Below are 72,089 nucleotides of genomic sequence, written 5' to 3' on the forward strand. Positions count from 1 at the left end.
TTTTTTGGTTGGAGGAGGAGGGTGGGTGGGAGACATTACACGTGTAGTGTCTCGGGTACTGCCACTGCCCAAATAAATACTTTTCCCTTACCCAGCAGTCCCCTGGTCCTCCGAAACAAAAGGGGATTAACTTGTAACTTACTGAAATTGACCGCTCAGCTGTAAGTCCGCTCCGCACCTCGTTCTGTCAAAGCTGCTCTTCGCAAAAAGATAAAGATTTTAAAACTGCCCAAGTAAATAGTTTTCACTTACCCAGCAGTCCCCTGGTCCTCCGAAACAAAAGGGGATTAACTTGTAACTTACTGAAATTGACCGCTCAGCTGTAAGTCCACTCCGCACCTCGTTCTGTCAAAGCTGCTCCTCGCAAAAAGATAAAGATTTTAAAACTGCCCAAATAAATAGTTTTCCCTTACCCAGCACTCCCCTGGTCCTCCGAAACAAATGGGGATTAACTTGTAACTTACTGAAATTGACCGCTCAGCTGTAAGTCCGCTCCACACCTCGTTCTGTCAAAGTGAAATTGACCGCTCAGCTGTAAGTCCGCTCCGCACCTCGTTGTTAATGATAGCCAATCATAATATGTAGAATATAATGACGATCCGAGGAGAAACTCCTGTAAATTGTTGTAACATTTCAATCAATTGTGCTCAGATTGTGATTCTGATCTATCCACTCCCTCGCTCTGCAGCCGTTGGTCACTGTTCATGCTGGGGGTGATGTTCCCGCTGCCAACATGCGTAACACATTGAAAATAATGCTGAATTAATAGAAGATAGAAAGCCTCCAGAGATACAATTATGCCCATGAAGACTGGCATTAATTACAATCACTGAACAAATAAGTTCCGTTAACCCCGTTCAAACCAACACTTTTTGTACCACAATAAATTGGAATATGACCCGGTCTGAATGGAATGTATGAGGGATACTGAGGGAAGCAATGGTATACATAGCAGAGGAACTGGCCAGAATCTTCCAATCCTCATTGGATATGGGAGAGGTGGCAAAGGACTATAGGGTTGCAAATGTTACAGCTTATACAAAAAGGTCAGATGCGGCAAACCCTGTAATTACAGACCAATGAGACTAATGTCATAACTGGGGACATTTCTAGAGGTGCCAACTAAGGGGAAAAATATTTGTTGCTTGGAAAGACAGTGGCTAGCAACACAGATATGCTAATGACAAATTATGGCGAGCAAACTTCAACAACAACAACTTACACTTATCTAGCGCCTTTAACGTTATAAAACATCCCAAGGTGATTCACAGAACACAGAGACACAACAGGAGATATAAGCTCAGATGACCAACAGCTTGGTCAAAGAAGTAGGTTTTAAGGGGTGTCTTAAAGGAGGAATGTGCGATGGAGAGGCAGAGTGATGTCGGGAGGATATTACAAAGCTTGGGGCCCGGCAGCTGAAGGCACGGCCGCCAGTGGTGCAGTGATTAAAATCCAGGATGCAAAATAGAGCAGAACTAGACAAGCACAAATATCTCAGTGGGTTGTGGAGCTGGAGGCGATTACAGAGATAGGGAGAGGCGAGGCTGTGGATGGATCTGAAAACAAGGATGAAAGTTTGAAAATTCAGGCATTACTTGACAGGGAGCCGAAGTCGGTCAGTGATAGATGAACAGGACTTGGTATGAGCTAAGACATGGGCAGCAGAGTTCTGGATGACCTCATGTTTACAGAAAGCAGAATGTGGGCGATCAGCCAGGAGTGAATTGGAATAGTCATATCTAGAGGTGACGAAGGCAGGAATGAGGTTTCAGCAGCAGATGGGCTGCAACAGGTGTCAAGTCGGGCGCTGTTGCTGAGGTGGAGATTGGCTGTTGTAATGATATGCTGAAAATGCGGTTGGAAGCTCATTCTGTGGTCAAAGGTGACATCAAGGTTGTAAGCAGACTGTCTGAATCTCAGACTGTTACCGGGGAGGGGGATGGAATGAATAGCAAGGGAACAGAGCTGGAGTGGGGAGTGAAATCAATGGCTTCAGGCTTCCCAATATTTAATTGGAGGAAATTTCGGCTCATCCTGTACTGAATGTCGGATAAGCAGTCTGATAATTTAACAACAGTGGAGGAGTGGAGAGAGGTGGTGGTGAGGTAAACTTGATGGAGTTCTTTGATAAAACAATGGCGAGGGTTGATGAGGGTGGTGTGATTGAAGTTATATACATGGACTTTCAAAAGGTGTTTGATCAAGTGACTTTCAATTGACAGGGGTAGGAAAACTGAACCCTATGGATTAAAGAGACAGTAACGGTGTGGATATAACATTGGCTAAGGAACAGAAAACAGAGGGAGATGGGGAGAGTTTGTTGTTCAGACTCGATGGGAGTATACAGTGGTGTTCCCCAGGGTTCGGTATGAGGACTACTCTCTTTTTGCTCTTGGAAAACCAGGGGTGGGTAGGGAAGAGCCCCCTCCTCCTGCCTCTTTACAGAACTTCCCCTCTCTGCAGCCTCTGGTCCATTTGTTGGTCATGTTACAGACCCAGAGACACTGAAAATACTGTCCCCCATACCTCGCCCAGACTTGGGTCGCCAAATCTTCTGTACTCCCTGAAGCAGCTCACTAGAAAACCTCCAGAAAATTTTCCACAGCACAAACACAAAATTTACAATAGCAGAAGAAAGTCAAAAGCTTTCACCTGTAAGTTGGATGCCTGGTTCTTTTAAATAACACTAAAGGGGGTTCCTCGTGCTGCTGAATGTATGTTTCGCCGACAGTAACTAACGCAAGTGGTCAGTGGACATGCACAGACCAAGTTTCAAGACTTGTGTTAAAGCTGTCGGCATGGCTGAATGATTCCATAGTCGAACCCTTGCCATACGAACAGAACCTACCTGATATGACTGGTCTCGATACATGTCCAGCATGGGGCACTGCGATGACCACACTCAGGACCTGCCCGGCATGGGACACTGTATGACCACACTACAGCGCTGCTCAGCGTGGGGCACTGTGCTGATCACACTAGAGCCCTGCCCTGCACGGGGCGCTGTGCTGACCACACTGGAGCCCTGCCCAGCATTTGACACTGTGCTGAACACTCTAGAGCCCTGCCCAGCGTGGGGCACTGTGCTGACCACACAGGAGCCCTGCCCAGCATGGGGCACTGTGCTGACCACACTAGAGCCCTGCCCAGCGTGGGACACTATGCTGACCACACTAGAGCCCTGCCCAGCGTGGGACACTGTGTTGACCACACTAGAGTCCTGCCCAGTGTGGGACACTGTGCTGACCACACTAGAGCCCTGCCCAGCGTGGGACAGTATGCTGACCACACTAGAGCCCTGCCCAGCCTGGGCCCTGTGTTGACTTCACTGGAGCCCTGCCCAGCGTGGGGCATTGAACTAGCCACACTAGAAGTGACTAGCTGTGTGTTTCACATCATTCCATGGATACCAGCTTCTGCACCATCAGCACCAGTGATGCTGCAGAGTCGAGTATCATGGCTAAGGACAGATACAGAGGGAAAGCGATTCACTTTAAAATGAGAATTTTTAAAAATGAAGGCATAAGATTTGCAGGAATATGGGAATGGACAGGGGATGGGACTAATTGGCGGGTGAAGCCATGGAGGGATTCAAACTCAAGAATGAGAACATTAAAATTAAAGTGCGGCCAGACCGGGAGCCAATATAGATCAGTGAGCACAGGGGTGATGGGTGATCGGGATTTGGTGTGAGTTGGTTAAAGGCAGCCGAGGTCTGAATGGGCTGTGGTTTGTGGAGGTTTATAACTGGGAGAGTGACCTTGATAGAATTGGAATGGTCAAGTGTGGATTTCACAAAGACACGGATGAGGGTTTATGCAGCAGATAGGCTGAGGCAGAGGTGGAGATGGGTGATATTACAGAGGTAGCTGTGGACAGGGCTGGTGATGGAAAGAATATGAAGTGGAAAGTCAGCTCAGGTTTAAATAGAACACAGAGGCTGTAAACAGTCTCAGATACTGGCCACGAAGGGGTAAATGTTTCAGAGATACCGGTTGGAGTTTGTGATGGAGACCAACCACACTGAATTCAGTCTTCCCAAAATGTAAATTAAAGAACAATATTTCAGTGAAACAGGGTTTACAAATCTCCTATATTCAAAGAAAGATACTGCAGATTCTGGAAATCTGAAATAAAACCAAAAACGTGCTGGAAATGCTCATCAGATCTGGCGGCATCTGTGTAGAGAGAAGCAAAGTTAACCTTTCAGGCCAGTAACCTTCCATCAGAACTGACAAAGGTTAGAAATATAATAGGTTTTAAGCAAATAATGTGGGAGTAGAGCAACAGATGAAAAAATAATCAAAACAGTGGTCAAGCACACGGTAAAAAAGTGCAATGATGAAACAAACCAAACTAAAATGAAATACAAATAAAAAATACAAATTTAAACTAAAAAAAAGTGCGGGGTGGGGGGTGGCGCAGTCATGCTCACAACTTACTGACCTCAGTGTTCAGTCCAGTAGGCTGTAGTTGCCTAATCGGTAAATGAGATGCTGTTCCTCGAGCTTGTGTTGATGTTCACTGGAAAACTGCAGCAATCCCAGGACAGAAATGTGCGCATGGGAGCGGGGCTGTGGGGGGGAAGGGGGGAGGGGAATGGAGTTTCGGTGAGGTGTGTTGATATGGCAAGGGTAGAGCTGTCGTTATCTGGCATACCGACCTCTACCTTGCAGAGCCTCAGCGCCCACTCTCATACACTTCGTTCCACCTCCCCCTGGACCATGACCCCACCACAGGTCTCTCACTGACCTCATCTCATCCAGAGATCTTCCTTCTACAGCTTCCAACCTCATAGATCTGTAATCCTGTACAGCCCGCTTCTACCTCCTTCCTAAAATCCACAAACAGGACTGTCCTGGTAGACCCAACATTTCAGCCTGTTCCTGCCCCACTGAACTTATTTCTTTCCGTCTTGACTATCTCTTTTCTCCACTGCTCTCGTCGCTTCCAACCTACATCCGTGACTTTTCTGACACCCTACGTCATTTTGACAATTTCCAGTTTCCTGGCCCTAACTGCCTCCTCTTCACTATGGATGTCCAATCTCTCTAAACCTCCATCCCCCACCAGGGCAGTTTGACGGCTCTCCACTTCTTCCTTGCACAGAGGCCCAAGCAGTCCCCATTCACCACCACCCTCCTTTAGTTTAGTTATACAGCACTGAAACAGGTCCTTCGGCCCACTGAGTTTGTGCCGACCATCAACCACCCATTCTCCTGGATGAACTTGTTCTCACATTGAACAACTGCTTCAACACCATTCACATCCTTCAAATAAAAGATGCAGCTATGGGTTCTCTGTACGGGTGTTAGTTATGCCTGTCTTTTTGTGAGACATGTCGAACATTCTTTGTTCCAGTCCTACTCAGGCCCCATACCTCAACTCTTTTTCCAATGCATTGATGACTGTATTGCTGCCGTTTCTTGCTTCCGCCCCAAAGTGGAAAACTTTATCAACATTGCTTCCAATTTCACCATTCTCTCATCTTTGCCTGGTCCATCTCCAACACTTCCCTTCCCTTCCTCGACCTCTCTGTCTCCATCTCTATGGATAGACTGTCTACTAATATTAATTAAAAGCCCACTGACTCCCACAGCAACCTTGACTACACTTCTTCACACCCTGCCTCCTGAGTTTCTCCAACTCCGATTCATCTACTATGATGATGCAACCTTTCACAACTGCACTTCTGATAATTCTTGTTTTTCCCATAACCCAGGATTAACCCCGCCCCCCCACCCCACTATTGTTTACAGGGCCCTCAACCATGTCCAGTCCATTTCCCGTACCTCTACCCTCACACTTTCCCCTCCTTCCCAGAACTGCGACAGGATTCACCTTATCCTCACTTTCCTCCCACCAGCCTCCACATCCAAAGTATCATCCTCCGCTATTTCCGCCTCGTCCAGCGTGATGCCACTACCAGATGCATCTTCCCCTCGCCTCCATTGTTTGCATTCCGAAGGGATTGTTCCCTCCGTGACGCCCTTGTCCACTCCTCCATTATCCTGACCTCTTTGGCCCTTCCCAGGTCACCTTCCCATGCAATCACAGGAGGTGTAATACCTGCCTTTTACCTCCTCTCTCCTCACTATCCAAGGCCCCAAACAGTCCTTTCACGTGAAGTAGCGATTTATTGTATTTCTTTCAATGTAGCATACTGTATTCGCTGCTCACAAGGTGGTCTCCTCCACATTGGGCAGACCAAACGCAGATTGGGTGACCGCTTTGCAGAATGCCTCTGCTCAGTCTGAAAACATGACCCCGAGCTTTGTGTCGCTTGCCAGTTAAACACTCCCCCTGCTCCCATTCCCACTTACCCATCCTGGGATTGCTGCAGTTTTCCAGTGAATATCAACGTAAGGTCGAGGAAGAGCACCTCATTTGACAATTAGGCACACTACAGCCTGGCCAACTGAGCAGCGAGTTCAATAATTTTAGAGCATGACGGCCCTCCTGACCCCCCTCCCCCTTTTTTATAATTTGAACACTTTTTTTTGTTTTGCTTTGTATTTGTCATTTTTTTATTTCAATTTATTTCAGTGTGTTTCTTCATTACACTCTGTCTTACCATGTGCCTGCCCATTTTTTCGTGCGAAGTCTTTCATTATTCTATCACTTAACACCCTCTCTGCACTAACGCTTTGTATTTCACCATACCATTTAACATACTCTTTGTTTTTGCCTTTGCCCCATGACTTCCTTGACAGTTATTCTCTGTGACCCTCTGTCCTATCAACACCTTCCAATTTGTTCTCTTTTGTCCCACTCCCATTTTATTTGCTTAAAACCTGTTACATTTCTAACATTTACCAGTTCTCATGAAAGATCGCAGATCTGAAATGTTAACTTTGCTTCTGTCTCCACGGATGCTGCTTCACCTGCTGAGTATTTCCAGCACTTTTTGGTTTTATTTCAGATTTCCATTATCTGCAGTATTTTGCGTTTATTTTATATTAGCACTCCCTTTCTGTCGTATCACTGTTATTTAATAAAACTGGAATTAAAAGCAAGTCTAATGATGACCATGAAATCATTATTGATTGTTGTCCTTTCGTGAAGAAAACTTGCAATACCTACCGGTCTGGTCGACATGAGACTCCAAACTACAGTAATCAGGTTGGCTCATAAAATATCCTCTGAAATGGCCTAGCAAGCCACTCAGTTTTATCAATCCTCTATTAAGTCTAAGGAAAGGAACGAATCCAGACGAACCACCCAACGTTGACCTATGCACTGGAAACCCAGCCCTATCGAACGTGAAAAATCCTCCTTACTAACATCTGGGAGCTTGTACCAAATTGGAAGAGCTGTCCCACAGACTAGTCAAGCAACAGCCTGACATAATTATACTTCCGGAGTCATACATTACAGGCGATGTCCCAGAGACACCACCATCAGCATCCCTGGGTATGTCCTATCCCACTGGAAGGACCGACTCAGCAGAGGAGTTGACATACTGGTATACAGTCAGGGTGCGGTTAGCTTGGGAGTCCTCAGCATTGACTGTGGACCCCATGATGTCTCATGGCATTAGATAAAACATGCACAAGGAAACCCCCTGCTGATTACCACCTACCACCGCCCCCAACCCGCCTCCCCCGTCCCCCACCATTGGCTGATTTATCATTGCTTCCCGATGTTGAACACGAATTGGAGGAAGCACTGAAGGTGGTATGGGCACAGAATGCTCTCTGGGTGGGGGACTTAAATGTCCATCACCAAGAGTGGCTCGGTAGCACCACTATTGACCGAGCTGGCTGAGTCCTAAAGGACATAGCTGCTCGACTGGGTCTGTGGCAGGTGGTGAAGGAACCAACAACAGGTAAAAGCCTACTTGACCTAGTAATCACCAATCTACCTGTTGCAGATGAATCTGTTTGACAACATTGGTCGGAGTGACCACCGCACAGTCCTTGTGGAGAAGATGTTCTGTCTTTGCATTGAGGTATACCCACTATTGCGTTGTGTGACCACCGTGCCAAATGGGGCAGATTTCGAACAAAGCTATCAACTCAAAACTGGACATCCATGAGGAAATATGGGCCATCAACAGCAGCAGAATTATATTCAACCACAATGTGTAAATTCATGGCCTGGCATATCCCCCACTATACAATTACCATCAATCTGGTGGATCAACCCTGGTTCAATGAGGGTGCAGTAGGGCATCCCAACAGCAGTACCAAGCATACCTACAAATGAGGTGTCAGCCTGGTGAAACTACAGCACAGGACTACTTACATTACCAAAAGTGGTAGCAGCATGTGATAGACAGAGCTAAACAATTCCACAGCCAACAGATCAGCTCCCAACTCTATGCCTCTCCACCTATCCTGCCAGCCCTCCTGACTTCTAGGCTATCTCCAAATGACTTGAAACATTCAGCCTGTTGAATCAGGAAAGGCTTCCAGCCACATGTCATACCAGATAAACTAAATTGTAGAGAGAACAGGAAGTTTTCTGGCCCATTAACTCCATGTTCTACCACAGTTCATATAAAACTCCTCCACGCCCACCCACTAGCTTTTTGTACTTTCTTAAACCGACAAGCTAACAGTGAAAAGTCGTTCTTCATACTCTCACCACTCAATTGCCTGGATGAGTGCAGAAGAAACTGTACAGTCCTTTTGCATCCAATCATGAATGGTGGTTGACAAATTGACAACTATCAGGCGGAGGAGGCAGCACAAATGGTAACATCTCAAAAATGGGGGAGGCCAGCATCTCAGTGCAAAAGACAATTCTGAAACATTCACATCCATCTTCAGCCAGAAGTAGCGAGTGGATGATCCATCTCGGCCTGCTCCTGAGGTGCTCAGCATCACAGATGTCAGTCTTCAGTCGTGATAGCAAGAAATCGCAGAAGGCAGTAGATACTGAAAAGATTATGGGCTATGACAATATTCTAGCAATAGTACTGAAGGCCTGTGTACCAGAAGTGACCAGTCCCCGAGACAAGCTATTCCAGTACAGCTACAATACTGACATCAGCCTGACAACGAGGAAAATGGACCAGATATGTCCCGTACACGAAAGGCAGGACAAATCCAGCCCGGCCAATTACCACTCTATCAGTCTATTTTCGATCATCAGAAAAGTGATGACAGGCGTCAATGTCAGTGCTATCAAGTGGCGCTTGCTCAGTAATAATCTGCCCACTGAAGTTCAATTTGGGTTCCGCCAGAGCCACTCAGCTCCTGAACTCATTGTAACCTCTGTTCAAACATTACCAAAAGCGCTTAACTGACGAGCCGAGGTGAGAGTGACTGTCCTTGACAACAAGGCAGCATTTGACCGAATATGGCATCAACGAGCCCTAGCAAAACTGGAGTCAATAGGAATCAGAGGGAAAATGCTCCACTGGTTGGAGTCATACCTAGCACAGATGAAGATGGTTGTGGTTGTTGGAGGTCAATAATCTCAGTCCCAGGACATCACTGTAGGAGTTTGTGAGGGAAGTGCTCGATCCAACCATCTTCAGCTGCTTCATCAATGACCTTCCCTCATTATAATTCAGAAGTGGGGATATTCGCTGAAGATTTCAGAATGTTCAGCACCATTTGTGAGACCTCATATACTGAAGCAACATGTGTTCATATGCAACAAGGCCTGGGCAACATGCAGCCTTGGGGTAGAAAGTGGCAAGTAACATTCACGCCACAAAAATGCCAGCCAACAACAATCTCAAACAAGAGAGAATCTATCCATCTCCACTTGATGTTCAATGGCATTAGAATTGATGAATCCAGCGCTATCAACATCCTGGGGTTACCATTGACCAGAAACTGAACTGGATCAGTCACATAAGTACTGTAGCTGCAAGAGCATGTCAGACGCTCGGGATTCTGTCCACCATCTACAAGATACAATTCAAGAGAGTGACGGAATACTCTTCATTTGCCTGAATGAGTGTAGCTCCAACAACACTCAGGAAGTTCAACACCATCGAGGACAAACCAACCCGATGAACGGAACCCCATCCATAATTTCAACATTCACTCCCTTCACCATGGATGGCAACACAATGGCAGCAGTGTGTACCATCTACAATATGCACTGTTGCAGCTTACCATGACTCCCTCGACTGCAGCTGCAAAAACCGTGAGCACTACCACCTATTAGGACAAGGGCAGCAGATGCACGTGAACACCACCACCTGCAAGTTCCCCTCCAAGCCACACACCACCCTGACTTGGAACTATGTTGTCGTTGCTTCTCTGTTGCTGGGTTAAAATCCTGACACTCCCTTCTTTACAGCATTATGCACTACACCCCAAAGACTACAGCAGTTAAAGAAGTCAGCTCACTGCCAAGTTCTCAAGGGCCATTAATGATAGCCAATAAAAGCTGGCCTAGCCAGTGACGACCACATCCCATGAATGAATAGTAAAATACATCTCTCCTGCCCTCCATCCTATCACACAACTTACCTTTCTTTCTTCTTTATCCCTCCTTTTCACTTGCTGAAAACCTTTTTCTGTTCTGATGAAAGGTCACAGACTTGCTATGCTGACGCTGTCTCCACAGATACTGTCAGGACTCCTGAGTATTTCCAGCACTTTCTGTTTAACGTCAGTATTTATTGGGTCACCTTAACGTCACATTATTAACGGGAATTCCAGGAAATGACAGTGTTGGCAGAGAGAATCTCAGATCTCTACTTTTATACTGCATTCTCTTAGTTATCTGAGAAATTATATATTATATATAGCTTCTTTGCTGAGTATCAGTGATTGCTGGAAGTTTCTTGCTTAGTGTTACCATTTTCAGTATGTTCATGTGTAAATGTCATTGTTTACAGGATTGATTAGCTCCTCACAGAAACAAGAGATTGACTCAAAGACCTGAATGCTCCACCATTCTGGGTGTGCATTTCCAGTTTCTCTTACAACCGGTTGCTGTCAACGCCCATGGCTCATACTGAAATTGTCACACTGTGATATCTGCAAAGCACAGTTCAGGGGGACAGGTCAATCAGATTGGGAAAGGACCGGATACACCTGCAGAAACCAAAGAGTGTGTGACAGAGTTATGGGGGGCTTTGCCTTGTTTCAAATGATTTTCGTCTAGATTGACAATACAGTTCGTGGAATTGTTTATTAAATGTCCATTTCTGGAGGGTTTTTATTTCATTCTACGTGACATCTGGGGAGTGAATTATTTGAAGGTGTTCTTCCTGTGCTAACTTTATAGTGGCACCTCAGCTGTGTTCATTTATTGACCTGTTTTAGATCTTCAGACTTTTTCCATTGTCCAGATCTACATTCAATCCCAGAGAAATTAGGCTGACATTCAATGTTACATTTATTGAGTTACAGTGGACAGTTTATTGAAGCAACCGTTTACCTTCAGATCCCCTCTTTGAATTGAATCATAACTGACATTGACACAGCCTGCATTTCCGATGATCGGATCACAGCGAGTTAATGACTTACATTTACACAGCTTCAATCCTCCTGATTGTATTTGATTCTTAACAGTATTTCTGCAGCATTAACCTATACAGGACATAGCCTTAATATCCCATGCGTTCTTCTATTTTACTGTAAAATCACAGGGAGAATTGATGCTCCTGGTGGATCTGACTTTGCTGATTTATCTGGACTAAGCCGACTTTATCTCGATCTGCTGATATTTTGTGTTATACATCAGGGAAAGTGTACACAGATTACCGTAATTTTCGACTGTTATTCAGTCTTTGTGGTAAGTGATACGTTTATGTCAAATCTTTCCAATAATTATTGATATTGCACAGAAATGCTTCCCCCGATACTGGATTTTATGCAGCAAAGTTCAAATTCTGAGGTGAAATATACTGTTGCAGTATCTTGATATTGCAGAGCAGCAGGCAAGAAAAACAGAAGCACAGAACTAACAACAACATGCCAGGTGCTTCCTGTCAGTTCAACAGAACGGCAAAACACGCAGTGACTGTTCTGAGGCTCTGCAGACTGTGAGCTGCTTTCCCCATATTTCGGTAATGGAAAGCCGTTCTTGACTCCAAATGGTCTGCCTTCAAGAAAACAGACTGCGTTTTCTTTTAGAGGGAACACTTCACATCCCTCCCCATGTAGCTCAATTGTACAAAGTCGCAACTTGTGATTGCCAGTCAGTCTGTCTGTGTCCTGCGTCTCTCGACAGACTCGATCAGTGATCACATTCCCTCAGATATTTGGCAGGTTTCCCAATAAAGCTACACAGTCCATATATGGACTGCAAATGTGCAGCATTTCTGAGAGTTACGGCTCGGACACTCTGCCGCTCTACAGAGGGAAAATAGAGCAAAACCGGGCAAGAAAAACAGCGATTGCTGTATTACTGGTAGTGGTGGGAATGGTAATCGACGTGACTGCCCTTAACATCATGGCAGCATTTGACCAAGTGTGATCTTAAGGAGACCACTTGCCTAACACCATCATATTCCCTTTTGCCAGCCTCTTCCAAAGTTATTTATCTATGTTGTGTATGTCTTTGTCTTTTCATTCAATTACAACCTCACCTCATTGATCAAAGACATCATCTTCTTTAAAAGGCAAATACCGTGAATGCTGGAAAGCTGAAATCTGAACAGAAAATGCTGGAACTACTTGGTAGGCGAGACAGAATTTTTAGAGAAAAAGTCTTAAACATCCCGGCTGAAGAATATACTTCCGAAATGGAAAATGATGTGCTGTGACTGTGCTTAAATAAGCACAGAGGCTGGGAAAAGGGGACAGGAGGAAGGATTGAAAGAGAGAAACTGTGGTAGTGTGGAAGGGAGAGTGGTTAAATGAAAAGCAGGATAATTCCCAATGCCTGCTATCAAAAACAAATGGGAGCAATAGTTAGCAGCTTTCTTTTTGTTTTGAAGTTGACGCTGAGTCAGGAAGATTGAAACAGTGAAGGAGAACGAGAACCAAGTGATCAGTTGAGAGTGGGATAGGGAATTATAATGGCAAGTGACCAGAAGCTCAGAGACTTAAAGAGAATGCTCATTAAAGCAACTGAAGAATCTGTGTTTGGTCTCCGCAGTGCAGAGGACAATGCATTATTTAGAATTAATACAAGGGATTAAATAAAAGGTACACTATTTTCGAGCCTGACAGTTAAAAGAGAGGAGGTGAAAGGCCAGTTAACGCATCTCCAACACTTGCATTGGAAGGTGACTTTGGAAGAGTAGTGGGTGTTTTGAGTGAAGGAAGAGTGGGTCAAGCTGTACCTTCAGAATTCTGAAAATAGAGAGGAGGATGCCTGTTGGTAGAATTGTGGTGAAGTTGGCAGAAGTGGCGGAGGATAGTTCATTGCATGTTGAGGCCAGTGGCGTGAATGTTGAGGGTAAGTGAAACTTTATTATGGTGAAGGGAAGAATGGAAAGAGTGAGAGTGGTACTGTGAGCAATGGAATGGAGAGGTTCAAAGGCCCTTTCAGCCATGGTGGAACATAACTCACAGTTCAGAAAAAGGAACGCACATCAGAAGCACTGTAGTGAATGTCCAGCGTTGTAAGGATAGAGGTGACAGAGATGGAGAAGCTGGGAGAATGGAATAGAGTCCTGACAAGAAGCAGGATGTGAGCAATTGTAATCAATGTAACTGTGACAATCAGTGGCTTATAGCACATTCCGGTAGGCAGATTGCTCCAGCAATTAAGACATACTTCCCTCCCTTCCTTCACTTCTGTATCCCCATGCCCCCAATGTTCTCTGTCCCTGTCGCAACTGTTCTGGTGAAGCCACCACCAAACACATATTCCCCTCCCCTTTACTTTCCTTCTGAAAGGCCAGTTCTTTCCGTGATAGCTTGGCAATTTTCCAACAACCCTAATTCTCACAAGCCTTTCCATGGCATCATCCCATGCAATTGCAGGTGATGCATAACTGCACTTTTGAAGCATGGGCTGTATCACTGTCCTCATCTTTCCCACACAATCTAGCAGGAAGAACTATCTAGAGCAAATGGCATGAGCTGAAATCTTTCCTGAAATCTCCCTCACAATCCAACAAGAGCTAAATACACTTCATTCTAAAGCGCACTTCCAACTGGAGAAGAATAATCCCTTTTGCTTTACAAAGTCCATTACATTTCGAGTAAGATGTCCTTCTGATACAGGCTTGGGCTGATAAGTGGCAAATAACATTCGCAACACACACATGCCAGTTAATTGCCATCTCCAACAGGAAAGAGTCTAACCAACGCTTCTTTACATAAAACGACGTTAACATCGCCGAATACGACATCATGAACATCCTGGGGTTGACCATTGACCAGACTGTTTACTGGACCAGGCATTAAAATACTGTGACTACAGGTGTAGGTCAAATACTAGGTATACTACGGACAGCAACTCATCTATTGGCTCTGCATTCATCTCACCATTAACATAGCACAAGTCAATTGCTGGGAGAATACTTCCCACTTGTCTGCAGATTGCAGCTTAAGCAATTTACAATAGCAAGATGGATGGCACCCATCCCGCGGCTCTATGTAACTCCATCCATCTTGATGAAGGTTTTTGTCCCATTTTATGGCTAAAGGGAAACCACTTGTGTTTTGAGACGACAGGCGCTAGCAGTGCTCTGTTCTGGGAACCGAGCTCGGTCTGCTGGTTAAACTGCAGTGGGACACTGAAGAAACACAGAGGTCCCTAAACCTTGGTTCTGTCAAACTGCACCTAGCCTGTCTGCAGTCAGGTCAATACAGTCTGTCTGCTAGAGAGAATTTTGGAAAGCACATCTCGACTTGTACTTCTTTTCATCTGATTTACTGGAAACATTGATCACTCATTTGTCACTTCCCCATTCTGAATTTTACCACTGTCTCTCAGACACTGTAGTGCCCAGCTATAAGTGAGATTGTTGGTTTCTTTAACGGTCGGAGTTCCTGCAAAAAGCTGAGACATACGAGTTTATGCATTATTTTCCCTCGATATGTTGCATTCCTTTGTATGGAGTATTCCTGAGAATCACACTAATTGGAAAGGGTCACTGGGTTTGAAGGCTCTTGTTCCACTGTTGTGTATGTTTGGGAGATTGAGTAGTTGTGTGAAACTGGATTTCACTCACCTGTGATTTTAAATGTTATTGTTCTGTTGCAGGTAGTTTACAGGGAGGCAACTGGGATGGGCAAAAATCTTGGCCTAGGCAGAGATGCCTTTCATCCGTGAAAGAATTTTTTTTAAAATTAAAAACTGGTATTTCGTGTTGAATACCCGTAAGAACGATGACAGCACGAGAGAATGCAGACAGAGACAATTCCAAGGCAGTATGCGGGGCTCGGCTGTACAGGAGGGCACAAGAATGGGTAGCAATCCATTTACTATTGGGGATTCGATAGTCGGGGTGTAGAAAGGTGTTTCTACAACTGCAGACATGAGACTGGAATGGTCGATTGTCTCCCTGGTGCCAGGGTAAAAATATCACTGAATGGGTGAAGGACATTATGTGGAGGATTGGGGAACAATTAGAAGTCCTGGTCCATATGGGAACCAATGACACTGGTAGGGAAAGGATTGAGGTCTTACAGGCAGAAAAAGAAGAAAGAGCAGGACCTCAAAGGTAATAATCTGGATTACTGCCAGTGCCACGTTCCCGTGAATACAGAACCAGACGATAGTGCAAGTGAATGCGTGTCTGCAGAAATGGTTGAAGGAGGAGTCCCGGGGAACTACGACCAGATTTGGACCAGGAAGGACCTGGACAAGGCACAACAGTTGCAACAGCACAGGACTAGGACCAATGTACTGGAGGGAAGCTTAAATAGTGCTGTGAGGCAGAGTTTAAACTAATATGACAGGTTTGGGACACCAGACTCAACAACAGAGAAGGAACAGGGTACATGGATAATTAAAAGGGAGAAAAAAGCAACAACACGAAGAATAGTGCAGTAAAAGCGGGATGTAAAAGGCCAAAACTCAAAGCCAACTAGCATGGTATGAAATGCATGAGTGTTAATGAAAGAAGTGGAAGAAATAAGATTGCCGAGGTTACATCTGCAAGTTGCCACATTGGGTTATGATAAAGTGGGTTTGACGGGGATCTTTCTTAAACATCAGCAGCATCAGGAACTAAACATTGTGTTCAGCAGGGATAGAGAAGGGGAAAATAAATAAGTGGGAGACAGCATTGATCTGGGATAATATTACAATTCTGGAGAAGAGCAAATACTAGGGGTTTCAACGAGTGAATCTACTCCCTAATCCATTCAGAAAATGATGCGTTAAATAGCTCAGTGTTTATTTTACACACCCCCTAACAGTGAGCACTAGATTATGGAGTTATTCTGTCGCCGAAGTTCAGAGAAATATAGAAACGCTTTAACCTTCAATTGCACTAATGCAGTCTGCGACAAACCATAGTAAAAGGGGAAAGAGGGAAAACAAGAGCAACAACTTGTTATTTATGTCGTGTCCTTAACGTAGTTAAAATATTCAAGTTGCATTATCAAACAAAAATTGATAGCGAGCAGCGTAACAAGATATTACGGCAGTTGATCAAATGCTTTGTCAAGGTGGTAAGTTTTAAGCAGCATCTTAAAGAAGGCAAAAGATGTAGCGAGGCAGAGGTTTATGGAGGGAATTCCAGAATTTAGGATCTTGGCAAATGAAAACAAGACCATCAGCGATGGAGCGATTAAATTTGGGAATGCTGAAGATTTCAGAATTGAAGGAGCACAAATATCTGATAGGGCTGAAGGAGATTACAGAGGTAGGGAGGGAAGCGGTCATTCAGAGATTAGAAAATACGCGTGGGGATTTCAATATTGTTAAGGTGCATAACCAGAAACTAATGCGAGTGCAGCAGTGATGGATGAACGGGACCTGGTGTGACTTTTAAATAGGCAGCAGAGCTTTGAATGTCCTCGAGTGAAAAGAGGATGCAAAGCGGGAGACTGGCTGAGACTGCATTGGAATAGTCAGTCTAAAGGTAAATATGGGGCATTAGATGATAAACTCTCTAGATGAAAAAAAACGTGTTGTCAGTTAAAGTAAAACAGAAAGAAGAGATTCATTACAAATGCCATATAAAGAATATAATCTAAAACCAAACAGAAAGCAGAGTGTGGAGGGAGGAATAGTAAAAGAATTCAAGAAGGGCAAAGAAAGGGTATAAAAATGAGCAACTAACAGAAAAGGGGATCACAAATCTTGTTAAATATGTAACAGTAAAAGTGATAGTTAAAGGAATGATGGGGCAGATTATGGACAAACAAATCAATATTCCTGTTGAGGCAGAGGGCATGACTGAGGTACTGAATGAGTAATTTGCATCTGTCTTCACAAAAGAAGAGGTTGAAGTTAATGTCGCAGTCGAGGAGAGGGAAGGAGAGATCTTGCAGAGAATAAAATAGATGGGAAGGCGGTGATAAAAAGTTTAACATCACTAAATGTCGACCACTCCCCTGGTGCAGATTGGATGCATCCCAGGTTGCTGAAGGAAGCTATGTTGGAGATAACAAAAGCTCTGACCACAATGTTACAATCCTCCTTGCATATTGCACTGGTGTCAGAGAACAGGAATTCGGGAAATGCTAGACTCCTGTTCAAAAAACGAAAGAGGAGAGGGGAAGCCTTGTAACTACAGGTTAATCTGGCTCACGACAATGAAGCTTGAGAGAACAGCAAGAGACACTCATCAAGAGCAACATTAATTTTCACATGCAGTAACATGGATTAAGATGGGAAAGGCATCTCGGATTAGCTAAAGACCAATCTTGTGCAAATAACAGGATTGCGTTATGTAATGAAGTAAGTGACTACAGTAGACCTTGTGTATGTGGGCATCCAATTTTGACCAAGTATCTCACAACAGACATATTCAGAAAGTAGGAATACATATTATTAAAGGGACTATGTCAGCTCGAGTAGTCGATTGGCTATGAGATAGGAGGCTGAGAGCAGTAGTGAATGGATGTTCTCCTGACAAGAGAGAGTGGGGATCGCCTGGGGGTTGGCTTTAAGACTACAGTTTTTTCTTGTTTCCTACAAATTACATAGACTTGGGGAGAGAATGTATAATTTTGGCATTTGCGTATGGTACATGCTTGGCTCTGTATAAATCATGAACATCATAATAGCAGACTTTAGGAGGACAAGCACAGTCTGGTGAAATGGGCAGATCCATAGTGGATGCAATTTATTGTGGTCAAGTCAGAAGTGATTCTCATTAGGAAACATCATGTCAGTATAATATAAATGGTGCCATTTTCAGGGGATGCAAGAACAGCGGGACCCGGGGAATGCATGTCCATAAATCTTCAAGGCTTGCAGTGCAAGTAGCGAAGCTGATAGAGAAGTTGTATGGGGTACTTGCTTTGAAAATCGGGGTAATAATTGTAAATGTAAAGTAAACCTTTACAAATCAATTGTTATGACTCAGCTGGTGTCTTGAGTGCAGTTCCGGGCATGAATACCTTGGAAGAATGTCAAGGCCCTGGAGAGGGGACAGAGGAGGGTTAGCAGGAAGTCGCCATGGGTGAGGGATTTCATTTAGGTGACAGAATGGAGGAGCTTGGACTGCTCTCATTAGAGCAGAGACGTTTCAGGAGATCTAACAGAGTTCAAAATAATGAGGCGTTATGAAAGAGTAAGAATGGGGAAATTATTTCCCGTCACAAATGAGTCGGTCACCAGAGATCACGGCCGGGATCTAATGGCCCCCCAGAGGCGTGAGCGGAAGCCTTGAGGGAGAGGGTAGGGGGCATGGAGGAAAGCGGCGGGTGGCAGGGGATGTGACAGGATGAAGATCCTATTGCCTAGTTATGGGATCCTTCCACCGCTGCCGGGATCTTACCAGTGGCGAGGTCCTCCGAAACATGGAGAGGAGACCTTCTGAAACAAAGCACTCTCCCTGCGGCCTTGTCGGTGGGGTGGGGCGCTGCCTCCTTCTTGGGCAATTTGTGGCCCACATAGCACCCCCACCGGGAGCCAGTTCATTCCCCGGGACCTCACTCCTCCTGGACCACAACAACACCACCCAGGCCTTCTCAGCAGGGCCTTACGTGGCCCCGACTCATCGAGCTCTGCTCTGGGGTTCCAGCGCTGGGCCTGAGTCCGCGGCCTTCTGTAGAACCAGCAGAATAACTGAAGGGATAATAAAGAGACATTTCTTCACACAAAGGCTTGCTAAGATCTAGAAAGCACGACCTCAAAGAGTGATGAAATCAGATTCCAGAGGAATTTATGAAAGACAATTGAACAAGTACTTGAAATGGACTAACTTGCAGAGTTATGAGAAAAAGCTACGTATGTGACAATAAATTAGACATCTCTTTCAAGGGACGTCTCTGACTAAAGTAGCAGAATGGCCTTCCCAGTGCATTTATGATTCTATGATCTGGACGCCAGATCAGTGACTCATTTACTTTTCACAGTGTCACACATCATTGACCACGCAGGATAGGCTGTTAGTTGGAACCTGGGTTCATTGTATCCATTAATGGTCACATTTCTTCTCATTGGTGAATTTTGCCAGACTGTAATTCACAGTTCACACAAGTTAACATCTATTGGTTATTTGGAAGGAATCATTGGTTTCTGTAGAAACTTCTATCAAACGATGAACTACCGCAACAGCCGGAGTGTCAGAAGCTGCGAGTGGGGGCTCTCAGTGTCTGAGAACAGCGTTTGGTTAATGTTCTGGCCTCATCGCTATACCCAGTGCCAGAACGATGCTGTGGTCCTTCCTAACCCTGTTTCTACTGCAGTTTTTGAACTGTGAGTTACGGATTATTGAATGTATTATGTTATTTACTGAAATAACTGATTATTTCACTGAAAAAATGATTATATACTGATTATTATTGAAAGATGTGCATCATTAATATGATTATCGTCTTTACTACAGAACATAGTCAGGTGATGTGGAAAGTAATTAATGCTTTATACATTTTAATGTCCCTGTGCAGAGTTTAATGAAATATCGGAACATATTTATTGCCTTCTACTTGCCGCTTGTACAGACAGAGCAGACTGGAGTTGAAAATCTAATGGGACTGTTTAAACTGAGTCTGTTAGAAAAAGAGCCGCTTCGTTGTTAGAATAGAATCTGTCAGTGTCTGGGATCTATTTGCAGAAAACGGTTCTATTTTATTTACAGTTGTGATTCATTGCGAAGGTGTGAAATGGATATTGAAATGGTTTATATAATTTGTAGAAGTTTCATTTGATACATCCTTTGGATTGGTTGTTTCCATTTTAAGTTCTATCAGTTACAAATAGGAATAACTCTCCATTTCTATAAAAATGCCTTACGTTTATATAGCGCACTTCACGACGTCAGGACGTCCCAAAGAGCTTCCCTGTCAATTCAGTACTGTTTTGTAGTGTTGTCCATACTGTAATGTAGGAAACGCGGCAGCCAAGTTACACACAGCAAGCTCCAACAAATATCAATGTGATAATGACCAGAATAATATATATATTTGTTTGATGTTGGTCGACGGATCAAAATCTGCCAGAGCACTAGGGATAGCTCCCCTGCCCTTCTTCCAAATAGTGCACCTGAGAGTGCAGATGGGACATGGGTTGAACTTCTCCTCCGAAATACTACCCCTTTGAACAGTTCAGCACAACCTCAGTACTAGAGTGGCAGCCCAGATTTTGTATCAAGTCTCTGGAATTAGACTTGAACCCACCAACTACTGACACAGAGGCGATAGTGCTGCCGATTGAGCTGCTGTTGACAGTAATATTGTTTTGGTGACAGCAAACCAGTTTGGAATATTTTAAATTTCATTAACGGGTATTTTAAATTCCCAGTTGAGATGTGTGTCGAACACAAAGACGGTTTCAGTTTGCTTTCTTTTTTCTCCTGCGTTTCTTGCACTGACACAGCCAGCTGGAATTGTAATTCTAATCTGATTATTTAAAACGAGCCTGATAGAAGTATAGTGCGGTTCTTGTTTGAATGCAGTACATCAGAGTCTGGGTGTAAGTTTACTCACTGTGTGTAGAACACCAGTTAAAACTGCATCGACTGCCGACTGAACCCCCACACACTTTTCTGTCACAGAAATTTCTCAATACAAGTGTTGCCAAACCTCCTAATGATACAGTTGATGAAACTAAATATTTTAAAATAGTTTGTTCAGCGTTGAAGTGTTATACAAAATCTATAAAAACATCTCACCTGGAGATAGAAACAATATTTTTCAATTGGCTTTAATTATTAGTATAATTATGTTCAAGTGCACGCTGCAAAAATGGTATTACTGCAAGTTTTTAAATCCTTGGGGCTTTTGCTCTGTATTATTGATTAGTTAGTGATGATCTTCAATATTAGCAACTTTTATATTAAAAGACATCACCCTATTTCCACCATTTATATGTACAGTGTCTAAAGTTAGTTAGGTTTTACTATTCGCATATTTTTACGCAGTGTCATGTAGCGTACAATCAGTTAGAGATATTGTTCCTCAATATCGTTTCAACGGCTCGATATATTTATTGTTTTATTCTGTTGATGACTCCATTCTGTTTCACACTGTTTCCATTTATTAATCTCTGGCTATAAAAATAAACATTATTGGTTTATTGACAGGGCAACTTTGCCCCAGTGTTATCAGATACGTTATGTATTTAACGAATTATATTTCCGTGAATATTACCTAATTGGATTTTAAAATCCTGTTCTGTGAATTATTTAAAGAACATTTTATTCAAGCCACAGAAAAGGGAAAAATGAAGCGCACATGATTCCCTGTATCCTTTTCTCAAATCGCAAGTTGCTCAGAATCATTATTATAAGCAGGCATGCTTTTTTAAATTATTAATTGCTAGACTATGAAGTGAATATTGAAATAGTTTATCTGATTTATAGAATTCACATTTAATACGGATCTTAAAAGCAAAATACTGCGGATGCTGGAAATCTGAAATAAAAACAAGAAATGCTGGAACCACTCAGCAGGTCTGGCAGCATCTGTGGAAAGAGAAGCAGAACTCTGCTTCTCTTTCCACAGATGCTGCCAGACCTGCTGAGTGGTTCCAGCATTTCTTGTTTTTCATACGGATCTTAGGTTGTTGTTTTGATTTTACATTGCATCAACATTAAACAGGGAACTATTATCCATTCTGTTGCTTTTCGAAAACATTGTTTTTGGAAAATGTTGCATCTTATTAAATTCCCAGGTCGTACATGTGAGAAATTTTGATTTAATTCCAAAATTGAACACAAATACTGCCGCAATTTGTTTTATTTGGTTCTCCGCAGCGCTTGTCCAAACACAAAGGACTGTAGTTGAAATTCTAAGGAGATTTTTTTAACACAGTAGAACGTGATCACAGTGAGAATAAAAGATCTCAGAGTCTGTGGTCGATGGTAACACAGGGATTTTAGAACAGCAGTAAAAGCTAAATCTACTGCCGACTGAACCCACACGGGCATTTCTGTCCAAGGTCTTTCACATTCGAAGTGTTGACTGAGCCAGTGTGGTATACTGAATGAAATAAAATATTTTAAATTGTATTTTCAGTGTTAGAGTGTTGCACATGATCCATAAATATTGTATAATATATTAACTAGAGGCAGCACCAATATTATTTCATTGAGCATTAATTATTAATGTCATTGTGAAGAGCCTCTGCAAAAGATGATGTTGCTGAATATTCTAAGATTTCCGGAGGATTTTCTGCTTATTGTTGTTTACTTAACGATGAACCTGAAAATGGGGAACTTTGTTTAGTAAATTAATCACCTTATTTCTCATATGTACAGTTTCGAGTAATAATTAATGTGACACAATCTCCTTCTACATGCTCCTCTTATGTAAAGCATAGTGAAGTGTTTAATGAGATATCCTGAATAGTCTCCTTCCACCTTTTCGATATTTTTGTGGAGATTTTCGGTCAATGGCTCCATTCCGTTTCCAGTGCTGGTTTGGTTAAATTTATTATTGTCTATTGACAACAAATGCTGGTTAACGACAGGGAAACGTTCCCTAAAAGTTATTAGATATTTCCGTGATGAATTTTCTTTTGTTTTTGTAAAAAGCGATTCGATTCTAAAATCCTGACTTTGACGGTAATTTAAGAATATTTTCTGCAAGCCATAGAACGGACAGAAAGAATGAAATGCATCTGACTCCCTGAATCGTTTATTTTACCAATCGGCTGCTGATCAAAATCAATTTGTAGGAAATGTGCATATTTATAAAGTGAATATTGAAACAGTTTCTTTAATTTATAAATGCATCATTTAATACATTTTGTCCTGTTTTACTTTAACTTCATCAAACTCACGTAGGGAACTGTCGATGACAGTACAAACGTATCTAATATCAATCATCTGATTAACATTTAATTGCATTTTCGGAGGAGATTTGAGTTAAATTTAGGTTTATTACCATAATTGAACATAAATACCGCAACAGTTGGTTTTATTTTGTTTCCTATGGCTCTGGTAGAGACGCAGCAGACAGCAGTTAAAATTCTAATCAATCGTTTAAAATGGAGCCTCTTGGAAGTAGAAAGTGCTCAGTGTTACAGTTGAGTGTATGGGAGTCAGAAATGCAGAATACAGGTATCTGCATCTTGGCGACTCATCCCACATTGAGATTTCTGTCCTGGAATTTCTCAGTGAAGTGCTGTGTGACACAGAGAATTAGATTAAAACGTTTGTACAGCATTTGGAATGTTCGGAAAGGACTATAAATATTGTATAATATATTAACTGGAGGTGGAAGCAATGTTGCTTCATTTGTACTGATTATTAATAGAATTATCAATTACACTCTCCAAAAACGATGCTACTGATCTGAGAGCGATTCGCTACATGAGCAATTTTATTTAGTTGGTGATAATCTTCAAAACTAAGCTTTTTTACATTCAGTCATGCTTTCTATTTCTTATATTTATATGCATGGTGTCGTGTAATAATTAGTGTTTCTCAGTCTCTTTCTACATGATTCATACATTTGATGCAGTATTTAATATCCAGAATTGTTTACGAATTTCTTTCCACATGCCCCACACTTTTGTATCATGCTACACAATGTTTAAGGGAAGATCCGGAGTTGTTTCCCAATCTCTGGGGAAAGGCCGGGAAAGTGGATTTGGGGCAGTAGATCAGTCATGATCTTATTGAACGGCGGAGTAGTATGAGTAGGCAGCATGATCCACTCCTACTCCTATTAAGTCCATTAATGATATTCCACATGTCCCATACTCTGGACATCTTGTGGAACAAATTCTGAATTCGTTTGCCTATTGAAATTGAACAGACAGTGCCCAGAACAATTTGTTTCGGTTCTGTAAATGTTCGGTGTGTGTTTGGTTATTTCTAACGGTGGTAATGCTTCTTCAGGCACTAGCTGATATGTTCTGGAGATAGATTGTTAAAATGTACTGATCATGCTATTGACGTACATAATCCGGATTGTTTGATGTGAGTTCCTTCTGTCCGATGCTTTTCCCGTGGTTTCAAGCTTAGCCTTTGGCCTCCTTGTCTCGAGAGACAATGGGTAAGCGCCAAGAGATGGTCAGTGGTTTGTGGAGCACCGCCTGGAGTCGCTATAAAGGCCAATTCTAGAGTGATAGACTCTTCCACAGGCGCTGCAGATAAAATTGGTTGTCGGGGCTGTTCCACAGTTGGCTCTCGCCTTGCACTTCTGTCTTTTCTGGCAATCACTGGCAACTGACTCCCACGACTTGTGGTCAATGTCACAGGATCTCATGTCGCGTTTGCAGACTTTATAGCAGAGACATGGACAGCTGGTTGGTCTGATACCAGGGACGAGTTCACTGTACAATGTGTCCTTGAGGATCCTGCCATTTTCCATGCGCCTCACATGGCCAAGTCATCTCAAAAGCTACTGGCTCAGTAGGGTGTATATGCGGGGGTTGTTGGCCACCTCGAGGACTTCTGCCTTGGAGTATGGTCCTGTCACCTGATGCCAAGGATTCTTCAGATGCAGCGAAGATGGAATAAATTGAGACGTCGCTCTTGGCTGACATACGTTGTCCAGGCGTTGCTGCCATCGGGCAAGGTACTGAGGACACAGGCTTGCAACATTCGGACTTTTGTGTTCTGTGTCAGTGCGCCATTTTCCCACACTCTCTTGGCCAGTCTGGACATAGCAGTGGAAGCCTTTCCCATGTGCTTGTTGATTTCTGCATCTAGAGACAGGTTACTGGTGATAGTTGAGGCGAGGTAGGTGAACTCCTGAACCACTTCCAGAGCGTGTTCGCCAATATTGATGGATGGAGCATTTCTGACGTCCTGTCCCATGATGTTCGTTTTCTTGACGCTGATGGTTAGGCCTAAATTCGTTGCAGGCAGCCACAAACCTGTCGATGAGTCTCTGCAGAGACTCTACAGTGTGAGATGTTAATGCAGCATCGTCAGCAAAGAGGAGTTCCCTGATGAGGACTTTACATACTTTGCTCTTCGATCTAAGACGGGCAAAGTTGAACAACCTGCCACCTGAACTTATGTGGAGGAAAATTCCCTCTTCTGAAGATTTGAACGCACGTGAGAGCAGCAATGAGAAGAAGATCCCAAACAGTGTAGGTGCGAGAACACAGCCCTGTTTCATGCCACTCAGGATAGGAAATGGGTCTGATGAGGCACCACAATGCTAAATTGTGCCTTTCATATTGTTATGGAATGAGGTGATGATACTTAGTAGCTTTGGTGGACATCTGATCTTTGCTAGTAGTCTGAAGAGACCAAGTCTGCATTCGAGGTCAAAGGTTTTGGTGAGATCAATGAAAGCAACGTCGAGGGGCATCTGTTGTTCACGGCATTTCTCCTGTAGCTGGCGAATGGTGGATCTCTCTACTCGAAAGCGGCACTGTACCTCAGGGTCCACATGCTCCGCCAGCTTCTGGAGTCTGTTTAAAACGACTCGAGCGAAGGCTTTCCCCACTATACTGAGCAGGGAGATTCCATGGTAGTTGTTGCAGTCACCGCTATCGTCCTTGTTCTTATAGAGGGTAATGATAATGGCATCGTGCATGTCCTGTGATACTGCTCCCTCATCCCAGCACAGGCAAAGCAGTTCATGGAGTGCTGAGTGTATAGCAGGCTTGGCACTTTTGATTTATTTCAGGGTCAATTCCGTCCTTTCGGGGGCTTTACCACTGCCTATAGAATCAATGGCATCACAGAGTTCCGATTTTGAAAGTAACTTTGTGATGGTACACCAAGAAATGCATTCAAAATGTTTCGTGAACAACAATGAGAGCAGTTAGAAACTGTAAGGAAGGATACGAGGGAAAATCGAGGAATCAGCAGATATGAGGAGTAGGGTAGATAAATGGAAAAATAGGAATGCTTGAGAAAAGGGAACGACTGAAGAATTATCTGAGACAGTAAGAGATAAATTCGATGAACAGGCAAGTATTGGAGTCTCGGTTACAGATTGTTTAGATTCATTTGCGGGATATGAGCTCACTGGCCAGGCAGAATTTACTGAACAACCCTACTTAGCCAGAGAGAATGGCGGGGTGTTTTCTTGAACCACTATCGTCATTTGGCTATATTGTTCTGCACCCATTTATTGTCCATCCCTAGTTTTCCTAAGAAGGTATTGGTGGGCTTTCTCCTTGAACCATTGGATTATATGGGAGCGGGGGGATGGGTGGAGGGGCGGGAAGGAAAAAGGCGTGACCTGGGTGGTTACAGGCTAAAATGATAAATGTATGAAGAATACGGGAAATGACTGAGTGGATTGATGAAGATTCACGGACTCTACTGAAGCGCTGAGGTTGGAACCGTTTTTCAGTAAATACAGAAAGATTATTCCAACTCGTCTGTCATTTGGTCACTGGAAAAGGGGAATTTGCGGGAGTTGACTATTATCCAGGGATGTTGGTAGGAATGCCGAGGCTCCAGGACTGGGCAGAAGTCACACACTATTTACATTGCGGAACTATCTGCATAAAGAGACCAGTGAGATTATAGTTGGGAAACTGTAACGCATTTAAGTTTACTCGGTAAGCACAGCTGAGGACAGGAACCGATTCCACTTTGTATATAGTATATCAGCGGAGTATACAAAGAGACAATGATGCATGGGACACATATTAACACCAGGGGGATTGGGAACAGGTCAACATACTGACTGCATTCTTACAAATGTAGAAACGCTTAACCAGTAAACCGGAGAACAATTGTTCGAACATCATTAGTGTGTAAAAGAATAGGGCACGTCGGCGAGTATAGGTTACCAGATAATGACAACAGCAGGAACTTAGTCATACTCAGTCAGCACGGAGTTAGGACGCTGACAGACCGTTCATCTTGTTTTGTTTGCTGAAGTTATAAATTAAGTAAATGGTGGAAAAACCAAAATACACCTTTACAGAAATTTGAAAGTTCCACCGGGAAGAATTTTCAGTTGACTAAAAGGCATCGAGATCGATTTAATTTAATTTATGTTCCCATCCCGGTACGAACTTTGGACCAGAAAGCTGAATTCACTGAGACTGCCAGCACAAGCGGGTTTAAAAGCGGATCCATCGCCAGCCTCTTCTCATGGCACCTACACACGGGTCATCAATGGTCAGAGCATCATCAGCACTAATTTATAGGGCGATGGGGAAAGGGAGTGGGACTAATTAGACAGGTCTTACAAAGAGACAGCAGAGACAACATGGGCCGAATGGCGTCTTTCTATGCTGCTTCATTGGAAGATTCTATAAAGGAGAGGACCATCACCACTGCCTTCTCAGACTAGTAATACTTTCACGCTGGTAATACATGGGGCCCACCCACCGTCAGACAAGGAGTGAGAGAGGGTGTCAGTGTGTGTTTATGTGAAAACAAATCTCGATTTATTTGGCCCATTACCAATATTAATTGGTTGCAGAAATTGTATTTTCGGTTTTCAGGAATGAAAACAGATCCCGGTATAACTTCTTCCGTAAAGTGACCCTGTCATTAGTTGCATTTGAGTGTTTTTTTCTGACAGTTTCATTCATTTTGTGCCCCAGTGAACATTAATTCTCAACTTCTCATTTCAGGCAGACCTGGGAGCAGTCAGCCTGACCCGTCAGGTAATCGGTCTTTATTTTCACACTCTCTGCTATCCCTCTGCTTCAATAAAAACCATTAAATATTTAGCCTGGGTGATAATCTCAGCGTCTTTTTGATCACGGATTTACCCGCTGCCCGGTTGCCAGTGTTAATAAAGACCTTTCATTCCAGCTGATATATTGCTGCTGCATTCATGCAGAGCGACAATAACAGAGGGTCTCTGAAGAGCAGAGTGTGAATGATTAGCTCCACTCACACTGTTACCTAGCTGAGAGCCAGGTGCTGCCTTCATGTGGAGGTACAATAACAGAGGATCTGTGAAGAGCAGAGTGTGAATGATCAGCTCCACTCACACTGTTACCTAGCTGAGAGCCAGCTGCTGCCTTCATGTGGAGGTACAATAAAAGATGGTCTCTGAAGAGCAGAGTGTGAATGATCAGCTCCACTCACATTGTTACTTAGTTGAGAGCCGGGTGCTGCCTTCATGAGGAGGGACAATAACTGAGGGTCTGTGAAGAGCAGAGTGTGAATGATCAGCTCCACTCACGCTGTTACCTAGCTGAGAGCCGGCTGCTGCCTTCATGTGGAGGTACAATAACAGAGGGTCTGTGAAGAGCAGAGTGTGAATGATCAGCTCCACTCACACTGTTACCTAGCTGAGAGCCGGCTGCTGCCTTCATGATGAGGGACAATAACAGAGGGTCTGTGAAGAGCAGAGTGTGAATGATCAGCTCCACTCACACTGTTACCTAGCTGAGAGACGGGTGCTGCCTTCATGCGGAGGGACTATAACAGAGGGTCTCTGAAGAGCACAGTGTGAATGATCAGCTCCACTGGCACACTTGATGCTCCCAAAGGCCCAGCTCACCAATCAGCGGTGACATCGACAACACATGACCATCCAGCCGGGTTTTATTGGCTGTGGTGGGTGAGTTTGCAATTTCTTCTTATCTCTCCTGGTGCTGGGATCTCACAGTGTTCGGCCAATCAGTGAAGAGCACGGTAAACATATGGCCATTACAGGCCCGCCTATATGCCCGCTTCTACAGGTTAAATATATTCTGAACCGATTGCCAACCAGATCGCATTGGAGCCGTTGTGTTGGTGGGAATTTCTGGCTGTCTCCCGCTTCCCTGCTCGTTTACACCGTTTCTTAGAATTTCCCTCTTCTTTTTGCAATTTTTAATAGTTGCTCCCTGTTTTATTCGGGTTCTGGACACAGTCTGACACTGATTCCCCTCTGGCCTGGTGAATGCAGAGGGTCGATGTGCTAGGAACCGGTGGGTTTAATAGACTGTAACCGCATGATGATATTTCTGATGTTTTACAGAGACGGTGAAGCTGAGACTGGTGAATGGGGGCAATCGGTGCGCTGGGAGAGTGGAGATTCACTACAGGGGACAGTGGGGGACCGTGTATCATGATCTGTGGGACCGGCTGGACGCCGCTGTGGTGTGTCGGGAGCTGGGCTGCGGGACCGCGGTCGCTGCACTGGGCTGGGCTCTCTTTGGGGAAGGCTCCGGTCCCGTTGTGACGAGTGATGTAGAGTGCGGCGGGACCGAGGCCGCTCTGCGAGATTGCAAGTCATATCAATGGGATCACTATTCTGAATCACACTCCAATGATTCCGGCGTCATCTGCTCAGGTAAAAATCTTTCTCAGTCTCTCAACTCCTGCCGCAGCTGATAGAATCCATGAAAAAGCAGAAGTAAATTAATCTGGGACTGTCAGTACCCGGAAAATCAGATGATAATTCCAGTAATCTCCGGTTAAAAATTATGTTATTTAAAATATTAGGATCACTGTTTGTTAAAAATATATCTTTGGTATTATATTTAATACACATTCTCCACCAAGAGCAGAATATACCTGATACTCAGCATATTTACAATACAGACAGAGAAGTTGCCATTGAGATTTTCCCTAAAGCCGCACTGAATGAGTGGAACTGCTGGAAATGTCACAATCTCAATTCAACTCTCCATTCATCAACCCAGCAGCCGCTACCAAGCGTGCGCTGTCAGCTCGACTGTTTGCCTGCACTGCTCGCTTGGCCTCAGATCTCATATTCTCATATCTTAAACATGTTGTGAAGCTGAGACTGGGGAGCAGGGTAGGGAGGGTTCTCAGCATGGGGGGAGCTGGAGTTATGTGTCAGCGGTTACTGTGTAGCAAGGGAGAAACTTGCACAGTAAAATCCCACTGCTACGGAATGTCAATATGGAAACAACTCTGACAGAATCTCAGGCTACAAGAACTGGAAATAGTTCTAATCAGTTAAGAAAATCCTTTGGAACTGGTCGAGAAGGAACAAATCTGACCCATAGTTCTCGCTTGGTCACTATCAAAGCACATTAATTGGCTTTTACACAATTTGCTTGTTGTGTGAAATTGTTCCAGGCAAAATGGCTATCCGTGAAAAATGCCCGTATTTGGTAATGTAAATTGACATTAATATCCCTGGTGACTATTTTAGAACAATTCTCCTTCCAAGTAAGTACCCGGATGTCCAGGACCGGCAAAAATCTGGGGACCTGCTGGGGATCACTGATTGTCTCTATCCCAATTTCTTCAGGTCTTTATCCATATTGCCATTGAATTTTCAGAATCTGATTACTTCGTAACTCATGATTCAGTTTAAGTCTTATCATTGTTTGATATGCTGGAGATTAGTCTGTGTGCCTGAGCTAAACACCTAACCTGCACACAATAAATAGACGTGTTCCCTCGCTTGTGTCATTTCGATTTAAATTCATCAACATTTGACATTCTGCTTGCTGATTGTGTTGTAGTACCTGAACTCAGTTTTCAAATGAAAACCAGAAAATGTGAGAGATTATCTTTGAAAATAATTGACAATTTACATTGCCACGCGATAGAAATTGATAACATAAGTACTTTACCTCAGATGTGACATGTGGGTACAATATGATCACAATGTTTAGGGCTCTATCAGCTGACTACAAATAAACAGAGAAATCGGATTATTGATCAGATTGCGGAAACTCCAACCAACTTTTAATATCAAGCACCTTAAAATGCTCACTGCTGACATATAGTTCCCAGGAAATGCCATGATCAGACTGGTGATTGACGCAGCCCCTCATAGAGTCATCGATTCATATAGCACAGAAACAGGCCCTTCGGCCCATCGTATCTGTGCCGGCCATCCAGCACCTACAATTCTAGCCTCATTTTCCAGCACTTGGCCTTGTATGCTTTGGCGTTTCAAGTGCTCATTTAAATACTTCTTAAATGTTGTGTGGGTTCCTGCCTCTACCACCACTTCAGGCAGTGTATTCCAGATTCCAACCATCCTCTGGGTGAAAATTATTTTCCTCAAATTCCCTCTAAACCTCCTGCTTTTTACCTTAAATTTATGCCCCCTGGTTATTGACCCCTCCACTAAGGGAAAAAGTCTCTTCCTATCTAACCTATCAATGCCCCTCATAATTTTGTATACCTCAATCATATCCTCCCTCTGTCTTCTCTGTTCTAATGTAAACAAGCCTAGCCTTCTCAGTCTCTGTTCATAGCTGAAATGCTCCAGCCCAGGCAACATCCTGGTGAATATCCTCTGCACCCTCTCCAGTGCAATCGCATCCTTCCTATAGTGTGGTGCCCAGAACTGTACACAGTGCTCCATCTGTGGCCCAACTATCGTTTTATACAGCTCCATCGTAATGTCCCTGGTGCTGCCTTCCATGATCTATGGAAAGGTACACCAAGGTCCCTCTGACCTTCTGTACTTCCGAGCGTCCTACCATCCATTGTATATACCCTTGCCTTGTTAGTCCTCCTAAAATGCATCACCTCACACTTCTCAGGATTAAATTCCATTTGCCACAACTATGCATCTCATCAGCCCATCTGTATCTTCCTGCAATCTAAGGCTTTCCTCCTCACTATTTACGACAACACCAATATTCATGTCATCTGCGAACTTACCTTATATAATCATTTCTAAATCATTAATATACACTACAAACAGAAAGGGTCCCAGCACCGATCCCTGCGGTACACCACTGGTCACAGGCTTCCACTCGCAAAAACAACATTTAACGACCACCCTCTGCCTCCTACCACTGAGCCAATTGTGGATCCAATTTGCGAAATTGTCCTTGATCCCATGGGCTCTTACCTTCGGAACCAATCTCCCAATCCGGACCTTATCAAAAGCCTGACTGAAGTCCATGCAGACTTCATCAACTGATTTACCGTCATCTATACATCTCGTCACCTCCTCGAAAAATTCAATCAAGTTGGTTAGACAGTATCTCCCCTGACAAAACCGTGCTGATTACCGCTGATTATACCCTGCCTCTTCAAGTAGAGATTAATCTTGTCCCTCAGAATTTATTCCAATAGTTTTCCAACCACTGATGTTAGACTCACTGGCCTGGTCCATCCCTGCTAACCTTCTTGAATAATGGTACCTTATTCGGTGTCCTCCAGTCCTGTGCAGGCAGACTGGAGACTTACTGGAACGGAACCTGGGGCACAGTTAGCTTGACCTGGTCGTTACCGAATGCGGAAGTTGTCTGTAAAGAGCTCGGTTGTGGCTCTGGAATAGCAGCGCCGCTTTATGCTCACTTTGGCGAAGGGTCAGGGCCTGTTATCAGTCCGGCTGGCTGCGGACTGCAGAGTGACGTTGGAGTAATATGTTCAGGTACAAACTCCGATAGTAATGGAAACAAAGTGGTTAGCTACAAATATTGTGCTGCCTACTCTGATAGACAGTGACATGTTAGAAACATTCCCATCTTCAGAAAGGGGAGGCTTTTAAACAGCGTTTCATGTTACATTTCTTCACTTTTGCAGTGACCAGGCTGAATGTTCGGCACAAAACTAACAAGTGCGCGAGTACTAGGTGGTATTTATTCAAAGGTGATAAAGAGGATATTGGGACTGCTGACTGTCTTTGTCTTGTATTTGGTTCACTAACCCCCTGGGAATTGCCAGAAATCTCTGAGGCAAAGTGACCTGCCTCAGATAGATTGGAATCGGAAATTGACAGGTCAAACATGACAGGTATTGTATTACAGGTATTATTACAATTGGCAGGTAAGACAATAAATGCGATTTCAAATGGGAAATAATTTGGATACAGACTAGACACATTCCCACTCGGGGGAAAAGGAAGGCGATCCAAAGCCAGATATTCCCAGATTACTAAAGAAATAGGGTTTAAAATAAAGCTTATCATAAAGGTCACGTTCGGAATTCAGTGGAAATTCAATTTGGATACAAAAACTACGGGGAGAAATGAATTGGGACGTAAAAGAGTCCTACAGAGTTTGGAAGAATAGATTAGTGTTTCGCATAACAGAGAACCCAATGGTCTTTTTATAAGCATGTAAAAAGGAGAAAAGGTAGTCAAAAGAAGTAAGCGATGAGGGGGACACCCTGTAATTACAGGGCAGTGAGTCTAACGACACTGATGGAGAACAGTTTAGACAGAATAAACTGGCTGAAAACTAATTGTCCTTTGGAAGACGATGTGTTATTAAATTAAAGTCTGCATTGATCAGTTAAAGGTAAATTGACTTAATAAGCTTATTGAGTTCTTTGAAGTACCGAAGAGCTCTGCTGAGAGTTTTGCAGTTGCTATTATGTACACGGGCTTTCAAAAGGCGTTGGATAAAATATCAGGCAATGAGTAGACTTATTAGTAATATTGAAAACATTAGGATTGAAAGTTGAGTGGTTGTGTGGTGCGAAATTGTCCAAGGGAATGAAAAGATCATTTAGTTGTGAACGACGTTTTTGGAAACTGGAGGGAAGTGTGTCGCGGTGTCACATTGGGTCGAAATTGGGACGACTGCTCCTTTTAATATATATTAATAACCTGATACTGTTATACAATGCTTCATTTCAACGTCTGAAGATGACATGGAAGTGGAAAATGCAGTAAATAGTGACGAGAATAGGAATACATTTCAAAACATGGACAGACAGGGAACATAGAACATAGAACAGTACAGCACAGTACAGGCCCTTCTGCCCAAGATGTTGTGCCGACACTTTAACCTACTCTAAGATCAAACTGCCGACATACCCTTCATTCTACTATCATCCATGTACCTATCCAAGAGTCGCTTAAATGTCCCTCCTGTATTTGCGTCTACTACCACCGATGGCAGTGCATTCCACGCACACACCACTCTCTGTGTAAAGAACCTACCTCTGATATCTCCCCTAAACCTTCCTCCAATCACCGTAAAATTATGCCCCCCGGTGATAGCCCTTTTCGCCCTGGGAAAAAGTCTCTGGCACCTCTCATGCTTCTTCACTCCAATGAGAAAAGCCCTAGCTCCCTCAACCTTTCTTCATAAGACATGGCCTCCAATCCAGGCAGCATCCTGGTAAATCTCCTCTGCACCCTATCTAAAGCTTCCACATCCTTCCTATAATGAGGCGACCAGAACTGAACACAATATTCCAAGTGTGGTCGAACCAGGGCTTTATAGAGCTGCAGCATAACCTCGTGGCTCTTAAACTCAATCCCTCTATTAATGAAAGCCAACACCCCATAAGCCTTCTTAACAACCCTATCAACTTTGAGGGATCTATGGACGTGGACACCAAGATCCCTCTGTTCCTCCACACTGCCAAGAATCCTGTCTTTAAGCCTGTATTCTGCATTCAAATTCGACCTTCTGAAATGAATCACTTAACACCTTTCCAGGTTGAACTCCATCTGTCACTTCTCAGCCCAGCTCTGCATCCTGTCAATATCCCGTATAAACATACAACAGTCCTCCACACTATCCACCACTCCAGCAACATTTGTGATATCGGCAAACTTACTAACTTAGCCTTCCACTTCCTCATCCAAGTCATTTATAAAAATCACAAAGAGCAGAGGTCCCAGAACAGATCCCTGCGGAACACCACTGGTCACCGAGCTCCAGGCTGAATACTTTCCATCTACTACCACCCTCTGTCTTCTATGGGCCAGCCAATATTGTATCCAGACAGCCAAATCTCCCTGTATCCCATGCCTCTTTACTTTCTGAATGAGCCTACCATGGGGAACCTTATCAAACGCCTTGCTAAAATCCATATACACCACATCCACTGCTCTTCCTTCATCAATGTGTTTTGTCACATCGTCAAAGAATTCAATAAGGCTTGTGAGGCATGACCTGCCCCTCACAAAGCCATGCTGACGATCTCGACTCAAACAATGCTTTTCTCAATAATCATAAATCCTGTCTCTCAGAATCCTCACCAATAATTTGCCCACCACTGAGGTAAGACTGAGTGGTCTATAATTCCCAGGATTATCCGTATACCCTTTCTTGAACAAAGGAATAACATTTGCCAACCTCCAATCATCTGGTACTACTGCAGTGGACAGTGAGGTCGCAAAGATCATCGCCAAAGGCGCGGCAATCTCCTCCCTTGCTTCCCGGAATATCCTTGGGTATATCCTGTCTGGCCCCGTGGACTTCCTCCTTCTTAACATCAACTTGTTCGAGCATATCAGCCTGTCACACGCTGTCCTCTCAAACGACAAGGTACCTCTCATTAGTGAATACTGAAGCAAAGTATTCATTAAGGACCTCCCCTACCTCCTCCGACTCCAGGCACAAGTTCCCTCCACTATCCCTGATCGGCCCTACCCTCACTCTGGCCATCCTCTTGTTCCTCACATAAGTGTAGAACGCCTTGGGATTTTCCTTAATCCTACCCGCCAAGACTTTTTCATGTCCCCTTCTAGCTCTCCTAAGTCCATTCTTCAGTTCCTTCCTGGCTACCTTGTAACCCTCTAGAGCCCTTTCTGATCCTTGCTTTCTCCACCTTAAGTAAGCTTCCGTCTTCCTCTTGACTAGCTGTTGCACATCTCTTGTCATCCAAGGTTCCTTCACCCTACCATCCCTTTCCTTCCACATCGGGACAAACCTATCCAGCAGTCGCAGCAAGTGCTCCCTAAACAACCTCCACATTTCTGTCGTGCATTTCCCTGAGAACATCTGTTCCCAACTTAGGCTCCCCAGTTCCTGCCTAATAGCATTGTAATTCCCCCTCGCCCAATGAAATATTTTCCCATCCCGTCTGCTCCTATCCCTCTCCATGACAGTTGTGAAGGTCAGGGAGTTGTGGTCACTATCACCGAAATGCTCTCCCACCGAGTGATCTGCCACCTGGCCTGGTTCGTTGCCAAGCACCAAATCCAACATAGCCTCCCCTCTAGCCGGCCTATCTACATATTGAGTCAGGAAACCTTCCTGGACACACCTGACAAAATCTGTTCCATCCAAACTATTTGCACTAAGGAGGTTCCAATCAATATTAGGGAACTTGAAGTCACCCATGACAACAACCCTGTTACTTCTGCACCTTTCCAAAATCTGCCTCCCAATCTGTTCCTCCATGTCTCTGTTGCTATTGGGGGGTCTATAGAAAACTCCCAATAAAGTGACTGCTCCTTTCCTGTTTCTGACTTCCACCCATATTGACTCAGTAGACAAACACTCCTCGACGACCTCCCTTTCTGCAGCTGTGATACTATCCCTGATTAGCAATACCACTCACCCACCTCTTTTACCTCCCTCGCTATTCCTTTTGAAACATCTAAACCCCGGAACATCCAACATCCATTCCTGCCCCTGTGATATCCAAGTCTCCGTAATGGCCACAACATCATAGCTCCAAGTACTGATCCATGCTCTAAGTTCATCACCCTTATTCCTAAAACTTCTTGCGTTAAAATAGACACACTTCAACCCATCATACTGGCTGCAACTTTGCCCTGTCAACTGTCTAACCTTCCTCACAGACTCTCTGCACTCTGTATCTGCCTGTTCAACAGCTACCCCATCCACTGATCCGACACTCTGGTTCCCTCCCCCCTGCCAAACCTGTTTAAACCCTCCCGAAGAGCTCTGGCAAACCTCCCGGCCAGGTTATTGGTGCCCCTCCAGTTCAGGTTCAACCCGTCCTTCTTGTTCAGGTCCCACCTTCCCCAGAATGTATCCCAATGATCCACATATCTGAAGCCCTCCCTCCTACACCAGCAGCACTCACTCCCTGTTTCTAGCCTCACTCGCACGTGGCACCGGTATCAAACCTGAGATTACTACTCTGCTCGTCCTGCCTTTTAGCTTCTAACCTAACTCTCTATATTCACTTTTCAGGTCCTCATCCCTTTTCCGAGCTATGTCATTGGTACCAATGTGTACCAAGACGTCTGGCTGCTCCACCTCCCCCTTAAGAATCCCGTAGACTGGACCTGAGACATCCCTGACCCTGGCACCCGGGAGGCAACATACCATCTGGGTGTCTCATTCGCGACCACAGAATCTCCTGTCTGTTCCTCTAACCATTGAATCTCCTATCGCTATCACTCTCCTATTCTCCCCCCTTCCCTTCTGAGCCACAGAGCCAGGCTCAGTGCCAGAGACCTGGCCGTTGTGTCATTCCCCTGGTAGGTCGTCCCCCCCAATTCTATCCAAAACGGTATACTTATTATTGTGGGTAACGGCCACAGGGGATCCTGTAATGTGCGCCTATTCCCTTTCCCTCCCCTGACGGTCACCCAGCGACGTTTATCCTGTAACTTAGGTGTCACTACTACCCTATAACTGCTCTCTATCACCCCCTCAGCCTCTTGTATGATCCTAAGTTCATCCAGCTCCAGCTCCAGTTCCCTCAAGCGGTCTGTGAGGAACTGGAGTTGGGTGCACTGCTCACAGGTGAAGTCAGCAGGGACACAAGTGGTGACCCTTACCTCCCACATCCTGCAAGAGGAGCATGCAACTGCCCTAGCTGCCATCCCCTCCGCTCTAAATTAATATTGGCAGGTACCTCACAGATCAAAGTTTCCGCAGAATAGAGTGAAGTGATTCATTTTAGTGGGCAGAATGAGGAGAGTCAATGTAAATGAAATGATATAAATGTACAGGTGTTGCAGGAACATCGAGATCAGAGGGTGTACGTGCACTTTTTTTTTGACTGTGGAAAAACGAGAATGTTGTTAAAAGGCATAGGAGTTCCTCAACTTAATAAATAGAGGAATAAAGTTTAAAAAGGGCAAGTTATGTTGAGCACTTGGAAAAAAGTGCTTATGTCCAACTGGAGCATTGTCTCAAATTTTCGGCAGACCATTTTAGGAAATATGTTAAGTTCGAGGCGATTTTCCAGAATATTATGTTTGGGCGGGGATCGCAGTTCTACGGAGAGACAAGAGAAACTGGAATTGTTCTCCTTAGAGCAGAAAATGATATCGTTGTTCAGCATCATGTAGAGTTTTTTAGAGTAACTAACATTGTATTGTTCCAGGGAACAAAGGATCGGTAATGAGCAGAAACATATTTAATGTGATTGACTAAAGAACCTGAAGGGACACCAGGGAAAATATCTGCAGTGAGCTGTTCTGATCTCGATTACACAGCTGGAAATAGTCGTAGAATCAGATTAAAAAATAACTATCACGTTCCAAAGCCAACTGAATAAATAGTAGAAGTGGAAAATGTCAGCACGATGAAGAGCAATAGAGCGGGACCATTTGATTTGAGTTAAACCTTTAAATTAGATGTTCTGATTCCTTCTCGAACTTTGGCCCGGAAAGCTGAATTCACTGAGAGTGCCATCACAAGCGGGTTTACAACCCTATTCTCACGGCACCCACACACGGGTCATCAATGGTTAGAGCACCACCAGCATAAATTTACAGGGCGATGGAGAAAGGGAGTGGGACTAATTAGACATCTCTTGCAAAGAGACAGCAGAGACCCCATGGGCCGAATGGCGTCTTTCTATGCTGCTTCATGGGAAGATTCTATAAGGGGGAGGACCATCGCCACCACCTTCTCAGGGTACTTTCACACTGGTAATACATGGGACCCAACTACCGTCACCATAAGGAGAGACTGTTTCGGGTGTCGGTGTTTGTATGTGTTGGAACAGTTATGGATACATGTTGGCCCATTACCAATATTAATTCGCTGCAGAAATTGTATTTTTGGTTTAAGGATTGACGAACAGATGAAATCACAGATCCCGGTATAATTTCTTCCGTGATGGGAATAATGACCCTGCAGTTAGTTGCATTTGTGTCTTTTCTTTCTGACAGTTTCATTCATTTCGTGCCCCAGTTAATTCTAATTGTCAACTTCTCATTTCAGGCAGACCTGGGGACAGTCAGCCTGACCCATCAGGTAATCGCCCTTTATTTTCACACTGTCTGCTATTTCTCTGCTCTAATTAATCTCATTAAATATAAAGCTTGGGCGACAACCTCAGCGTCTTTTTGATCACGGATTAACACGCTGCCCGGTTGCTAGTCAGAAAGGGTGTGTGTCCCTCACAGTGTTCCTAAAGATCTTTAATTCTAGCTGAGAAATGGCTGCCGACTTCATGCGGCGGGATAATAACTGAGGGTCTCTGAAGAGCAGAGTGAATGATCAGCTCCACTCGCGCTCTTGCTGCTCCCAAAGGCCCACTTCACTAATCGGCGCTGACATCGACGTCACATGACCATCCAGCCTGTTGTTTATTGACTGTGGTGGGTGAGTTTGCAATTTTTCTGATCTTTCCTGGTGCTGGTATCTCACTGTGTTCGGCCAATCAGTACAGAGCACGATAAACATGTGAGCAATACAGCCACGCCCATCTGCCCACTTCCACAAGTTAAATATATTGTGAGCCGATCGACAACCGGATCCCATTGGAGCCGGTGTGTTGGTGGGAATTTGCGTCTGTCTCCCGGTTCCCTGCTCGTTTACACCGTTTATTATAATTTCCCTCTCCTTTTTGCCATGTGTAATATTCACTCCGTATTTTATTCGGATTCTGGACACAGTCTGACACTGATTCCCCACTGGCCTGTTGAATCGAAAGGGTCCATGTGCTGGGAACCTGTGGGTTTAATAGACTGTAACCGCTTGATGAAATTTCTAATATTTTACAGAGACAGTGAAGCTCAGACTGGTGAATGGGGGTAGTCGGTGTGCTGGCAGAGTGGAGATTCATTACAGAGGACAGTGGGGAACTGTGGAACATGGTCTCTGGGACCTGCTGGACGCCGCTGTTGTGTGTCGGGAGCTGGGCTGCGGGACCGCGGTCTCTGCACTGGGCGGAGCTCACTTTGGGGAAGGCTCCGGACCCGTTGTGACCACGGATGTAGAGTGCCACGGGACCGAGCCCGCTCTGCGAGACTGTAAGACATTTCACTGGGGTCACTATCCCACGCCACACTCCTATGATGCCAGCGTCATCTGCTCAGGTAAAAATCTTTCTCAGTCTCTCATCTCCCGCCGTGGCTGATGGATTCCGGGACAAAGCAGAAGTAAAATAATCCGGGACGGTCCGTTCCCGGAAAGTCAAATGATAATAATTCCAGTATTCTCCGGTTAGAATTAATATTATTTAAAATATTGGAATCACTATTTGTTAAAATTATATCATTAGTATTATGTTTAATCAAAATTCTCCAACGGGAGCAGTAAATACTTAGCACATTTACAATACAGACAGAGCAGTTTCCATTGAGATTTACCCAGTGAATGAGCGGAACCGCTGGAAATGTCACAATCTCAATCCAACTCTCCATTCATCAACCCAGCAGCCACTACGGGGCATGCGCTGTCAGCCCGGCTGTGCGCCTGCGCTGCTCGCTTGGCTCCAGATTGGATATCGTAAACATGTTGTGAAGCAGAGACAGTGGAGCAGCGGAGGTTTTTCAGCATCGGGGAGCAGCAGAGGTTTCTCAGCATCAGGGAGCTGGAGTAATGGATCAGCGGGTACTGTGTATCACGGGAGGAAACTGCGCAGCAAAATCCCATCGCTACTGTATGTCCCATTCTTCTGATCACTGTTGAAACAACAGTGACAGAATCACAGGCTTGAAGAACTGCAAATAGTTCTAATAAATAAGGAGAATCCTATGGAACTGCTCGAGAAGGAACGGAGAATTAATTCTTCCGCAATTCTGACGCATAGTTCTCGCCCAGTCACTATCAATGCCTATTAATTGCTTTTTAAAATGTTTGCTGGTTGTGGGATATTGCCCCAGGCAAAACGGCTATCCTTGAAAAATGCCCGTATTTAGTAATGTGAATTGACATTAATATCCCTGGTGACTATTTTAGAACAATTCTCCTTCCAAGTAAGTACCCAGATGTACAGGACCAGAAACGATCTGGGGACCTGCTGTTCCTGGATAACTCATTGTCTCCATCCTAATTTCATCAGGTTTTTATCCATATCGCCATTGAATTTTCAGAATCTGATTACTTCGTAACTCACGATTCAGTCTAAGACTTTCATTATTTGGTATGCTGGAGTTTGGTCTGTGCGCGTGAGTTAAACACATAACCTGTCCACAATAAATAGACGTGTCCTCTTGCTTGCGTCATTTTGATTTAAATTCATCAATCTTTGACATTCTAGGTGACGATTATGTTGTAGTACCTGAACTCAATTTTCAAATGAAAACCAGAAAATGGGCGAAATTATCTTTAAAAATAATTTCCAATTTACATTGCCACGCGATAGAAATTGATGACGTAATTACTTTCCCTCACATGCGACATGTGGATACAATATGGTCACAATGTTTAGGGCTCTTTCAGCTGACTATAAATAAACAGAGAAATCGGATAATTGATCAGATGACAGAAACTCCAACCAACTTTTAATATCAAGCGCCTTAAAATGCTCACTGCTAACATATAATTCCCAGGAAATGTCAAACCGAGACTGATGAATGGAAACAGTCCCTGTGCGGGCAGAGTGGAGATTTACTGGAACGGAACCTGGGGCACAGTTTGTGGTCATGGGTCCTGGTCGTTACCGAATGCGGAAGTTGTCTGTAAGGAGCTCGGTTGTGGCTCTGGAGTAGCAGCGCCGCTTGATGCTCACTTTGGCGAAGGGTCAGGGCCTGTTATCGGTCCGCCTGGCTGCGGACACCAGAGTGACGTTGGCGTAATCTGTTCAGGTACAAACTTGATAGTAATGGAAACAAAGTAGTTACCTACAAATATTGTGCTGCCACCTCTGATGGACAGTGACAGGTTACAAACATTCCCAGCTTGATAAATGGGAAGTTTGTTAAAACAGCGTTTCATGTTACATTTCTTCACTTTCGTGGTGAATGTGCTGAATGTTCGGCTCAAAACTAACAAGTGCGCGAGGACTAGATGGCATTTATTCAGAGGTGATAAAGAGGATATTGGGACTGCTGACTGTCTTTGTGATGTATTTGGTTCACTAAACCCCTGGGAATTGCCAGATATCTGTGAGGCACAGTGAGTAGGCTGAGATAGATTGGAATCGGAAATTGACAGGTCAAACATTACATCAGTAATTGGCAGGTAAGACAGTAAATGTGAATTCAAATAGGAAGTAGTTTAGATACAGACTTGACACATTCCCACTCGGGGCAAAGGAAGGCAGTCCGAAACCAGAGATTCCCGGATGACTAAAGAGATGGAGTTTAAAATGAAGCAGAAACAGGAGCGTATCATAAAGGTCACGTTCGGAGTTCAGTGGCAATTCAATCTGAATACAAAAACTACAGGGAGAACTGAATAGGGAAGTAAAAGGGTCATACAGAGTTTGGAAGAATAGATTAGTGTACAACATAAAAATGAACCCACATGTAAATTTATAAACATGTAAACAGTAGAAAAGATAGCCAACAGAAGTAAGAGATGAGGGGTGCACCCTGCAACTACAGATCACTGAGTCTAACGACACTGAAGGAGAAAATTGTGGAGACCAATCCGGCTGAAAAATCATTGTCATTTGGAAGAATATGTGTTATTAAATTAAAGTCTGTATTGATCAGTTAAAGGTAAATTGCTTTTAATTAACTTGATTTTCGTGGGCAGAATGAGGAGAGTTAATGTAAATGAAATGATAAAAATTTACAGGTATTGCAGAAACATCGAGAGCAGAGGGTGTACGTGCATTTCTCTTTGACTGTGGAAAAAAACAGGAATGTTGTTAAAAGGCATAGGAGTTCATGGACATTATTAATAGAGTTAAAAAAGGGATGCTATGGTGAACACTTATAAAAGAATGATAAGGCAGGAGCATCGTCTCAAATTTTAGAGAGAACATTTTAGGAACTACATCAAGTCCGAGGAGCGTGCAGAGGCGATTTTCCAGAGTATTATGTTTAGGCGGGGATTGCAGTTCTGTGGGGAGACAAGAGAATCTGGACCTCTTCCCCTTAGAGCAGAAAATGTTAAGGGAAGATTTGGTATCGTTGTTCAGCATCATAAAGAGTTTGTTAGAGTAACAAACATTGTATTGTTCCAGTGAACAAAGGATCAGTAATGAGCAGAAATAGATTTGAGGTGATTCACTACAGATCCTGAAGTGACATCAGGGAATAAAATCTGCAGCGAGATCTTCTGATCTGGATTACACTGCTGGAAATGGTTATGGAAACAAATTTAAAAATAGCTATCACATTCAAAAGGAAATTGAATAAATAGTTGAAGTGGAATCATTTCAACGCTGTGAAGAGAAAAGGAGTGGGACTATTTGCATTGCTCTTTCAAAGAGCCAACACAGACATAATAGGCCGAATGGCCTCCTTCTGTGCTGTATCATTCTCTGATTCTATTAAAGTTTAAAATGTGCCGTTGAATTTTTGAGGAAGTTCCTAACAAGGAGGATAAGTCAGTGTCTTCTGATGCTATACATATGGACTTCCAAGAGGCAATTGATAAGGTTCCACCTAAAGGATCATTGGCAGAATTATATATAGTGCACGGGATTAAAGGTAACCTTGTAACGTGGGTTGGTAATTTGTTAAAAGGTAAGACACAGGGATTGCGGATAAAGTGAATAACTGATTGGAAGGGTGAGACAAGTAATGTTCTTCAGAGATCTGTATGCGGTCTTAGCTTTTCATCATATTAACTGATGATTGAAGGGATACAGAGTCATACGACCAGGTTCACCCATATAAATAAGTTAGGAAGCACAATATGTTGTGTAGATGCAATTATAAAGTTACAATGGGGCACAGACAGATCAAATGAGTGGTCGGGTCTGCGGTAGGCGGAGGTCAATGCGGGAAGTATGAAGGCATACATGATGGATCAGAAAAAAATAACTGAAATATTTTCCTAATGCTGTGATTCGAGTAACTATAGAGGAGCAAATGAGTTTGGGTGTTCAGGGATAAAAGGGTTGAATTGTGAGGGCAAGTTTGAAACATTTAGATTGTTTACCCCTGAGTTTCGAAAGTTGACGGTTATGCAATTGGAAAGATAAAGCGATAACAGAATTCGATGAGTAGAGACCAAGAAACTATTTCCTGTGGTTTCGGAATCCAGAACATGGAGAACAATCTTCAATCGGAGCGAGGCCATTCAGAGGTGAAATTAGGAAGCACATTTACATTAAAAAAAGAAATTGCGGAAGTCATGCATTTCCTTCCCCAAAAGGCAGCTGTAAATTTTGAGGCTGAGATCGTTTGGTTCTTATTAGGAAAAGGTATCAACAGATATAGAGTAAAGGCAGGAAAATGGAGCTGAGGACCGTTCAGTCATGACCTAATTGAGTGGAGGGACAGCTTCAAGGCAAATTGTTGATTTCTGTAACTTTGTTCCAGGTATTAGTAATAGGAGTAATGGTAACTGTAATAGTAACAGTAATAGTAACAGCAACAGTTGCAGTAATAGCAGTACCAGCAATTCTGGAGCTAACAGGAGTAGAAGCAGCAATAGTATTAACAGCAGTAATAGAAGGCGTGCAATAGTAGCAGTAGTAAAATAATAAAACATATTAGCAGCGATACAGGTAATAGTAGAAGTTGTGATTTTGCTAGTAGTAGCTGTCTTCTTTAGGCCTCCTTATCTCGAGAGACAATGGATAAGCGCCTGGAAGTGGTCAGTGGTTTGTGAAGCAGCGCCTGGAGTGGCTAGAAAGGCCAATTCTGGAGTGACAGGCTAGTAGTAGCTGCAGAAGTAGTAATAATCACAGTACTGGTATTAATAGCTATTGCTCCAATTCAGCTGTAACCAGATAAAATGTGAATCCGCCTAAAATTATTTTCAGTGTAACTAGGCTAATTGCGGCATTATTGGTATTTGTTAATATAATTATTGTTATTATTATTATAATTATTATTAATTAGATCACAAAGCACTCAGACTGGTATCTGAAGGTAACCGATGCTCCGGCCGGGTGGAAGTGCTATACAGAGAGCACTGGGGGACGCTGTGTGATGATTATTTTGGTTTAGAAGACGCCAACGTGGTCTGTCAGCACCTTCAGTGCGGCACAGCAACCGCAACCCCCGGAAGAGCTCACTTTGGGAAAGGAGCCGGTCCAGTGTGGAAGGAGAACTACAGGTGCCGGGGGAATGAGACCCACTTCTGGGATTGTCCTGTTTCATCCTGGAATCAGTTAAGCTGCTCACATGAAAATGACGCCAGTGTTATCTGTTCAGGTGAGTCATCTCAGACTATTGAACTGAAACGAAACTGAACTGAGTTGTTTTTGTCAGCCGATTTATTTTCAAGTTAGTTAGCACTAAACTAAGAGGTATCAATGCACGACATGTTTAACAAATGAATGTCTCTTGTATCTCTATTCTCTGAATTCAGAGCCTTATTCAGAGTTCGCTATCCGAGCAGTTGGCAGAAACGCTCAAACAGTAAAACGGGGACCATGATATACAATGGGAATGCTGCACCTCTATTTCGTTTTTTATGTGTTCATTCACGGGATATGGGTGATGTTGGTAGGACTAATTATATTCCCTACCCATAATTACCCTTGAAAAGGTGCAGGTCAGCTGTCTTCTTGAACGGCTGCTGTCTGTATAGTGCTCCTCCAGGGCTGCACAGAAGGGAGTTCTGGTACTTTCACCCTGCCACAATGAACATGTGAACATAGGAAATAGCAGCAGCAGTAGGCCATTCGGCCGCTTGAACCTGTTCTGTCATTCAAAAAGATGCCCATCAACTGCTTGGCATATAGCAGTGTCGACAAATCAAAAGTACTTCATTACTGTGAAATGCACTGGGACGTCATGGGAAATGTTCTGTCAATTCAAACCTGTCTGTTTCTCCCCGGATTGGATAAGATGATCTGTGAACAATGAGAATCCATTTGAAAGCCCTGCTCCTGTCTTCCATCACGGCACATTCAGAGCAGTCTGGGCCATTCGCCCGCAGTTCACTTTAAGTTCTTTCCCCAGAATAGCCTGCGGAAGTTGCTCAGTATCTCTCTAAAATCGATTCACTTAGAAAAGGTAATGGTGAAGAGCAACTGTCTACATAACAGAAACTTTAATTATTAAAATTGCTAATAACTAACCGAGTGTGAGGCAGTATATGATGGGATAGTTTGGCTTCAGTTTAACCCGTCCTCAATGTATTTCATGTTGCAGATGAACATTGGTCACTAAGACTGACTAACGGGGGAAGCCGCTGTGATGGGCGAGTGGAGATTTACTACAAGGGCAGCTGGGGGAGATTGCAGGACAGACTCTGGAACCTGAATGGTGCTAACGTGGTCTGTACACAGCTGGGCTGTGGTGAAGCGACAGCTGTTTATAATTATTCAAAGTACGGAAAGAGTGAAGGGCCCGTCTGGGTGAATGATGTCGGATGTGAAGGAAATGAATCGCAGCTCCAGAACTGCAGCTTATTCACATTGAATTCGTCTCTGACTGATAGTATGGATGTAGGGGTCCTGTGCTCAGGTGAACTAATAGCTCACTACTTTTACAGAGCCAATAAAATGGAATTTCTATTCTACTGACAAAGTGCTAATATAGGTCACTCTCCAAGGCGTCTCTTAAACCAATCATTATACTGAGAGGATGAGTGCAGAGAAAAATGACACAGCCAGAACTGAACAACAATGAGGATTTTCATTTTTATTGCGCCTATAACAAACATCAATATGTAAAGGCACTTTACAGGAATGCAACAGATGGAAAATTTACATAGAACCAAACAAGAAGACAGTAAAACGAGTGACTGAAACTGGGTCACAGGCGTAGATTTCAGGAGGGCGACTTCTAAGTGGAAAAGCAGAGATGTTTAGGGATGGATTTCCGATCTTATGTCCAAAACAACTAAAGGAAAGGATGCCAATTGTGGGTGGGGATAGTGGATGATGGACAAACAGCCAGAATGGAGTAAAGTAGAGGCCATGGAATGTTTAGAGTGGGAGGCGGTTATGGTGATAGGATGAGGGGTGAGAGATCCTAGAGGTATTTAAACATGATGATGATATTGTGGAGGGGAAACCAAGTAGATCAGGAACATAGGATCAGGAATATGCTATTCAGCCCTTTGAGCCTCCTCCGCCCTTCTAGATAATGGCTGATCGTCTACCTCAAAGCCATATTCCCACACTATCCCCATATCTCTTGATGTCATTAACAACTAGAAATCTATCGATTTCTGTCTTGAGCTTATTCAGTGACTGAGCTTCCAACTCCCTCTGAGGCAGAGAATTCCAAAGATTCAATACCGTCTGAGTGAAGAAGTTCCTCCTCATCTCAGTACGAAATGAGCTGCTCTTTATTCTGAGATTGTGTCCCCTGGTTCTAGACACCGCATCCTTTCTGCAACAACCGTGTCTATCCCTTTAAGAATTTTGTAAGTTTCTGTGAGATCGCCTCTCATTCTTCTAAACTCCAGCGAGTAAAGGCCCAGTCTCCTCAATTATTCCTCATTGGACAGTCCCACCATCCCAGGAATCAGTATGGTGAGCCTTCGTAACACTCCCTCTATGGCAAGTATATCCTTCCTCAGACAGGGGGACCAGAACTGCACACAATATCCTTGGTGGTGCCCCACTAATGCTCTACATAATTGAAGTAAGACTTCTTTGCTCCTGTATTCAAATTCTCTTGCGATAAAGTCGAACAGTCTGTTTGCCTTGCTGAATGCTTTTTGTACCTGCATGTTAGCTCTCAGTGACTTATGAACAATGACACCCAGGTTCCTTTGTGCATCAACACTTTCCAATCTCTTACCATTTAAGAAATACTCTGCCCCTCCGTTCCTCCTTTCAAAGTGGATAACCTCACACTTATCCACATTGTATTCCATCTGCCATGTCCTTGCCCATTGACGAAGACTGTCCAAATCCCCTTGAAGATTCTTTGCATCCTCCTCAAGACTCACATTCACACCAAGTTTTGTGTCATCTGCAAACTTCGAAATATTACAATTGGTCCCCAAATCATTGATATAGACTGTGAGAAGCTGGGGCTCAAGCACTGATCCTTGTGGTAACCCACTGGTTACCGACTGCCGATCTGACCATGACCCATTTATTCGTGCTCTATGTTTACTGCCTGTTACTCAATTCTCAATCCATGCTCGTACATTATACCCAATCCCACGTGATTTTCTTTTGCTTGGTAACGTCCTATGCGGGACTTTACCAAAAGCCTTCTGACAGTCCAAATTCATTTGTTCTCCCTCATCCACTCTGCCAGTAGCATCATCAAAACACTCCAACAAGTTTGTCAAACATGATTTCCCCGTCACAAATCCTTGTTGACTCTGCCCAATCAGAACATTATTTTCGAAGTGCCCAGTAATCACATCCTTTATAATAGATTCTAGTATTTTCCCTACGGCCTACATCAGGCTAACAGGTCTGTAGTTCCCCGTTTTCTCTCTCCTTTCTTAAACAACGACCACCGAGTTGCTGGTGAGTGGGACCTTCTGCTGTTCTGGTAAAGAGATTTAGGTGAATTGAAGTTTATGGAGGGTGTAGGATGTGAGGCCAGCCAGCAGAGCATTGGAACAATCCATTCTGGAGGGAACAATGGCACAGATGAGCCTCTCAAAATTAAATGGGTTGAAATAATGGCGAAATTGAACAATGATACGGAGGTGGAAGTCTTTCTGACGGATGCCATATGGCATTGCAACTTCAGGGAGAAGGAACGGGAGAGAGAGTATGATGTCCCGAAGGAAATTGCTCTCTTGAAGAGCTAGTGCAGACACGATCGGTCAAATGGCCGTGCTGTAACTATTATTTGATTCTGTGATATAATGATGTAAGTACGCTAATACACTGCACATTGGAACTTACATCAGCACAACAGCCAAAAGTCTGTCAGCACCTGCATGCTGCATACTGGAAGACAGATGTTCTGGGTTTGTAAGTGTGTACTTTGCATTGTGCAGTCTGAGCAGGAAGTGATAAGTATGCTTGTGAATTATAAAATGTGGAGGGATCTGGTGAAATTAACGCAAGCCTGAAGATAAATGAAATGGGAGGTGAAAGTAAATATCAAACAAAAGTAAAGAATATGGGTAAGTCAAACGACAGGGAACAAATCCCCTTATCGAAATGACGATAAAATTTCCGTATAGCGTGAGTGGAACGTTTAATGAGAACTAATTCATTAGGCGGTATAACAACGTGCACAGCATTCAGCACAAAATGGTGGGTGCGGATGACATAGTTCGTCGGAGACAGAAATATCTGAAACATTTCTAAGTTGTACATTCTTTGTAATAGGTACGTGTAGAACAGATTGGATACTTTCTTTTACCTAGCACATTAGAAAGTCAGATTTTAATTTAGTTGGAGAATAAACAATGCGTTGGATTGAGTGATGAGATGAATGTGTATTGAAAGTATAATCCTCCTGTATTGTCGTCCATCAGCCCACATACAGTTAAGGTTGTCTGACGGTGGAAGCCCGTGTGCTGGCCGAGTGGAAATTTATTACAATGGGACATGGGGCTCTGTTTGTGATGATTCCTGGGATCTGGCGGACGCTGACGTAGTTTGTAAGCAGCTGGGTTGTGGGAATGCAGTGGACCTGGCACTTCCTGCTTCTTGTGGACCAGGCTCAGGGCCAGTTTGGTTGGATGAGCTGAATTGTTCCGGTAGCGAATCATTTCTCTGGGAATGTCACTCAGCATCGTGGGGTAATCAGGACTGTTCTCATAAAGAGGATGTGAGGATCATGTGTTCAGGTAAGGATACTCACAATGTACTCATTTTCTGATTTTCTGCAGTGTTGTACATCTGACTTCACACGGAAGATATTACATAGAATTGCTTACAATTTACAGCAATAATTTGGCCATTCGGCTCAAAGGTCTATGTGGGGTTTATGATGCACACGAGTATCACCCCACATTACTGCATCTACCACGATCTGCGCATGCTCCTATTTCTTCCTCCCTCATGTACTGATCGAGCTTCACCTTAAAGGCAACTGTGATATTCGTCTCAACTATTGATTCTGATCTAACCACTGCCTAGGTAAAAACAGAAGATTTTTCTGAATTTCCTATTGGATTTATGAATGACTATCTTCCATTTATGTTCCTTAGCTTTGGTCTCTGACACTTTATATGTGATTAGTGTCTCTATAGCCAATAATCTCTTTGCTCCGATACATCATTTGCGCTCTTAATTGCCTTTTTATTCTTCCTTGCAACCTCCACTACCTTCAACTTCTCTGTATTAAAGTTAAGTTTCCAATTGCACGCCCATTCTGTTTTCTTGTATTCTGCCACACTCTTCATTAGTATTAACTATGCTCCGCATCACTGTACATTTTGAAATCGCACTTTCAATTCCGAAATCCAAATCATTGATGCAAATGTTGATCAGCAGTGACACCAGAACCAATCCCTGTGGAACAGCACTTTCCACCTTTGCCATTCTGGATAACTGACTTTAACCCTGACGATATGTTTTGTAGCCTGTTTTCAATCCATTCTTCTACTGATCCTGTGACCTCCGTCATGATTCCACTCTGTAGTACCTTTTCGAAGGCCTTTTGAAAATCCACGCACTTTAAAAAAATTGCATTATTCCTGTCTATTCTTTCCGTAACTTCTTCAAAGAATTCAATACGGTTGATCAAGCGTGACCTTTCCTTTTGTAATTCATGTCGAATATTCTTTATTACAAATTTGAATTGCAGATGTTTTCTATTAGCTTTCTGTAACAATTACTGGCAATCAGTAAAGACAACTGGTGCAGCATGTGCTGAGCTGTGCAGTATGAAGATACAACGAATTATCAGTCTAACCATCTGGATATTTCTTGTGTCATTGACAGAGCACAAAGAGCTGCGGCTGGTGAATGGGAAGCATCGATGTGAGGGGAGAGTGGAAGTGTTCTACAATAGCACCTGGGGAACAGTGTGCTTGGATAAACTTGATCCACTTGATGCTGAAGTGATCTGTCAACAGTTGCAGTGTGGTCTCTTAAAATCTATCGATTATGAGACAAAGTCATTCGGAGAAGGATCCGGACCCATTTGGCTCAATGAAATTTAGTGTATTTCACACGAGTCGACCCTTTGGCAGTGCCAATCAGACCCGTGGGGTGAAAACAAATGTGAACACAGGGATGATGCTGGTGTTGTTTGTACAGGTAACACAACAAACCTCTCAATGTGAGAGTGTCATTTCAAACATTGATATATTATACAGTCAGCATGTTTCTTTTCTCAACAGAAGCAAAAATAACTAAGGAGCAGCCCCAAAGATCAAAGGACTGCATGCGAGAATCAGGTGTGTGCTCCTCTTCATTATGCAAACTATCTAACTTGTCTTACACTACATCAATAATAGTCATTGATTCTCTTTGACAGATCCGGCACAATGGTTGCGACTGTTTGGAGGTAACAACAACTGCTCCGGGAGAGTGGAGATATTGTGCAATAACATATGGGGCACGGTGTGTGATGACTCCTGGGATTTAATCGATGCCAATGTTGTCTGCAGACAGCTGGGTTGTGGCCCCGCTTTATTGGCCCCAGGAGGGGCTACCTTTTCCCAGGGTGACGGTGTTATCTGGCTGGATAAGGTGAAGTGTACTGGAAGCGAGTCTTCCCTGTCTGACTGTCCTTCCTCATCGCCTGCTCAATCTGACTGTGACCACAAGGAAGATGCCAGTGTGATTTGTTCTGGTGAGGATGCCACGGTTCAGCGAGTGGGTTTAGGGTTCCTTATTCTGTTAAATTGACTCGTCGGTTCAGGAAATTAAGAACAGTATTTATCGTTTTAATGTGAAGTGCTGAAATTTCATCTTCCTGAACTTTTTGTACAATATATTCCACAGGGGTCGATGTGTTGCCAATTGCTTTCCCGGACATATCTTCAGGTACTTACTATTATTAGTATTCGAGCTAGCGTCAGTGTTTGCATTAGTGGAATGGTATTGTTGCCATTTTCTGAAGGTAATATGAGCGCTTTCGCACTGACATGAACATGTTTTATTTTCTTTACCTTATATTTCAAAGCGTTTGTTTCAAATTCCTTTAATTCAAGTTTCTGGTTGTACCTGAACTGTCCTGTACTCATCAGAAACATGGGGGCACTGTCTCTGCAATTTAGACTGGCTCACACTTTCCTCTGGTGCAATGTGCACCACACAAACTGGGAAATGTTCGGCTGAGTCATTACTCGGAAGCAGTGGATATAATTATTAATTACTTATTGTAACTATTTTCTCATGCAAGACAGACTGTGTTGAACCTTTCTGTATTGTTGTCATTAAGAACAGGGATATAAAACTACTTCCATCCTAGTTGCGGTCTGCTTCGGAGTCCTGCTAATCTGTGTGTTGATTGCACTGATGGCAGTTATACAGAAAAAGTCAACCAGAAAAGGTGAGGTTCATATCTTACCACAGAACCAACACTAGATCCCTGATATTGTATCATATCCCTTTGCAAGACTCTAGTTCATTGTAGCTTTCTATGGAATGTCAAGCGGCCTTGTTAGAAATACATTGTCATATTTTTTGCTGATTTTCTACATTCAATGCACTCCGGAATTTGTAAACTGTGACATTTAAAATGGAGAGTTGTTTGACGTGTTCACATTCACGGTGAGAGTTCATCACTTAGTATATGAAGAATATTGAAAGAATTTACTTGTTGTAACAATGGATCAGGAAGTTTAATTGAACATTTTGGTTCCTGCATTCAGCTATTTATCCGACTGTTAATCTTCCTTCATCCATTGTTCATCAATTCCAGCCTTTTATATTCTGGCTCTGGCCATCCAATCTCGATCTGTATAACCGTGTTCTGTCCGTTATCTTGAGAGCTGTTACTTTTATAGGACCAGAGGTGATTCTACATTACAAAACAATGCTTCCATTCATATTTCACCCATCCAACTCACTCCACGTTTATTGTAAGAAATGGGACTTTTAATAAATGAAATTTCTCATAATAATATTGTGTTCTTATAGAAATAGCTCTCTCTCTCTATTATTACGAAAGTTTCTACAGCTGGGATACCACAGGCCTGTTATCTCTGTCAAGGCACGACCAGCACAGAAAAAAGATCCCTAAAGATAATAAGATGGAGGCTTTTACCATCTCTAGACAAGTGCCTGGTAGAAATCTGCAAACTATACCAAGCACGAGATAAGGTGAAAGGTGACTTTGGGGATCAGAGTGTTGGAAAAGGGGGAGGTGACCACCCGACATCCCAGGTACATCTCCTGTATTCATTGGTTAGAAGCTTTGGAATAAGTGATTGACATAGGGTGATCTACCAGACCCCCAAGGTAAAATATATCGATGGATGCTCAGAAGAGCAGATACAGCATCCCCCTTCTGGCAGACGATGGACAGTTTCGTGGCAGCTCGGCTAAATGGAAGTGCTGAAAACAGAGAGAAAGAGAGAGAGAGAGAGAGACTGACTGCCCTTGCAGCTGCAGAGAGTGGCAACAAAATTATCTGCCATGGATAGTATACTTCTTCTGTCTATTTAGCTTATGTATCGTATCTAAACTGTAGCTTCTTCATAAGCTTGATATTTCAAAATTACTTTTTGTTTCTGGACCACGTTTGTTGGGTAAACTGTGAATCCCGAACCTAAATCCTACACTATGTACATGAGTTTTTTCTCACAGTGACGCAACACACCACAGGGCGGCACAGTGGTGCAGTGGTTAGCACCACAGCCCCACAGCTCCAGGGACCCGGGTTCGATTCCGGGTAATGTCTGTGTGGAGTTTGCAGGTTCTCCCTGTGTCTGCGTGGGTTTTCTCCTGGTGCTCCGGTTTCCTCCCACAAGCCAAAAGATTGGCCATTATAAATTGTCACTAGTAAAGGTAGGTGGTAGGGAAATATCGGGACAGGTGGGGATGTTTGGTAGGAATATGGGATTAGTGTAGGATTAGTATAAATGGGTGGTTGATGGTCGGCACAGACTCGGTGGGCCGAAGGGCCTGTTTCAGTGCTGTATCTCTAATCTAATCTAATCTAATACCAAAGAACAATCGGTTCCTTGCTCATACTTACAACTGATACTGTCACAGAATCAGACAACTTAATCCAGCTTCTCTTCAGCTGAATTCCACTTGCGGGCCCAGAACCCAGTAATCAGTTGGAATTTGTTTCGCCTGATACCTGGCGTTTTCCTCTTTCCCTCATTTATCCCCAGTCTGTGGCAGGTGAATACATGAGTATGCAGAAAAACAGACGCATAGACATACACGAACAAACCTATTCCTTATTCACAATACCTGGCTTTGTCTCCTACTATCACCATCTCTGTGATGTGGATGTGTTTGCAGATAATTTACTGTTAAACGCTCCTAGGTTGGACCAAAACGGTAATCTACCCACCCTCCTTCCGACAGGTTCTGTCAGGAGCGGCAAGGGTTCACGGGCTGGTTTGTACCAAGCAATTTATGAAGAGATTGTGAATATTCCACCAGGCAAGGATTCCTCTCAGATCCGGCGTTCAGGTCTGTGTTTTATATTTTATGCCGAATTTTCACTGGACACATGTCACTTCCCTTTAAATACCCCATTTTAAGAGTCAGTTTACTGACTGACCGCTGTCAGAAATTCGCTCACTATCTATCTCCATGTGAAGGAGTCCTATCACAGTGCGAGAGTCTTTATATCTGTGTGTATAGTAAGACGAGCTATGGGTGTGGGAAGATTCCCAACGGTTGGTATTGCTTCAAGAACGTGTAACTAGCAACGAAAATCGTTGTTTCATTTTCCCTTCCGGCTGCACACGGACTGCCTCAGATACCTGAACCCCTGAATAATAAACACATCGGTTCTTCATATTATTTTTTATGTCATAGTATCTCAAAGAGCAACGGAAAGTCATAAATCGACTGAAACTCTCTTCAATCTTTCATTTATCGTCACATCCTTGATAGCATTTTCTGTGTCTGCTGCCGTTGCAGTCTCTGTCACTATCATTTCATTATATTCTCTTTAAGCTAGACCATAAATAATCACTGCTCCCATGAGGAGAGAGTCACATTCTCTCAGATTTTATTTCTCTAGGGGACTGGATTTCTGGATCAGAACACGTTCCCATCAGGAACACTTTACCTGAAATCTGTGGCTTCTACAAAAACTTATTCTAACACTTTCTATTCTGAGTTGAACATTAATCTACAAATTCTGCTTCACCATACTGGAGCAACAACACTACCGAATCAATAAAAGTTTTGTCTTGCGCTAAATTTGGGGAGCGATTCAACCATTGAGATAAATTTCTCGGTTTAAAGCAAAACGCATCCAGAAGAATAAATCCGATATTCGTCTCCTTGCTCTCCTTTCTGGCCCTTTTAGAGTCACCGACGGCCGTTTGAGACTCTGAAAGGAAGACAGACAGGGACAGGGTGGACAGATACTGGATTACGAAACTATCCTAACCGCCTATGTTTTGCACTATTATCTCTGCTCTGATGTCTGAAATCTGACTCACCAGCTGTATTGAGTATTGTTCGGACTGCTCGCTGGCTGATCCAACATTTATTGGCCATCCCTCGTTGCTCTTGAACCGCTGCAGTCCCTGTGATGAATGAAGTTCCACATTCGTGTCTGATACAAAGTCCCAGGACATTGTCACCAGATGATGACAATATTATGTTATCTACTCGAACGTCCCAATTAATTTCTCCAATAACCATCCATGTTTGTGTTTAACAGTTTCTGATTCCATTGAGTCCCTCAATCAGATTGAATATTACACCAGCCACAGTTTGGGTGACACGGATCCTGGATCAGAAAATCCTGACGGCAACTCCTCCAGTATTCAGGGTGGGTACATTTTTACTTGTTACCATCACGCTGTCTGCTTTCTAAAATCAACAGCAAACTACATCAGAACTTACATGCCATAAAATGATGATGCCGAAGACGCGTAGATTTGCCTACTAATCTCAATGAAAAAAATTGAGAAATAATTTGGACTTTTACAACATAATACCTATTGCCCCCAGTATTATAATGGAATGAAACATTCAATTCATTATGTTTTCTGACACTGTTGTCTGGGTGGTCAAATGTGAAAATTGTGCACATGTTTGATGGGTGATTCAAAGGGATATATGTGACTTTAAAACGGAGGGCAGAATTTTGTCACAGCAATGGCCAAAGACTGGGAGGCAAACTTCCGGTTGATAACGGTGCAAAGGAAGCCCGACGTCTTTACAACACTAGGTGATATTCCCGGAGTCGGCCAAGCTGGTGGGTGCAGGCCGCACTCTAAGGCGGCGGGCAGGTAACTGAGCATTTAAAAGAGGAAAATCATGGCAAACTTCCAAGCTATTCACAGCTTTATGAACGGTGCTTGAGAACAATGGAGTTTCAGAGACTCGCCACCAATAAGGAGGCGCAACAGACGACCATTAGACATACGAATTAAAAACAGAAGTAGGCCACTCGGCCCTTCGAATTTTCTCTGCCATTTAATAAGTTCATGGCGAAACTGATTATTCCACATCTACCTACCTGCCTAACATTTCACCCCCTTGCTTATCAAGAAACTATTTACCTCTGCCTTAAAAATATTCAAAGACTCTACTTGCAGCACGTTTTGAGGAAAATAATTCCAAATACTCACAACCCTCTGAGAGAAAGATATTCTCCTCATCACTGTCTTAAATTGGCAGCCCCTTATTTTTAAACAGTGACCCCTAGTTCTAGATTCTCGAACAAGGGTAAACATCCTTTCCATATCCACCCTGTCAAGACCCCTCAGGATCGCGTATGTTTCAATCAAGTTGGCTCTTACTCTTCTAAATTCCAGTGGATACAAGCCTAGCCTGTCCAGTCTTTCCTCCTAATAGGGTCCACCCTTTCCAGGTATCAGTCTAATAAATATTAACCGTACTGCCTCCAAACGCATTGACAACCTTCAATGAATAAGGAGATCATTTCTATACACAGTACTCCAGATGTGGTCTCACCAATGCTATGTATAACTGAAGCACAACCTCCCTACTTTTGTATTCAATTCCACTAGTGATAAGCAATAACATTCTATTATCTTTCTTAATTACGAGCTGAACCTGCATACTAACCTTTTGTGATTCAAGCATTAGGACACTCAGATCTCCCTGCATCTCAGAGCTCTGCAATCTCTCACCATTTAGACAATATGTTTCTTTTTTATTATTGCCGCCAAAGTGGACAATTGCTCACTTTCCCCCATTATACTCCATTTGCCAGGTCTTTTCCCACTCACCTAACCTATCGATATATATTTATACCCCCATTGTGTCCCATTCGTAAGTTACTTTCCTACCAATCTTTGTGTCATCAGAAAATTTCGCAACCATACCTTCTGTCCCTTCATCTAATGCATTTATATAAATTGCAAAAGTTGAGCCCAAAGTACTGAACCCTTTGGCACACCTTTCGTTACATCTTGCCAATCAGAAAATTAGCCATTTATACCTACTCTGTTTCCTGTTAGCTAGCCCATCTTCTATCCATGCTACTATGTTACCCCCGATACCACGAGCTTTTATTTTAAGCTATAACCTTTTATGTGGCACCTTATCAAATGCCTTCCGGAAAACTAAGTACAATACATCCGCCAGTTTCACTTTATCCACAGTAACTACCTCAAAGAATGCCAATAAATTGGTTAAACACGATTCCCTTTTTACAAAACCATCTTAACTCAGCCTGCTAACCTTGATTTTTTCTAATTGCTGTGCTATAATGGCTTTAATAAAAGCTGCAAACATTTTCTCTATGATATATGTTAAGCTAACTGGCCTGTAGTTTGCCGTTTTCTGTCTCCCTCCGTTTTTGAACAAAGGAGTTACATTCAATTGTACTTCTTTCAATCTAGTATACTGTATTCGCTGCTCACAGTGTGGTCTCCTCTACATTGGGGAGACCAAGCACAGACTGGGTGACCACTTTGCGGAACATCTCCGCTCAGTCCGCAAGCAGGACCCTGAGCTTCTGGTTGCTTGCCATTTCAACACTCCCCCCTGCTCTCATGCTCACATCTCTGTCCTGGGATTGCTGCAGTGTTCCAGTGAACATCAACGCAAGCTCGAGGAACAGCATCTCATCTACAGATTAGGCATACTACAGCCTGCCGGACTGAACATTGAGTTGAATAATTTCAGAGCATGACAGCCCCCCATTTTACTTTCATTTTTAGTTATTTTTTCTTCCTTTTTTTAACATTCTTTTTTTACATTTTTTACAATCTTTTTTTGCATTTATTTCATTTCATCTTCGTTTGTTCAGTTTGCTTACACACTGTTTTTTCAGGTTCTTTTTTCAGGTTTGCACTTGCTGCTGTTCAATATTCAGAGTATTTACACCTAATCTGTACTAATGCTTTGTCTTTCAACACACCATTAACATATTGTTTGCCTTTGCTCCGTGACCTTTTGGTCAGCTATGTGGCCTGGTCCAATCTGCACCTTCTCCTTTGTTATCTCTTGCCCCACCCGCACCTCACTTGCTTGTAATCTGTGACTTTTCTAATATTTGTCAGTTCCGAAGAAGGGTCACTGACCCGAAACGTTAACTCTGCTTCTCTTTCCACAGATGCTGCCGGACCTGCTGAGTGATTCCAGCATTTCTTGTTTTAGTTACATTCACTATTTTACAATCTAATGGAACCTTCCCTGAAACTAGGCAATTTTAGAAAATTAAAACTAACTCATCAACTATCTCAGTAGCCACTTCTTTCAACATCCCAGGATGAAGTCCACCAGGACCCGGGGACTTGTCATCCCGCAGCTCCAACAATTTGTTGAGTACCACTTCCCTGGTGATTGTAATTTTCTTGAGTTCCTTTCTCCCTTCCATTTCCTGACTTCCAGCTAATTCTGGGATGTTACTTGCTTCCTTAATAGTGAAAACGATGCAAAATATCTGTCCAATTTATTTGCCATCTCCTTCGTATCCATTATTAATTCCCCAGGCTCACTTTCTATCGGACCAACGCTCTCTTTGTTTTCACTTTTCTTGTTTAAATTTCTATACAAACTCTTACTAACTGACTTTATATTTCTGGACAGCTTTCTCTCGTACTCTAACATTCTCTTCATTGTTAATATTTAAGTCATTCTTTGCTGTTTTTTTATCTTCTGTCTAATCGTCTGCCCTGCTTCCCATCTTTGCACAATTATAAGCTTGATCTTTATGTTTGATACTCTCTTTAACTGTTTTAGTTAACCACAGAATTTTTATTTCTCGTTGAAATGTATCTATTCTGTGTATTCTGAAATATCCCCTTAAATATCTGCCAGTGCATCTCTACTGACCTATCCCTTAACCTATTTTGCCAGTTCCGCTTTAGTTGGCTCTGCTTCCATGCTCTCATTTAAGTTTAAAATACTAGTCTTGGGCTCACATGTCTGTCCCTCAAATTGAATGTAAAATTCAGTCGTATTATGATCGCTGCTACCTCTCTCAGTAAAAGGTCAGTTCTGGCTGCAATCAGCATCGTGGCAGTGTCGTGATGGTATAGAGACATACTGAACCATAGTATGGACAATCTGGAGACTGACCAAACAAGGCAAACACAACGGAGGTATTCAGGTGGAGTGTCCACTCTGACTTGGAACTTATGGATAAAGAGTAAAAAGGATGGAGTCCTTAAGAAATGAGTGCATCAATTTACAATAGGTCTCATCCACTCCGGTTTTGAGGCCTCCCATTGTGGAGGAGCATCAAAGTTGGAGAGAACTGCAGTCTCAGAGAGGGACAAGGATCATGAGGCTGGAAGAGAATGTGGATGAGCAGGGCGTTCAGAGACACCCAGAGAGCGACACGGATCATGAGGCTGGAAGAGAGTGTGGATGACCAGGGCACACAGTAGCACCAGAGAGGGACAAGGATCATGAGACTGGACGAGACTGTGGATGAACAAGGCGCACAGCAGCATGCAACATGCTTCTTTAGTGCAGAAGATGTTAGTCAGTAGAGAGGAGTTACCATCAGAGACTCTACTTCCTGCAAATGTCGGAGCAGCAGTGTCACTGAAGACAGTGCCTCTCAAGGGCGGAGGTCACTGAGCAGTGCATTATGATGGAGGAGGATCTGAATCCAATGAATGGTGGCACCTCTTCTCCAATTTTATTTTCATCCTTTGTGGCATTTGATGCTGCGCGTTTAAGGTTAGGCCCTGCACTCACCTTGCCATATTACATCAGGGAATTGACCCGGGTCCGACACTGCACTCACCTTGCCATACTACATCAAGGCATTGACCCGAGTCCTACACTGCACTCACCTTGCCATACTACATCAGGACATTGATGCGGGTCCTACACAGCACACACCTTGCCATACTACATCAGGACATTGATCCTGTTCTTGCACCGTACTCACCTTGCCATACTACATTCTGGCATTGATCCTGTTGTTGCACTGCAGTCACCTTGCCATGCGAATTCAGGCAATTGAAATACTGTTCCTGCACTGCAGCATCTTGCATGGGACCACCTCACGGCTGTTCACCTCCTCCTGAATCTCCTGCCATGCCCTCTTTGCCTACTTAGCCAGCCTCCTACACCCAACACGAGGGAAATGCACTTCTCTTCTTGCCCTTGCTGCCTGGAGGGGGACTTCCAGGTAGGCATGAGAAAACCTGGGCGCCACCCTTGCGCTGGCTGCTGCCATCTGCTAAACACACCAGTTGTCAGTCCTACCACCCAATGTCTTTTAGAGATCCTGTCTTTCAATCCATTGCTGGCTGTCTTTTTAAGTATGGTACGGGCCTAGGAAGTCTCATCTAACGCGCCAACACATGGTCCTACTATTGCCCAGTCTCTAATCTCACTACACCTGAAGATCACTGTGTACCTTGGCCGGATCGGGTAGATTGATTTCTAATAATATAATTCTAAGTATTCAGTGTTACCTTCTGATTCGAGTGAAAATCATTGTTTCCACTCAGGTCTTCTTCCGGGTGATTATGATGATGTTGAGACTGGAGCCATTGACGCTCAGACTGATCACTTGTTGCGAGACAGTGGGCCTGATGATCTCTTCACACTGACAAGTTCCAGCGGTGATCTCTCCAATCTTGGTGAGTTCAACTCACAGTCACCAGCTCTCTGCCATTACTTTGAATTTCTTTCCAATCGGAGATGTCGTGGTTGACTTAAATTCATGCTGTGTTTGAAGGAAATTAGTTGAAACGAGGTTTGATTTATTTGAGAAAAGGCGTCCTGATGTTACCCAATGCGTGATATCTCTCTTGTTAACACTCCCACTGAAAATCATTCAAGTGTTCAATCTGAACACCCTGATTCAGGGATAGCCGATCCACTTCATCTGCTCTCATCCAGCAGTAAAACACAGCATGCAGAATGGAGCTGGAAAACATTCAGCGGTCAAGAAATTCCGTTCCCCTTTTACATTATTGAGATTTACATAGATTACTGCACTGAAATCCCTTCCAGTATAATCATTAATCCATAATATTTCTTTCCACAGTAGATAGTTCTCAGACCCTCACTGAACCCGCCAAAAGTATAATCATTAATTTACAATCATTCTTTCCACAGGGTACAGCTCTCAGACCCGCACTGAATCCGCTTTCAGTCCAATCATTAATCCAGAATCTTTGAATGCACAGTATACAGCTCTCAGACACTTATTGATGCCGCTTTCAGTCCAACCATTAATTCATAGTTTGGAAACTTTTGGAGAAAATTCTGAAGGAGAGAATCTATCTCCACTTGGAGCGACAAATTTGATTAGCAATAGACAGCATGGCTTTGTCAGAGGGAGGCCCTGCCTAACAAATGTAATTGAATTTTTTGAAGCGAGAACCGAAATGCACATGGGATACAGGGTAACTTGATAAGGTGGATTCAAAATCGGCTTAGCTGTGGGAGACAGAGCGTGATGAAAGATGACTGTTTTAGTGACTGGAAACCAGTGTCCAGTGGCGTACCACAGGGTTCTGTGCTGGGTCCCCTATTGTTTGTCATTTATATTAACGACATAGGTGATGATGTGGGGGGTAGGATCGCTAAGTTCGTGGATGACACAAAGATTGGCCGAGTGGTTAACAGTCAGGTTGAGTGTCTTGGGTTACAGGAAGATATAGATGGGATGGTCAAATGGGCAGAAAAGCGGCAGATGGAATTTAACGCTGAAAATTGTGAGGTGATACACTTTGGAAGGAGTAATGTGACACGGAAGTATTCAATGAATTGCCCGACACTGGGAAGTTCCGATGAACAAAGGGACCAGGGCGTGTTTGTCTATAGATCTCTGAAGGCAGAAGGGCAGGTTAATAGGGTGGTGAAAAAGGCATATGGGACACTTGCCTTTATCAATCGAGACATAGATTACAAATGCAGGCAGGTCATGTTGGAGTTGTATAGATCTTTGGCAAGGCTACAGCTGGAGTACTGTGCGCAATTCTGGTCGCCACATTATAGGAAGGATGTGATTGCATTGGAGGGGGTGCAGAGGCGATTCAACAGGATGTTGCCTGGGATGGAACATTTAAGCTATGAAGAGAGGTTGATCGTCTTGGGTTGTTTTCGCTGGAGCAGAGAAGACTGAGGGGTGACCTGATTGAGGTGTACAGGATTATGAGGGGCATGGACAGGGTGGTGGGAGCAGCTGTTCCCCTTCGTTGAAGAGTCAGTAACGAGGGAACACAAGTTTGAGGTGAGGGGCATTCTTTCCACAGGGTACAGCTCTCAGACCTGCACTGAACCCGCTTTCAGTCCAACCATTAATCCATAATCATTCTTTCCGCACTATACATCACTCAGACCCGCACTGACCCCGGTTTGCCGGGTCCCTCCATTCCTGAAAAGAATGAGGATGTTCACTGTGACACGTTCACAATGCCAGACATTCCGCCGCCGATGGGCAGTGACTGATTGGTTCAGCATGTCGCGTCTACTTCAACCCGGTAAGACCAATGCTTTATTATTTGTTCCATTAATTTATGCTGGCAGTGTGCAGTCCCGGCTGGCTCTGATAGTAATATGATAATGAGTGGTGTTTTCAACTATCAGTGACTACAAAGTATCAGAGAGAACATTCTGTGTATTTACTATTGAAATAGAATGTTTATTGAAACGGGAATATTCTGATAGAAAACATATACTGTATTTGATTTGTTTGTTTTGGTGGTGCGCATTGTTTCAACCCTCTCAAGGTAGTTTTGTTTTCCTTTCAGGTAAAAATCAGCCTCACATCCTGTGTATGATGTCTGTAGTCGGATCAGAGACTGGTGGAAAATATTCTGAGTTAGATCGGAGACTTTTCCAACAGTGTGAACATGCTGAATGTGCTTTGCTTCACCATTTAAAGATTACTTTATTTTAATCAATCATCATATTACTGTGTGTTGAAATAGCTGGATTTGACTTTTCTCCATATTTTGTCTGAAAGTGTGTGTTTTCTGCTTAATTAAGTACAAAACAGAATTGATTTCGGATCATTTCTCTGTCTATTCTAATACTGAGATACATTGATCTGCATGGAATAACCAAGTCTTCTAGTGATTAAAAGCATTGTTTATTAATAAAGAGTTTATATAAAGTTGGCTGTGTAATATGCATCACTTTTCCATATCCTGCTAAAGAATATGTCAGGCAACAAATATACGGTCTGTCTCTTTTATCTGCATTTATTGTAACTGCTTCCTCCACTGCTATATGCTCGATGTGGAAAAATTACTGCAGTTTGTAATGTAAGTGTTAATGTACAATGGAAATAACGTTGAAATAATAATAAAGAATTTATTCAATGTTTTAGTTGGAATTTGTGCTTTTGTCAATATTAATGCCGATATTATGGTTCAAGTACTAAACATACACTAATTCCGAGATACAATACAATGTTGTATCACTGCGCTACATTATCCCTGAGGATTCCGGTGTATGGCGGGAGAGCAATGTGTTTTTTGCAATTTAATTCGAAATATTTCAGTTAGTCTTCAGCAGAGCGCAATTGTTACTCAGTCGGGGGAACGACGACACCGTGCATTATTCTCCGGCTGCGTTTGCTGACAACGCTACCAGTAGGTGGTGCTGCAGTGGCACAAGCTCACTTCCCCGCTGTCTCCCCGTTTGCCCCACCCCCGCTCTCTCCCCTTTTCCCCCACACTGGCTCTCTACCTTTTCTCCCACCCTCTCCCCACTTTCCCCACCCTCTCCCTTTCCCCCACCCCCGCTCTCTCCCCCTTTCCCCACCCCGCTCTCTCCCCACCCCCACCCTCTCCCCACATCCTCCAACCCGCTCTCTCCCCCTTTCCCCCACCACCGCTCTCTCCCCCTTTCCCCCACCCCACCCTCTCCCCACTTCCCCCACCTCGCTCTCGCCACGCTTCCTTCACCCCCGCTATATCCCCCCATGCTGCACACTGATCTCTCCCCCTTTCCCCCACCCCTTCCCCCTTCCCCCACCCGCCGTTCCCCCATCCCCACACCCTTTCCCAATTCCCCCACCCCCCGTTCCACCCCCTTCCCTCAACCCCCGCTTCACCCCCTTCCACCGCTCCCCCACCTTCTCCCACCCCCCGTTCCCCCTTCCCCCAACCCCCGTTCCCCCACCCACCCTTCCCCCACCCCCCATAACCCCTTCCCTTCCTTCCCACACCACCACCGTTACCCCCTTAACCCCCTTCTCCCACACCCCGTACCCGCCCTCCCCCACACACCGTTCCCCCACCCCCGTTCCCCACCTTCTCCCACCTTTCGTTACCACCTTCCCCCACCCCCCGTTACCCCTTCCCCCAACTCCCGTTCCCCACCCCACGTTCCCCCACTTCCACATCCCCCTTCCCCCACCCCCGTTCCCCTGCCATCCCCCAACACCCGATCCCCCACACTCCGTTCTCCCACGTTGACCCCCCTGCTCCCCCTTTCCCCCACCACCTCTCCCCCTTACTGAACCCCCGCTTCCCCCTTCCCCCACCCCGCGTTCCCCCCTTTCCCCCACTATCGCTCCCCCTTCTCCCACCCCCGTTACCCCCCTTCCCCCACCCCTGTTCCCCCATCCCGCAACGCCCTGGATTGTTTGAATTCAATCACAGCACTGTATATATCTCATCAGAACAGGGACTTAGCTTTTTTTCTCGAAATCTATTTCTGCAATGTTGCTAGTGCTGTTGGGGGGGGGGGTGGAGTGAGGGGTGCTTTCAACTAATTTGACAGGGGGATGGGATACAGAGTGGAGGTACAGTAAGGGGTGATGCACAATCAAGTATAGAAGCAAAACAGAGTCAGTCTGGAAGGTAGAGCAAATATAGACCTGTTAAGGCACAAATGAAAGATGCAAGGCTGGATTGCATCGATATCAATGCTCCGAGTCTTACTAGTAAGGAGATGAATTCAGGGCATTGATTAGCACATGGGATTATGATATTATTGCTATCACAGAGCCAAGGTTGAGGGAGGGGCAGGACTGGTAGCTCAATATTCCCGGGTATAGAATGTTCAGGCGTGACAGGGGAAGGGATACAAGAGGAGGTGCCATTGCACAGTTGATCAACTAGTCAATTACTGTAGTAATGAGGGATGATATCAAAGAACAAAGAACAGTAAAGCACAGGAACAGGCCATTCGGCCCTCCAAGCCTGTGCCGATCTTGACTGCTTTCTAAACCAAAACCTTCTGCACTTCCAGAGTCCATATCCCTTTGTTCCCTTCCTATTCATATATTTGCCAAGATGCCTCTTAAATGTCGCTATCGTATCTGCTTCCACCAACTCCCCCGGCAGCAAGTTCCAGGCACTCACCACCCTCTGTGTAAAAAACGTGCCTCGCACATCACCGCTAAACTTTGCCCCTCGCACCTTAAACCTATGTCCCCTCGTAACTGACTCTTGCACTCTTGCAGAAAGCTTCAGAATATCCACTCTGTCCATTCCACTCATAACTTTGTAAACCTCTGTCATTGTGCCCCTCCACCTCCGTCATACCAGTGAAAGTAATCCGAGTTTATCCAACCTCTCCTCATTGCTAATGTCCTCCAGACCAGGCAACATCCTGGTAAACTTCTTCTGTACCCTCCCCAAAGCCTCCAAGTCCTTCTGGTAGTGTGGCGACCAGAATTGCACGCAATATTCCAAGTGTGACCTAACTAAGGTTCTGTATAGCTGCAGCATGACTTGACAATTTTTATACTCAATGACCCGAACGATGAAGGCAAGCATGCCGTATGCCTTCGTGACTACCTTATCCACCTACGTTGCCACTTTCAGTGATCTGTGGACCTGTGCCCCCAGATCTCTCTGCCTGTCAATACTCCTAAGGGTTATGTCATTGACTGTATACTTCCCACCTGTATTGGACCTTCCAAAAGGCATTACCTCACATTTGTTCGGATTAAACGTCATCTGCCATTTCTCTGCCAAAGTCTCCAACCGATCTATATCCTGCTGTATCGTCTGACAATCCTCATCAATATCCGCAACTCCACCAACCTTTGTGTCGTCTGCAACCTTATTAATCAGACCAGCTACATTTTCCTCCAAATCATTTATATATACTACAAACAGCAAAGGTCTCAGCACTGATTCCTGCAGAACACCACTAGTCACAGCTCTCCATTCATAAAAGCACCTTTCACTGCTACCCTCTGTCTTCTATGACCGAGCTAGTTCTGTATCCAAAGAACAAAGAACAAAGAAAATTACAGCACAGCAACAGTCCCTTCGGCCCTCCAAGCCTACGCCGTTCCAAATCCTCTATCTAAACCTGTCGCCTATTTTCTAAGTGTCTGTGTCTCTTTACTTCCTGCCCATTCATGCATCTGTCTGGATACATCTTAAAAGATGCTATCATGCCCGCGTCTACCACCTCCGCTGGCAAAGCCTTCCATGCACCCACCACCCTCTGCGTAAAGAAATTTCCACGCATATCCCCCCTAAACTTTTCCCCTTTCACTTTGAACTCATTTCCCCTTGTAATTGAATCCCCCACTCTGGGAAAAAGCTTCTTGCTATCCACTCTGTCCATACCTCTCATGATTTTGTACACCTCAATCAGGTCCGCCTCAACCTCCGTCTTTCTAATGAAAATAATCCTAAACTACTCAACCTCTCTTCATAGCGAGCACCGTCCATACCAGGCAACATCCTGGTGGATCTCCTCTGCAACCTCTCCAAAGCATCCGCATCCTTTTGGTAATGTGGCGAACAGAACTGCACGCAGTATTCTAAATGTGGCCGAACCAAAGTCCTATACAACTGTAACATGACCTGCCAACTCTTGTACTCAATACCCCGTCCGATGAAGGAAAGCATGCCGTATGCCTTCTTGACCACTCTATTGACCTGCGTTGCCAACTTCAGGGAACAATGGACCTGAACACCCAAATCTCTCGGTCCAACAATTTTCCCCAGGACTTTTCCATTTACTGTATAGTTCACTCTTGAATTGGATCTTCCAAAATGAATCACCTCGCATTTGTCCTGATTGAACTCCATCTGCCATTTCTCTGCCCAACTCTCCAGTCCATCTATATTTTGCTGTATTCTCTGACAGTCCCCTTCAGTATCTGCTACTCCACCAATCTTAGTGTCGTCTGCAAACTTGCTAATCAGACCACCTATACATCTTGCCAGCTCACCTCTGATCCCGTGTGGTACCTTTTGTACCAGTCTGCCATGAGGGACGTTGTCAAAGGCTTTCCTGAAGTCCATGTATACAACATCCACTGCCCTTCCTTCATCAATCATCTTCGTCACTTCTTCAGCAAACTCGATCAAGTTAGTGAGACACGACCTCCCCTTTACAAAACCGTGCTGCCTCTCGATAATAAGTCCATTTGTTTCCAAATGGGAGTAAATCCTGTCCCGAAGAATCCTCTCCAATAATTTCACTACCACTGACTTAAGGTTCACCAGCCTGTAATTTCCTGGATTATCCTTGCTACCCTTCTTAAACAAAGGAACAACAATATCTTAGAAGTTGCCTCAAAAGAGGCCGTATTGGTAGAACTTAAAAACCAAAAGGGGAAATCACTTGGCTGGGAGTGTACTACAGGCTTCCAAACAGTCAGGGAGAGATAGAGGAGCAGTTATGTCGGCAAGGCTCAGACAGGTGCAAAAATAATAAGGTAATAATAGTCGGGGATTTCAACTTCCCTAATATCAACTGGGATAGTCTTAGTGCAAAAGGCTTAAAGGGGGTGGAATTCGTTAAATGCATACGAGAAAGCTTTTTCAGCCAGTACGTAGAAAGTCCCACCGGAGAAGCGGCAGTCCTGGACCTAATCCACCGGAATGAAGTTGGAGAAGCAGTAGAAGTGTCAGTGGGGGAGCATGTCGGGGATAGTGACCTGTAAGATTTAAGGTAGTTATGGAAAAGGACAAAAACGGACCAGAAATAAATGTACTGAATGGGGTAAGGCTTATATCAGTATGAGAAAACAGGATCTGGCCAATGTGGACTGGGAGCTGCTACTTGTCGGAAAGTCGACATCAGAGCAGTGAGAGTCATTCAAAGAGGAAATAGTGGTGAGAGAACAGAGCCAACATGTAGCCGTTAAGGTGAAGGGTAGGACTAACAAATCCAGGGAACCCTGGATGTCAAGGGATTTGGAGAATTGGATCAGGAAGAAAATGGAGGCTTATGGCAGATTCAGAGCGCTGAAAACAGTGGAGGCACGAGAGGGATATAGTAAGTGTAGGGGGGCTACAGTAAAAATGAATTAGGAGAGCAAAGAGGGAACACGAAACAACACTGGCAGGCAAGGTAAAGGAAAAACCAGAGGCCTTTTATTTATGGGCAAGAAGATAACCAGGGAAAGAGTATGGCCCATTAGGGACCAAGGTGGCAATCTGTGTGTGGAGGATATAGGTGAGGTTTTAAATGATTACTTTTCATCTGTGCTCACTATGGAGAAGGACGATGTAGGTGTAGAGATTAGGGAGGGGGATTTTGATATACGGGAACATAATATTATTGAAAGGAAGGAAGTATTGGCTGTTTTAGCCGTCTTAAAAGTGGATGAATCCCCAGGCCCAGTTGAGATGTATCCCAGGCTATGAGACAAGGGAGGAGATAGCAGGGGCTCTGACAGAAATTTTGAGATCCTCTCTGGCCACAGGAGAGGTACCAGAGGACTGGAGGACCTTGAATGTGTACCATTATTCAAGAAGGGTAGCAGGGATAAACCAGGTAATTACAGACCGGCGAGTCTAACATCTTTGGTAGGGAAAGTATTGGAAAAATTCTGAGGGACAGGATTAATGTCCACTTGGAGAGGCAGGAATTAATCAGGGATAGTTAAAGTGGCTTTGTTGGGTGGGATCGTGTCTAACAAACCTGACTGAAATTTTGGAGGAGGAGACTCGATGTGTCGATGAGGGTAAAGCAGTTGATGTAGTCTACATGGACTTCAGTAAGGGTTTTGATAAGGTCCCGCATGGGAGACTGGTTAAGAAGGTAACAGCCCATGGGATCCAGGGCAATTTGGCAAATTGGATCCAAAATTGGCTTGGAGGCAGGAGGCAGAGGATGATGGTCGAGGGTTGTTTCTGCGAGTGGAAGCCTGTGACCAGTGGTGTACTGCATGGATTGGTGCTGGGACCCCTGCTATTTGCAGTGTACCTTATTGAGTTAGACGTGAATATTGGAGGTATGATCAGTAAGTTCGCAGATGACATGAAAATTGGTGGTATCGTAAATAGTGAGGAGGAAAGCCTTAGATTTCAGCACGATATCGATGGGCTGGTAAGATGGGCAGAGCAATGGCAACTGGAAATTAATCCTGAGAACTGTGAGGTGATGCATTTTGGGAGGACTAACAAGGCAAGGGATTATACAATGGATGGTAGGACCCTAGGAAGTACAGAGGGTCAGAGGGACCTTGTTGTACTTGCCCATAGATCACTGAATGTCTCAGCACAGGTAGATAAGGTGGTTAGGAAGGCATATGGGATAATTGCCATTAATAGCCGAGACATAGAATATAAGAGCAGGGAGGTTATGATGGAGCTGTATAAAACTCTAGTTAGGCCACAGCTGGAATACTGTGTACAGTTCTGGGCACCACACTATAGGAAGGATGTGATTGCACTGGAGATGATGCAGAGGCGATTCACCAGGATGTTGCCTGGGCTGGAGCATTTCAGCTATAAAGAGAGACTGAAAAGGTTGGAGTTGTTTTCCTTACAGCAGAGAGCGGAGTGCATGTCCACGGGTCGCTAAAGGTGGCAGGACAGATAGATAAAGTGGTGAAGAAGGCAGCTGGAATGCTTTCCTTTACTGGCCAAAGTATAGAATGCAAAAGCAGGGATGTAATGCTGGAACTGTATAAATACTGGTCGTTCACAGCTGGGGCATTGCGTACAGTTCTAGTCACCACATTACAGGAAGGATATGAACATAGCTGCTCTGGAGAGAGTGCAGAGGAGATTTACAAGAATGTTGCTAGGGCTTGAAATTTGCAGCTATGAGGAAATAGTAGAAGGGCTAGGGTTGTTTTCCTTAGAACAGAAGAGGCTGAGGGGTGACAACTGAGGTGTACAAATTTATGTAGGGATGTTGATAGAGTAGACAGGTAGGACCTGTTTCCCCTAGCAGAGAGGTCAATTACCAGGGCGCAGAGATTAAAGTGATTAGTAGAAGGATAAGAGAGGACATAAGGAAAATCTTTTCCACCCAGAGAGTAGTACGTGTCTGGAATTCACTGCCAGAATCGATAGTGGAGGCAGAAACCCTCAATTATTTTAGAAGGTAGCTGGACATGCACCTGAAGTGCTGTAACCCGCAAGGCTATGGACCAGGTGCTGAAAGGTGGAATTGGATTGGGCGGCTAGCATATTTCGGCTGGCACAGACATGATGGGCTGAATGGCCTCCTTCGGTGCTGTAATTTATTTTTGTATGGTTCTATGGTTCGATGCATGGGGAGGCGGTAGCGTAGTGGTAATGTCACTGGACTGGTAGCGCAGAGGACCAGTCTAATGCTCTGGGGACGTGGGTTCGAATCCCACCACAGCAGGTGGTGAAATATGAATTCAATTAATAAAATATGGAATTACAAAACGAGTCTAATGATGACCATGAAGCCATTGTCGATTGTTGTAAAAACGCATCTTGTTCACTAATGTCCTTCAGGGAAGGAAATCTGCTGTCCTTAGCTGGTCTGGCCTACATGTGACTCCACATCCACAGCAATGTGGTTGACTCTTAAAATGGCCACTCAGTTCAAGGGCATTAGGGATGGGCAATAAATGTTGGCCTAGCCAGCGACGCCCGCATCCAATGAATAAAAAAAACGACAGATTAAACGTATTTCAGTTAATGATAAAATTGGGAAGCTTAATCCAACACACAGGGAATAATGATACTCCTATTTAAATTTAATACGATAAACTGTACACTGGTAGAGAGCATTTCCATTAGGAGATTATCGGAAACATTATGCAGAGAATAAAGTATCATATCATTATTCAATTGTTTATACACTGTCTAATAAAATGACTTAGTTGTTGCATTGACAAATATAACCAGCTCGTTGTTGTTTTCCTGCCACAGGGAGCGCCAACATGCGAGAAAATGGCGGCCCACATGTCTGAGCCATGCGCCGTCATGCCACCACGACCTCCGGCGTGGTGGATCAATTAAATACTCCTATTGGCTCATCCCCTAATCACGTGGAGGGCGCCAGCTCTTTGACGCTGGCAGTGGCGCCAGCTGTCTGTGCACAGACGCAGGCACCATTTTTCAAGGGAAGGCAGTCCTGCTGCCTAATTTACCTTTTTAAAGGGACCCTCCCACCCACTGTTCAAATCAAAATTCGAACACCCCTTTCCCACCCTCGCAATAACAGTAAGATTAAGTGTCTGTGCTTTCCAACCCTAAAACTCTTATAATTCAAATATGACCTTCATTGAGCAAACTGAACAAAGTTTACAGGTCACCACTTCCCACTGCCCCAATCACGAATGACGAAGGTTTGACTG

General features: G+C 43.9%; 1 protein-coding gene and 1 long non-coding RNA gene across 2 annotated transcripts; both read left to right on the forward strand.

Annotated features, from left to right (window-relative positions):
• Positions 1 to 26,254: 26,254 nt before the first annotated feature.
• Positions 26,255 to 51,846, forward strand: LOC137355896 (deleted in malignant brain tumors 1 protein-like). The gene is made up of 14 exons (XM_068021511.1): positions 26,255 to 26,295; positions 27,245 to 27,374; positions 27,949 to 27,981; positions 29,011 to 29,065; positions 29,292 to 29,606; positions 39,094 to 39,126; positions 39,879 to 40,193; positions 41,652 to 41,906; positions 45,066 to 45,380; positions 46,326 to 46,640; positions 49,582 to 49,896; positions 50,996 to 51,313; positions 51,397 to 51,453; positions 51,534 to 51,846. Exons 1-12 carry the CDS (start codon positions 26,255 to 26,257, stop codon positions 51,214 to 51,216), a joined length of 2,343 nt encoding a protein of 780 aa, XP_067877612.1. The 3' UTR covers positions 51,217 to 51,313; positions 51,397 to 51,453; positions 51,534 to 51,846.
• A 2,719-nt stretch (positions 51,847 to 54,565) lies between these two features.
• On the forward strand, positions 54,566 to 61,142 carry LOC137355932 (uncharacterized). The gene is made up of 3 exons (XR_010970984.1): positions 54,566 to 54,652; positions 55,863 to 55,973; positions 61,093 to 61,142. It is a non-coding gene; the product is annotated as an uncharacterized lncRNA (long non-coding RNA).
• The last annotated feature ends 10,947 nt before the right edge of the window (positions 61,143 to 72,089 follow it).

Source organism: Heterodontus francisci, chromosome 44 (assembly GCF_036365525.1).
Source record: "Heterodontus francisci isolate sHetFra1 chromosome 44, sHetFra1.hap1, whole genome shotgun sequence".
Classification (NCBI taxonomy): Eukaryota; Metazoa; Chordata; class Chondrichthyes; order Heterodontiformes; family Heterodontidae; genus Heterodontus; species Heterodontus francisci.

Bases quoted from the DNA above. Each gene is read 5' to 3' on its own strand.
- LOC137355896 (XM_068021511.1), top strand. From the start codon at position 26,255: ATGCTTGAGAAAAGGGAACGACTGAAGAATTATCTGAGACA. The intron at 27,982-29,010 runs GTAATCGGTCTT...CCGCTTCTACAG, and splicing joins CAGTCAGCCTGACCCGTCAG to GTTAAATATATTCTGAACCG. The intron at 29,066-29,291 runs GTGGGAATTTCT...GATGTTTTACAG, and splicing joins GCATTGGAGCCGTTGTGTTG to AGACGGTGAAGCTGAGACTG.